Source organism: Brassica napus, chromosome A6 (genome assembly GCF_020379485.1).
Source record: "Brassica napus cultivar Da-Ae chromosome A6, Da-Ae, whole genome shotgun sequence".
NCBI lineage: Eukaryota > Viridiplantae > Streptophyta > Magnoliopsida > Brassicales > Brassicaceae > Brassica > Brassica napus.
Genome location: NC_063439.1, coordinates 15,226,339 through 15,298,427, shown reverse-complemented (window position 1 = coordinate 15,298,427; position 72,089 = coordinate 15,226,339). Strand labels below are relative to the sequence as shown.

Here is a 72,089-nt window from a genome sequence, read left to right as displayed (position 1 = left end):
CTGATTTGAAAGTCGGATAACTTCTTCATCCTAACTACTATGAGATTTATTCAACTTCCTGGTGATTCTCCACCACTTTATGTATCCAAATAAAGCTTCTCACAAAGTGATTCATCCTGGTTTGATTGGAACAACGAAGAAGCTGTCCTATTCCCAAACTGGGAAACTGGAATCACCTGATTTGAAAGTGGGATAACTTCTTCATCCCAACTCCTATGAGATTTATTCAACTTCCTGGTGATTCTCCACCACTTTATGTGTCCAAATCAAGCTTCTGACAAAGTGATTAATCCTGTTTTGACTGGAACGACGAAGAAGCTGTGCTATTCACAAACTGGGAAACTGGAATCAAATGATTTGAAAATGGGATAACTTCTTCTTGCCAACTCCTATGAGATTTATTCAACTTCCTGGTGATTATCCACCACTTAAGTATCCAAATCAAGCTTCTCACAAAGTGATTCATCCTGGTTTGATTGGAACGACGAAGAAGCTGTGCTATTCCTAAACTGGGAAACTGGAATCACCTTATTTGAAAGTGGGATAACTTATTCTTGCCAACTCCTATGAGATTTATTCAACTTCCTGGTGATTCTCCACCACTATGTAAAAATCTGTATTTGGATAAATAAAGTAGTCAAGAATAACCAAGAAGTGGAATAAATCTCATAGGAGTTAGGAAATAAAGAAATTATCTCACTTTCAAATCAGGTGATCCCAGTTTTCCTGTTTGGGAATATGGTAACTTCCTCGTCATTCTAATCAAACCAGGATGCATCGCGATGTAAGAAGCTATAATTTGATACATAGAGTAGTGGAGAATCACCAGGAGGAAAAATAAATCTCATAGGAGTTAGGATGAAGAAGTTATCCCACTTTCAAATCAGGTGATCCCAGTTTTCCTGTGTGGGAATATGACAACTTCCTCGTCATTCTAATCAAACGAGGATGAATTGCGATGTAAGAAGGTGTACTTGGATATATAAACTAGTGGAGATTAACCAAGAAGTGTAATAAATCTCATAGGAGTTAGGAAATAAAGAAGTTATCCCACTTTCAAATCAGGTGATTCTAGTTTTCATGTTTGGGAATATGATAACTTCCTCGTCCTTCTAATAAAATTAGGATGAATCTCGATGTAAGAACCTGTATTTGGATACATAAAGTATTGGAGAATCACCATGAAGTGGAATAAATCTCATAGGAATTAGAATGAAGAAGTTATCCCACTATTCAAATCAGGTGATCCCAGTTTTCATATTTGGGAATATGACAACTTCCTCGTCATTCTAATTAAACCAGGATGAATCGCGATGTAAGAAGCTGGCTTTGGATACATAAAGTAGTGGAGAATAACGAGAAAGTTGAATAAATGTCATAGAAGTTATGATGAAGAAGTTATCCCACTTTCAAATCAGGTGAACCCAATCTTCTTGTTTGTGAATTTGACAACTTTCTCACCATTCTAATCAAACGAGGATGAATCACGATGTAAGAAGCTGTATTTGAATACATATCATAGTGGAGAATCACCAGGAACTGGAATAAATCTCATAGGATTTATGATGAAGAAGTGATCCCACTTTCAAATCAGGGGATCCATGTTTTCTTGTTTGGGAATATGACAACTTCCTCGTCATTCTAATCAAACGAGGATGAAGCCCGATGTAAGAAGCAGTATTTAAATAAAGTAGTGGAGTTTAACCAAGAAGTGGAATAAATTTCATACGAGTTAGAAAATAAAGAAGTTATCCCACTTTCAAATCAGGTGATCCCAGTTTTCCTGTTTCGGAATATGACAATTTCCTCGTCATTCTAATTAAACAAGTATGAATCGCGATGTAAGAAGCTGTATTTGGATAAATAAAGTAGTGGAGAATAACAAGGAATTTGAATAAATCTCATAGGAGTTAGGATGAAGAAGTTATCCTACTTTCAAATCAGGTGATCCCAGTTTTTCCTGTTTGGGAATATGACAATTTCTTCATATTCTAATTAAACGAGGATGAATCGCGATGTAAGAAGCTATATTTGGATACATAAAATAGTGGAGAATCACCAGAAAGTGGAATAAATCTCATAGGAGTTATCCCACTTTCAAATCAGGTGATTCCTGTTTCCCAGTATGGGAATATGATAACTTCCTCGTCCTTCTAATAAAACTAGGATGAATCGCGATGTAAGAACCTGTATTTGGATACATAAAGTACTGGAGAATAGCCATGAAGTGGAATAAATCTCATAGGAGTTACGATGAAGAAGTTATTCCACTTTCAAAACAGGTGATCCGAGTTTTCCTGTTTGGGAATATGACAACTTCCTCGTCATTCTAATTAAACCAATATGAATCGCGATGTAATAAGGTGTATTTGGATACATAAAGTAGTGGAGAATCACCAGGAAGTGGAATAAATTTCATTAGGAGTTAGGACATGAAGAAGTTATCCCACTTTCAAATCAGGTGATTCCAATTTTCCTGTATGGGAATATGATAACTTTCTCGTCCTTCTAATAAAACTAGGATGAATCGCGATGTAAGAACCTGTATTTGGATACATAAAGTACTGGAGAATTGCCATGAAGTGGAATAAATCTGATTGGAGTTAGGAAGAAGAAGTTATCCCACATACAAATCAGGTGATCCCAGTTTTCCTGTTTGGGAATATGACAACTTCCTCGTCATTCTAATTAAACCAGGATGAATCGTGATGTAAGAACCTGTATTTAGATACATAAAGTACCGGAGAATAGGCATGAAGTGGACTAAATCTCATAGGAATTAGGATGAAGAAGTTATCCCACTTTCAAATCAGGTGATCCCAGTTTTCCTGTTTCGGAATATGATAACTACATCGTCATTCTAATTAAACTAGGATGAATCGCGATGTAAGAAGCTATATTTTGATGAAATAAATATGATAACCAAGAGGAAAAATAAATCTCATAGGAATTAGGATGAAGAAGTTATCCCATTTTCAAATCATGTGATCCCAGTTTTCCTGTTTGGGAATATGACAACTTCCTAGTCATTCTAATCAAACGAGGATGAATCGCGATGTAAGAAGCTGTATTTGGATAAATAAAGTAGTGGAGATTGACCAAGATGTATAATAAATCTCATAGAAGTTAGGAAATAAAGAAGTTATCCCTCTTTCAAATCAGGTGATTCTAGTTTTTCTGTTTGGGAATTTGATAACTTCCTCGTCCTTCTAATAAACCTAGGATGAAACGCGATGTAAGAACTTGTATTTGGATACATAAAGTAGTGGAGAATCACCTTGAAATGGAATAAATCTCATAGGAGTTAGGATGAAGAAGTTATCCCACTTTCAAATCAGGTGATCCCAGTTTTCTTGTTTGGGAATATGACAATTTCCTCGTCATTCTAATTAAACCAGGATGAATCGCGATGTAAAAAGCTATATTTGGATACATAAAGTAGTGGAGAATAACCAGAAAGTGGAATAAATCTCATAGGAGTTGGGAAATGAAGAAGTTATCCCACTTTCAAATCAGGTGATTCCAGTTTTCCTGTATGGGAATATGATAACTTCCTCGTCCTTCTAATAAAACTAGGATGAAAAGCGGTGTAAGAACTTGTATTTGGATACATAAAGTAGTGGAGAATCACCATGAAGTGGAATAAATCTCATAGGAGTTAGGATGAAGAAGTTATCCCACTTTCAAATCAGGTGATCCCAGTTTCCTTGTTTGCGAATATGACAATTTCTTCGTCATTCTAATTAAACCAGGATGAATCGCGACGTAAGAAGCTATATTTTGATACATAAAGTAGTGGTGAATCACCACGAAGTGAAAAAATCTCATAGGAGTTAGGAAATGAAGAAGTTATTCCACTTTCAAATCAGGTGATTCCAGTTTTCCTGTATGGGAATATGATAACTTTCTCGTCCTTCTAATAAAACTAAGATGAATCGCGATGTAAGAACCTGTAATTGGATACATAAAGTACTGGAGAATAGCCATGAAGTTTAATAAATCTCATAGGAGTTAGGATGAGGAAGTTATCCCACTTTCAAATCAGGTGATCCCAGTTTTCCCGTTTGGGAATATGATAACTTCCTCGTCATTCTAATTAAACCAGGATGAATCGGGATGTTAGAAGCTGTATTTTGATACATTAAGTAGTGGAGAATCACTAAGAGGAAAAATAAATCTCATAGGAGTTAGGATGAAGAAGTTATCCCACTTTCAAATCAGGTGATCCCAATTTTCCTGTTTCGGAATATGACAACTTCCTTGTCATTCTAGTCAAACGAGTATTAATCGCGATGTAAGAAGCTATATTTGGATAATTAAAATAGTGGAGATTAACCACGAAGTGGAATAAATCTCATAGGAGTTAGGAAATAAAGAAGTTTTCCCACTTTCAAATCAGGTGATTCCAGTTTTCCTTTTTGGGAATATGATAACTTCCTCGTCCTTCTAATAAAACTAGGATTAATCGCGATGTAAGAACCTGTATTTGGATACATAAAGTACTGGAGAATAGCCATGAAGTGGAATAAATCTCATAGGAATTAGGATGAATAAGTTATCCCACTTTCAAATCAGGTGATCCTAGTTTTCCTGTTTTGGAATATGATAACTTCCTCGTCATTCTAATTAAACCAGGATGAATCGCGATGTAAGAAGCTATATTTTGATACATAAAGTAAGGGAGAATCACCAAGAGGAAAAATATATCTCATAGGAGTTAGGATGAAGAAGTTATCCCACTTTCAAATCAGGTGATCCCAGTTTTCCTGTTTGGGAATATGACAACTTCCTCATCATTCAAATCAAACGAGGATGAATCGCGATTTAAGAAGCTGTATTTGGATAAATAAAGTAGTGGAGATTGATCAAGAAGTGGAATAAATCTCATAGGAGTTAGGAAATAAAGAAGTTATCCCACTTTCAAATCAGATGATTCTAGTTTTCCTGTTTGGGAATATGATAACTTCCTCGTCCTTCTAATATACCTAGGATGAAACGCGATGTAAGAACCAGTATTTGGATACATATAGTAGTGTAGAATCACCTTGAAGTAGAATAAATCTCATATGAGTTAGGATGAAGAAGTTATCCCACATTCAAATCAAGTGATCCCAAATTTCCTGTTTGGGAAAATGACAATTTCCTCGTCATTCTAATTAAACCAGGATGAATCGCGATGTAAGAAGCTGCATTTGGATACATTAAGTAGCGGAGAATAACCAGGAAGTTGAATATATCTCATAGTATTTAGGATGAAGAAGTTATCCCACTTTCAAATCAGGTGATCCCAGTTTTTCCTGTTTGGGAATATGACAACTTCCTCATATTCTAATTAAACCAGGATGAATCGCGATGTAAGAAGCTATATTTGGATACATAAAGTAGTGGAGAATAACCAGAAAGTGGAATAAATCTCATAGGAGTTAGGAAATGAAGAAGTTATCCCACTTTCAAATCAGGTGATTCCAGTTTTCCTGTATGGGAATATGATAACTTCCTCGTCCTTCTAATAAAACAAGGATGAATCGCGATGTAAAAACCTGTATTTGGATACATAAAATACTGGATAATAGCCATGAGTTGGAATAAATCTCATAGGAGTTAGGATGAAGAAGTTATCCCACTTTTAAATCAGGTGTCCCAGTTTTCCTGTTTGGGAATATGACAACTTCCTCGTCATTCTAATTAAACCAGGATGAATCGCGATGTAAGAAGCTGTATTTGGATACATAGAGTGGTGGATAATCACCAGGAAGTGGAATAAATCTCATAGGAGTTAGGACATGAAGAAGTTATCCCACTTTCAAATCAGGTGATTCTAGTTTTCCTGTATGGGAATATGATAACTTCCTCGTCCTTCTAATTAAACTAGGATGAATCGCGATGTAAGAACCTGTATTTGGATACATAAAGTACTGGAGAATAGCCATGAAGTGGAATAAATCTCATAGGAGTTAGGATGAAGAAGTTATCACACTTTCAAATCAAGTGATCCCAGTTTTCCTCTTTGGGAATATGACAACTTCCTCGTCATTCTAATTAAACCAGGATGAATCGCGATGTAAGAAGCTGTATTTGGATACATAAAGTATTGGAGAATAACCAGAAAGCGGAATAAATCTCATAGGAGTTAGGAAATGAAGAAGTTATCCCACTTTCAAATAAGGTGATCCCAGTTTTCTTGTTTGGGAATATGACAACTTCTTCGTCATTATAATCAAACGAGGATGAATCACGATGTAAGAAGCTATATTTGGATACATAAAGTAGTGGAGAATCACCAGGAAGTGGAATAAATCTCATAGGAGTTAGGAAATGAAGAAGTTATCGCACTTTCGAATCAGGTGATTCCAGTTTTCATGTATGGGAATATGATAACTTCCTCGTCCTTCTAATAAAACTAGGATGAATTACGATGTAAGAACCTGTATTTGGATACATAAAGTACTGGAGAATAGCCATGAAGTGGAATAAATCTCATAGGAATTAGGATCAATAAGTTATCCCACTTTCAAATCAGGTGATCCTAGTTTTCCTGTTTTGGAATATGATAACTTCCTCGTCATTCTAATTAAACAAGGATGAATCGCGATGTAAGAAGCTATATTTGGATACATAGTGGACAATAACCAGAAAGTTCAATAAATCTCATAGGAGTTAGGAAATGAAGAAGTTATCCCACTTTCAAATCATGTGATCCCAGTTTCCTGTTTGGGAATATGACAACTTCCTCGTCATTCTAATTAACCAGGATGAATCGCGATGTAAGAAGCTATATTTGGATATATAAAGTGGTGGTGAATCACCAGGAAGTGGAATAAATCTCATAGGAGTTAGGACATGAAGAAATTATCCCACTTTCAAATCAGGTGATTCCAGTTTTCCTGAATGGGAATATGATAACTTCCTCGTCCTTCTAATAAAACTAGGATGAATCGCGATGTAAGAACCTGTATTTGGATACATAAAGTACTGGAGAATAGCCATGAAGTGGAATTAATCATATAGGAGTTAGGATGAAGAAGTTATCACACTTTCAAATCAGGTGATCCCAGTTTTCCTGTTTGGGAATATGACAACTTCCTCGTCATTCTAATTAAACCAGGATGAATCGCGATGTAAGAAGCTGTATTTGGATACATAAAGTAGTGGAGAATAACCAGAAAGTGGAATAAATCTCATAGGAGTTAGAAAATGAAGAAGTTATCCCACTTTCAAATAAGGTGATCCCAGTTTTCTTGTTTGGGAATATGACAACTTCCTCGTCATTATAATCAAACGAGGATGAATCGTGATGTAAGAAGATGTATTTGGATACATAAAGTAGTGGAGAATCACCAGGAAGTGGAATAAATCTCATAGGAGTTAGGAAATGAAGAAGTTATCGCACTTTCAAATAAGGTGATTCTAGTTTTCCTGTATGGGAATATGATAACTTCCTCGTCCTTCTAATAAAACTAGGATGAATCACGATGTAAGAACCTGTATTTGGATACATAAAGTACTGGAGAATAGCCATGAAGTGGAATAAATCTCATAGGAATTAGGATGAATAAGTTATCCCACTTTCAAATCAGGTGATCCTAGTTTTCCTGTTTTGGAATATGATAACTTTCTCGTCATTCTAATTAAACCAGGATGAATCGCGATGTAAGAAGCTATATTTTGATACATAAAGTAAGGGAGAATCACCAAGAGGAAAAATAAATCTCATAGGAGTTAGGATGAAGAAGTTATCCCACTTTCAAATCAGGTGATCCCAGTTTTCCTGTTTGGGAATATGACAACTTCCTCATCATTCAAATCAAACGAGGATGAATCGCGATTTAAGAAGCTGTATTTGGATAAATAAAGTAGTGGAGATTGACCAAGAAGTGGAATAAATCTCATAGGAGTTAGGAAATAAAGAAGTTATCCCACTTTCAAATCAGATGATTCTAGTTTTCCTGTTTGGGAATATGATAACTTTCTCGTCCTTCTAATATACCTAGGATGAAACGCGATGTAAGAACCAGTATTTGGATACATATAGTAGTGGAGAATCACCTTGAAGTAGAATAAATCTCATATGAGTTAGGATGAAGAAGTTATCCCACTTTCAAATCAAGTGATCTCAAATTTCCTGTTTGGGAAAATGACAATTTCCTCGTCATTCTAATTAAACCAGGATGAATCGCGATGTAAGAAGCGGCATTTGGATACATTAAGTCGCGGAGAATAACCAGGAAGTTGAATATATCTCATAGTATTTAGGATGAAGAAGTTATCCCACTTTCAAATCAGGTGATCCCAGTTTTTCCTGTTTGGGAATATGACAACTTCCTCATATTCTAATTAAACCAGGATGAATCGCGATGTAAGAAGCTATATTTGGATACATAAAGTAGTGGAGAATAACCAGAAAGTGGAATAAATCTCATAGGAGTTAGGAAATGAAGAAGTTATCCCACTTTCAAATCAGGTGATTCCAGTTTTCCTGTATGGGAATATGATAACTTCCTCGTCCTTCTAATAAAACAAGGATGAATCGCGATGTAAGAACCTGTATTTGGATACATAAAATACTGGATAATAGCCATGAGTTGGAATAAATCTCATAGGAGTTAGGATGAAGAAGTTATCCCACTTTTAAATCAGGTGTCCCAGTTTTCCTGTTTGGGAATATGACAACTTCCTCGTCATTCTAATTAAACCAGGATGAATCGCGATGTAAGAAGCTGTATTTGGATACATAGAGTGGTGGATAATCACCAGGAAGTGGAATAAATCTCATAGGAGTTAGGACATGAAGAAGTTATCCCACTTTCAAATCAGGTGATTCTAGTTTTCCTGTATGGGAATATGATAACTTCCTCGTCCTTCTAATTAAACTAGGATGAATCGCGATGTAAGAACCTGTATTTGGATACATAAAGTACTGGAGAATAGCCATGAAGTGGAATAAATCTCATAGGAGTTAGGATGAAGAAGTTATCACACTTTCAAATCAGGTGATCCCAGTTTTCCTCTTTGGGAATATGACAACTTCCTCGTCATTCTAATTAAACCAGGATGAATCGAGATGTAAGAAGCTGTATTTGGATACATAAAGTATTAGAGAATAACCAGAAAGTGGAATAAATCTCATAGGAGTTAGGAAATGCAGAAGTTATCCCACTTTCAAATAAGGTGATCCCAGTTTTCTTTTTTGGGAATATGACAACTTCCTCGTCATTATAATCAAACGAGGATGAATCACGATGTAAGAAGCTATATTTGGATACATAAAGTAGTGGAGAATCAGCAGGAAGTGGAATAAATCTCATAGGAGTTAGGAAATGAAGAAGTTATCGCACTTTCGAATCAGGTGATTCCAGTTTTCATGTATGGGAATATGATAACTTCCTCGTCCTTCTAATAAAACTAGGATGAATTACGATGTAAGAACCTGTATTTGGATACATAAAGTACTTGAGAATAGCCATGAAGTGGAATAAATCTCATAGGAATTAGGATCAATAAGTTATCCCACTTTCAAATCAGGTGATCCTAGTTTTCCTGTTTTGGAATATGATAACTTTCTCGTCATTCTAATTAAACAAGGATGAATCGCGATGTAAGAAGCTATATTTGGATACATAGTGGACAATAACCAGAAAGTTGAATAAATCTCATAGGAGTTAGGAAATGAAGAAGTTATCCCACTTTCAAATCATGTGATCCCAGTTTCCTGTTTGGGAATATGACAACTTCCTCGTCATTCTAATTAAACCAGGACGAATCGCGATGTAAGAAGCTATATTTGGATATATAAAGTGGTGGTGAATCACCAGGAAGTGGAATAAATCTCATAGGAGTTAGGACATGAAGAAGTTATCCCACTTTCAAATCAGGTGATTCCAGTTTTCCTGTATGGTAATATGATAACTTCCTCGTCCTTCTAATAAAACTAGGATGAATCGCGATGTAAGAACCTGTATTTGGATACATAAAATACTAGAGAATAGCCATGAGGTGGAATAAATCTCATAGGAGTTAGGATGAAGAAGTTATCCCACTTTTAAATCAGGTGATCCCAGTTTCCTGTTTGGGAATATGACAACTTCTTCGTCTTTCTAATTAAACCAGGATGAATCGCGATGTATGAAGCTATATTTGGATATATAAAGTGGTGGTGAATCACCAGGAAGTGGAATAAATCTCATAGGAGTTAGGACATGAAGAAGTTATCCCACTTTCAAATCAGGTGATTCCAGTTTTCCTGTATGGGAATATGATAACTTCCTCGTCATTCTAATTAAACTAGGATTAATCGCGATGTAAGAACCTATATTTGGATACATAAAGTACTGGAGAATAGCCATGAAGTGGAATAAATCTCATAGGAATTTGCATGAAGAAGTTATCCCACTTTCAAATCAGGTGATCCTAGTTTTCCTGTTTTGGAATATGATAACTTCCTCGTCATTCTAATTAAACCAGGATAAATCGAGCTGTAAGAAGCTATATTTTGATACATAAAGCAGTGGAGAATCACCAAGAGGAAATATAAATCTCATAGGAGTTAGGATGAAGAAGTTATCCCACTTTCAAATCAGGTGATCCCAATTTTCCTGTTTGAGAATATGACAACTTCCTCGTCATTCTAAACAAACGAGGATGAATCACGATGGAAGAAGTTGTATTTGGATAAATGAAGTAGTGGAGATTGACCAAGAAGTGGAATAAATCTCATAGGAGTTAGGAAATAAAGAAGTTATCCCAATTTCAAATCAGGTGATTTTAGTTTTCCTGTTTGGGAATATGATAACTTCCTCGTCCTTCTAATAAACCTAGGATAAAATCGCGATGTAAGAACCTGTATTTGGATACATAAAGTAGTGGAGAATCACCTTGAAGTGGAATAAATCTCATAAGAGTTAGGACATGAAGAAGTTATCCCACTTTCAAATCAGGTGATTCCAGTTTTCCTCTATGGGAATATGATAACTTCCTCGTCATTCTAATTAGGGAAGTTGACTCAGATATTATATATTTTAGGACTTATGACCAGAACCATACAAATCTTTTTTTTATTACTGGCATTTTTTAAATGCCAAGCGTGCCCTTTATCCACGTTATGAGAAAAAACGTATTTACGAGAATGCATTACTTTTTAACGCCACGTAAGCAAAAATCCGGCGACATGTAGGAATACGCTTCCGTGTTTTCATTAAGTCAGCTGTAAAAGAATACATCTTTCGTTACGGCTGGTATATGTATAAGTTTCGGCTGACTTATAATAAAATAGTTGACTTAGTAAAAAAGGCTGATTTAAGACAATAAGTAAACCACGTGTAAGGGTTGAGTTATATGAATCTAGTTGAGTTATTGGACAACGGGTGACTTACGTACTGACGTTACGGCTGACTTAATCATCGATGGATTGATTTCTGGAAAATTTGGTTGAGTCGTAGTAAAGACACGACTCAGTTATATACCCACGGCTGAGTTAATGAACACCGAATGGCTGGGTTATGGGATGTTTGACGGCTGGGTTATCTTAAATCAGCCGAAACTGGATGGTTTAACATGAAACTCAGCTATATTGTGGTTGAGTTATTAGCGAAAGATTAATTACTAGAATAATATTGTTTTACGGCTGAATTGTTAAACGATATGGTTGGCTTATTGTATTTCATCCTATTTACAGCTGGGTTATCGAAAAAGATTAATTACTGAACTAGTATCCACGTTTCGGCAGAATTACTTACTACATGTGGACTGACTTATGGTGTCTGAGTTATATATTATTTTGGTGGCTGAAAAACCGAATTTCCATGTCAGCTGCCATGTCATCAATTCGGATTTGCCTTGTCATCAGTAATGAAAGACTTCAAAACTAGGTTTTAATCAGCCTGTTCATATTCCTCTCCTCCCTTTTCATACCCGCTATTTCTCTTCTTCATCTATCTCAGTTGGTTATGGATCTGGTTATTATTGTTTCCGGTAACTGGATTAAGAAAAACAAATATGTATTCAACGCTGATAGTAGAGGGTGTAGAGTTCTCCATTTAGATGAGAACTCTACACATGAAGCTTTCGCAAAGTCTGTTCTCGATGATTACGGATTGAATGAAATGAGATATCATATTCAGCTAAGCTACATGTTCTCGAATAAATCATTGAAAACAATGGCGCACGACACTCCACCAGTGTACGTGTCCAATACTCGGCAGTTGCAAGGTTTTGTAGCCCTAAAGAAAATCGAACAACTACGTCGTTGTGTTGAGATTACGGAGAACAAGGACGACAGAGCAAGAGAGAAGACTAAAACAAATTTCAGTTTTAGCTCAGAAGTAGAAGCGTCAGAAGTTGAGTCCAGAGACGATAATTACAGTGGGAGTTACGATGGTTGCAGTTCGGAGAAGGAAGAAGAGGACAATGAGATTGATTGCTCTAGTATTGTGGAAGGAGAAAATCAGAACGTAGGCGGAGAAGATGAAACAGGCAAAGAAAACGAAGAAGACGATGAATTTGATAGCCGATTTGATATGTTCGACGACTCGGACGGTGCGTCATCTGAATATGATAACTTCAGCTCATACGGTGAGTCTCCTTTAGAAGACGAAGAGTCACCAACGATACCTCCCAAGAAGATATATCAGAACTTCTCGATGAGCGGGTCTAAAGAGAGTGAGGAGGTTCTTCCAAGGTTGGAGATGTCGTCGTTAAATCTTGCGGTAGGGCAACGATACGAGAGTAAAGCGGATTTGGAGAGACGACTGAAACTTCTTACAGTGAAGGATCGATTTGATTATGATGTAGACATATCAACCCGAACATTATTCATTGTTAAGTGTTGGGTTGATGGATGTATCTAGAGGGTTCGTGCTTCTACCAAAGGGAATCCCCGGCGTTCTATGTTTGTATTTACGAATCGAATCATACATGTTCTACAACTGAGCATTCTAATCGATGTCAAAATGCAACACCAGATATTTTAAGAGAGTTGTACAAGAACTTTCTCGGCGACGTTGGTCCGGCCGTTCGCCCTACGAGTGTTGGAATAGCTATCACTAAGCAGTTTGGTGTAAAGGTAATTACTTTGGTGTAACTGAGTTATGTTTACAAAACAGCTGAGTAATATGTGTTTCGTAGCGGCTGATATATTTACACAATGCGGCCGAGTTATATTAAAATAGTGTTGAATTAGTTTTACGTTGTGACTGACTTAATTGTATGATGTGGCTGAGTTATGTGTATCGTTTTTCATGTGAACAGATGAAATATTGGAAATCTTACCGGACGCTGAAATTTGCAAGGGAAATCGTTCAGGGAACACCTGAGAGTGGGTTTGAACGCTTGCCTTCTTACTTATACATGATAATAAGGGAAAATTCGAGTACAGTTGCGCGTCTTCAAATCGATGAGAATGGAAAATTCATGTATGTGTTTCTTGCGTTTGGTGCGAGCGTAAATGGGTTTCCTTTCATGTGTAAAGTTGTGGTTGTCGACGGTACGTTTCTTAATGGTAGATACAAAGGGACGCTTCTCACAGCACTAGCTCAGGATGGTAACTTTCAGATTTTTCCAATAGCCTTCGCAGTGGTTAAAACTGAAAATGATGATTCCTGGCATTGGTTTTTTACGCAACTAAAATTTTTGATTCCTGACGACGAGGGTCTTGCGATAATCTTGGATAGGCATAACTCGATTGGGAAAGCAATTACAAATGTGTATCCGCTTGCTTCTCGTGGAATTTGCACGTACCATCTATAGAAGAATATACTGGGACGGTACAAAGGAAAAGATGCATTTCGTCTGGTGAAGAAAGCGGCGAGATGTCTGACTTTACTCAGATTTTTGAGGAGATTGAAGCGATTAATCCAGCACTCCACGGCTACCTCCAAAGGGCTGATGTCCGACTGTGGACGCGTGTTCATTTCCCGGGCGAGAGGTACAATTTGATGACTACGAACATAGCGGAATCAATGAACAGAGCATTGTCGAATGCTAGAGGTCTTAACATTGTTCGGATATTAGAATCAATACGGGTTATGATGACCAGATGGTTTGCTGAACGAAGAGAGGATGCCAGATCGCAGCGAACCACGCTTACTCGTGGTGTGGAGAAACTACTACATGTAAGTAAGCCTTTAAAAAAATTAGTCAGCCTTTAAATTCATAAGTCAGTCTTTACAGCTCTTAAGTCAGCCCTTAAGATGTACTAAGTCAGTCGTTTCACATTAATTATATATTTTTTAATAGGGTCGTGTAACTGCTGCCAGAGATTTGGCGGTACAGAGAATTGATGATCATCACACTGAAGTTAAATATGGATCTTCCGGCGAGTCTTTGCATGTTGTTAATTTGGTAGAGTGAAAGTGCACATGTCGCCGTTTCGAACTCGAGAAATTACCATGTGTACACGCAATCGCAGCGGCGGAGTACATGAATTTTTCTCGTATATCCCTGTGCAGTCCTTACTATACCAGCAATTATTTGGTTAGCGCATACGCTGAATCGGTCATGCAGGCATATTCAGCGCAACCTGTTCCAGAACTCGTGGCTAACCAACGCTGCTTGCCTCCGACTGTACGTCAACCACCAGGTAGACCGAAGAAAAATAGGATGAAATCTGCTTTAGAAGTTGCACTATCAAACAAACGTCCTAGGAAAGAGCACACATGTTCTCGATGTAGACAGAGTGGTCATAATGCGAAAACTTGTCCGATGTAAGCAAGTGTTGTAGGGATTTTCATGTTTTTGTATTACGGCTTAGTTTATGGTTTTAATGTTTTTGTATTACGGCTGATTTGTTGATTTTCATGTTTTTATTACGTCTGGGTTGTTGTAGGGATTTTCATGTTTTTGTATTACGGCTTAGTTTATGGTTTTAATGTTTTTGTATTACGGCTGATTTGTTGATTTTCATGTTTTTCTTACGTCTCGGTTGTTGATTTTAATAGTTAATACTTATGGCTGGCTGTTATTTTTCATGTCCTTTGGAAAGCATCTCAACGACTCTGATATGCGTAACGGCTGGGTTAGTGTTAACATGGGCTGAGTTTTTGTTTACTAAGGCTAAGTTACCTTTTTAACGGCTGAGTTATTTTGAATTAGTAGTATGAAATAGGATGATTTGATCCTATTTTTCTTATATCATTATGCGAAAACTTGTCCGATGTAAGCAAGTGTTGTAGGGATTTTCATGTTTTTGTATTACGGCTGATTTGTTGATTTTCATGTTTATTCTTTAAAATTCCCGCCAAAAAAAAAGAAAGGTCGTCAGACGACTGAGTTTCACACTGCCAATAAATAAGACTTTCAACTGTATATTTTTACACATTTTCTCTGTCTATCTAAATCAATTTCACCCCTGAGAGAGTAAATGGAATTTTTCCCTCTTCTTGAATTGCCTGAAGAAATTCAGGCGATAGTGGTTGAACGTGCGGCCCGTAACTCCATCCAAGATCTCTATGGCCTCAAAGCATCGTCGAGGTCGATGAAGGCGTTAGCAGAGCGGCGTGGGGTTTACCATTTTCTCGATGTTTTATCCGTTCCCTGGGGACTCAATATGCCTTCTGAGTTGTTGAAAGCTTGCTACGATGAGGGAAATCCAAGCACGCTTTATATAAAAGGTGTACAGTTTTTCTACTCCTTGGACCTTCATGAAGAAGGGCTTTCTCTCATGAAGCGTGCAGCAGATGCTGGATATGAGCGTGTTGTGTATACACACGCAATGACTCGAGCAATCTTTGAGGGTGAAGGGAAGTATTTTCATGGTATTCCATTTGAATCTGTTGACAGGATCGGTAAACTAGTGGGCTTTGTTAAATGGGGTTGGGGTTTGTGGCATGGTGACTATTTTTGCGACCATAAGGTCCTGTTCATTAGCTTTTTTATGTCATCGTTCTACAGATGCCAATGTGCAAATCCTGTGCAGCGACAATGTCACTGCTTGTGGCACATTGATGTCACTAAGGATGATAACATGTGTAACCGCTGTTTCTGGATCAAATAGCTCGGCTTGTTCTTACGTGATTTTGAACCGATAAGCCTGTTAAGGGACACAAGGAAGTGGTGAAGATGTAATGTATCGAAACTTATCTTTTTATGTTATTTGCTATTCCAGTATGTTGTATGTTGAGACTAATATTCTATGGCTAAGTTGTTGTTTTCTAATATTTGATTAAATGCTATTTATAGGCTGAGTTAATTGTTTCGTTGGCAAAGTTAAATATATTTGAAGACTGAGTTAATGGTTCCTAAGGCAACGTAAAATCTATTTGGAGGCTGAGTTAATTTTTGTAAGGCTAAGTAAAATCAATTTAAGGGCTGAGTTAATTGTTTCCAAGGCTGAGTTAATTGTTTCTTAGGCTAGGTAAATGCTATTTGAAGACTGAATTATTTGTTTTTACAGCTTAGTTAATTTAATTTCACGGTTATTAAATGATTTGATTAAAACATAGAACTGAATTAAACCAACCTAACAAGAAACTCCATTAAAGAAAATTTTATTGTCTCGATAGTATAAAGGTCTCGATATTTGTTAGAACCTTGACTTATTTTCACACGCCTAAAATTAAATTTGATTTATTAAAATTCACGTGAAATCCCAACCATCGCGAATCATGTTTCGACTGAGTTGGCTGAATTATATCTTACTGGCCAATTAGAGTCGAGGAAAACATCGAAAAACTCATGGCAACTGAATTTGATCACGCGCATAATAATGGTCTCGATTTACACTGGTCTGGATAAATGAACCGTCTTGCTGAGTTATTGTTAGTTATAATACATGAGTGCTTGCCGTATCCCTATATGTAAAGACATACTAATAATGAGTCTCGATATTATCATGGCAGCCAAAAATTCTCACACGCATAATAATGTTATTTTCTGATATTTGATTAAATGCTATTTAAAGGCTGAGTTAATTGTTTCCAAGGCTGAGTTAATTGTTTCTTAGGCTAGGTACATGCTATTTGAAGGCTGAATTAATTCTTTTTACAGCTGAGTTAATTTTATTTCACGCCTAATATTAAATTTGATTTATTAAAATTCACGTGAAATCCCAACCGTCGCGAATCATGTTTCGACTGAGTTGGCTGAATTATATCTTACTGGCCAATTAGAGTCGAGGAAAACATCGAAAAACTCATGGCAACTGAATTTGATCACGCGCATAATAATGGTCTCGATTTACACTGGTCTGGATAAATGAACCGTCTTGCTGAGTTATTGTTAGTTATAATACATGAGTGCTTGCCGTATCCCTATATGTAAAGACATACTAATAATGAGTCTCGATATTATCATGGCAGCCAAAAATTCTCACACGCATAATAATGTTATTTTCTGATATTTGATTAAATGCTATTTAAAGGCTGAGTTAATTGTTTCCAAGGCTGAGTTAATTGTTTCTTAGGCTAGGTACATGCTATTTGAAGGCTGAATTAATTCTTTTTACAGCTGAGTTAATTTTATTTCACGCCTAATATTAAATTTGATTTATTAAAATTCACGTGAAATCCCAACCGTCGCGAATCATGTTTCGACTGAGTTGGCTGAATTATATCTTACTGGCCAATTAGAGTCGACGAAAACATCGAAAAACTCATGGCAACTGAATTTGATCACGCGCATAATAATGGTCTCGATTTACACTGGTCTGGATAAATGAACCATCTTGATGAGTTATTGATGCATAAAAACTGATTTGTGTTAATTTATGTCACGGCTGAGTTATATGAATAGGTAGAAAATAAAACATGATGTGTGTTACATAGTACATAAAATCCGGTCTTAAAAAACATAAAAATAAAAGAGAAGTTGATGACATGAGATTAATCATCCAGCATCCATTTTTCATGAAGCTTACACCAGTCAGGGTAGATGACCTTCACAGCTCCCAACTCTGCTTCGGCTGCACAATGCTGAGCGGTAAGTGTCTCCAACTCAGCCACGAGGTCAAATTTGCCTTCGGCCTTGATAATGGCATCAAGAAATTCCATGCGCGCAGCAATAGAATTTACTTTGCTGGAGGCGTCGTTCCATTCAGATTCAGATTGCCTTTGTTCCTTGGCCAAGCGGAGAAACGCCCTGTAATGCTCCGTCGTTTCCATTTTCCCTTTGTTATAACCTTCAACAGCATCCGCGCCATAGACATCCTCCATAGGACGTTTCATTGATCTTTTCGATCCTTCCATTGCCACTTGATCGCTTAATGAGGGTTTGGATTTATGGCATTGTGCGCTTTGTATTTATAGATAAAAAATGATCTATTGGAGTAGTTTGGAAAGCATCTCTTCGACTGAGTTAATTGTTTCCAAGGCTGAGTTAATTGTTTCTTAGGCTATGTAAATGCTATTTGAAGGCTGAATTAATTCTTTTTACAGCTGAGTTAATTTTATTTCAAGCCTAATATTAATTTTGATTTATTAAAATTCACGTGAAATCCCAACCGTCGCGAATCATGTTTCGGCTTGAGTTGGCTGAATTATAAATAAGGTACTGAGAACAATCGGACTCTCAACAGCCAATTATTACACATTTTCTCTATCTCTCTAAATCAATTATAGGCTGAGTTAGTGTAGATGGAATTTTTCCCTCTTCTTGAATTGCCTGAAGAAATTCAGGCGGTAGTGGTTGAACGTGCGGCCTGTAACTCCATCCAAGATCTCTTTGGCCTCAAAGCATCGTCGAGGTCGATGAAGGCCTTAGCAGAGAGGCGTGGGGTTTACCATTTCCTCGATGTCTTATCCGTTCCCTGGGGACTCAATATGCCTTCTGAGTTGTTGAAAGCTTGCTACGCTGAGGGAAATCCAAGCACGCTTTATATAAAGGGTGTACAGTTTTTCTACACCTTCGACCTTAAAGAAGAAAGGCTTTCTCTCATGAAGCGTGCAGCAGATGCAGGTTATGAGCGTGCTGTGTATACACACGCAATGACTCGAGCAATCTTTTGGGGTGAAGGGAAGTATTTATCTCGTATTCCAAGAGAATCACTTGACAGGATCGGGCAACTAGTGCGATCTGTCAAATGGGGTTGGGGTTTGTGGCACACACCCGAGTTCAAAGAAAGAATGGCCCTGTTCATATCACATATTCTTCCAAAGTTCTAGAGTTGCCAATGCGGAAATCCTGTGGAGCGAGACTGTCCCTGCTTGTGGCACATTGATGTCACTAAGGATGACAACATGTGTCCCCACTGTTTGTGGCTCAAAGAGATCGGCTTATTCTTACGTGAATTTGAACCGGTTAGCCTTTATAGGGACACAAGAAAATGGTGAAGATGTAATGTATCAGAACTTATCTTTTTATGTTATTTGTTATTCCAGTATGTATGTTATTTTCTGATATTTGATTAAATGCTATTTAAAGGCTGAGTTAATTGTTTCGTTGGCTAAGTTAAATATATTTGAAGACTGAGTTAATGGTTCCTAAGGCAACGTAAAATCTATTTAGAGGCTGAGTTAATTGTTTCTCAGGCTGAGTTAACTTAATTTTCCGGTTATTAAATGATTTTATTAAAACATACTGATTTATCAAAAGACTGATTTACGGTTTCGGTCAGGTTATCGTTTACATAGGACTGAATTAAACCAACCTAACAAGAAACTCCATTAACGAAAGTTTTATTGTCTCGATAGTATAAAGGTCTCGATTTGAACTTTGAGTTATTTTCACACGCCTAATAAAGGGCGGCATAATTGATTGAAGCGACTAATATTAATTTTGATTTATTAGTTCGGATAATCACACAATATATAAGTATCCCTATATGTAAAGACATACTAATAATGAATCTCAATATTATCATGGCAGCCAAAAAATCTCACACGCATAATAATGTTCACGATTTTCGATACTGGAATATGAACCGCAACTTTTAAAATAATTCTGATGCTGAGTATAACGAAAATTCGAGAAGGTTGAATAATACTCCCTCTGTTCTTAAAAGTAGGATTTTCTAGAGTTATTTTTTGTTCTAAAATAATAGATTTTCTAAAATTTTAAGGTACTTTTAGTAGTTAATGTTTATAAATTCTATGGTTTTAAGAAAAATTAATTGAAAATATTTGAATTGATTAAATACTATTGGTTGATGGTTATTGGAAAATGTATAATGACATAAATAATTAATTTAATTGTAAACATTGATTATATTCTTTATTTCAGGAACAGTGGGAGTATAATACATATTTACAAAGGCGTGTTAAATACGACTGAGTTACGTTTGAATTAGTGTTAACGGGGGCTGAGTTCATTTTTATTTAGGCTGAGTTCATCCCTACGACTCTGATATGCATAACGGCTGAGTTAGTGTTAACAGGGGCTGAGTTATTGATTAATAAGGTTGAGTTACGTTTGAATTAGTGTTAACGGGGGCTGAGTTCATTTTTACTTAGGCTGAGTTACGTTTGAATTAGTGCGAAGTTTTTATACTATAATTCATGTCCTTTGGAAAGCATCTATACAACTCTGATAAGGCTGAATTAGTGCGAAGTTTTTATACTAATGTGGTCGAATTTTTTAAAAAATAAACAAAATCTCATTCAAAAACCGAAATTATCAGGTCCAAACTCTTCAAACATGTCGACAAGAGCAAGCCAAACTCTAGTTATCATCCACTCAGGCTTATCGCCACCCTGCGCCCAACACCTTTTCAACCATCGCATTTGAGATCGAAACATCGTTCTGGCCACCAGATTGAAATGCGTCCATACTAAAAAATTATGTCTCGGATCCCAATTGTTTCTCTGCTAAAAGAAGAAGATAACAGAATATTAGAAACCCAGCGTTCCTTTAAACATATAACTGCTGTTTAATAGAATATATATACATAATCGGTGCTTACAGCGAGTATAAGAAACCAGCGTTCCTTAAAATGAGCGGGGATGAAGCGGTATGTCGGCCACTCATGAACCCATCTTTCTCGAGGAATATTTGGGATCGCCTGCGAAAGATCATGTAAAAATCTAAACCACGTAACAAAGGTTTTGTCAACGTAGACCCCTGGACCAGCGTTTAGAACCGGGAGGTTTTTCCGATCTGCAGAACTTAGAATGGCATTCACACTGCTGGCGAACTTTAATGACCAGCCAGGAACAATCTCCATATCCATATGGTTTAGGTTTTTATAAAGAGTGAATGATATTGGAAAGAGAATGAAAAGGAAAATTGGACATATATAGAGCCCAATGGAAATGCGAATAGTCGCCAAATTCAAAGAATAAAAATTCCTAGTTGCTATCTTATTTCCCCGCCAAACATCAACATTTATCAAACGTGGCGGCCGAGTTATATAGCCTATTACGGCTGATTTAATATTTGGGATTTAGGGTTTAGGGTTTAGTATTTAGAGTTTAGGTTTGTTTATTTAGGGATTTATGTTTAGGATTTGGAATAACGGTGTGATAAATATAACAAATAACATAAATTTAGTCTTAAAATGCGTTGTATATAGTTTAGGAGAGTTGTATTATGATCACACTCTATATCTACATGTAAGGTTTTAAGTAATTGTAAGACAACATATACCTCAAGATCATGATCGATTCTAAACTCGTTAATTCAAGTATATCTAAACTCGTTAATTCAAGTATATACAACGTTCGGTTGATTATATATTCACTTATTAGGGAATGTCATAACATTTTTAAGTATAAACATATCAATTATTTTAATTCAGGATATGGTTTGAGATTTGGCTAAGCTATATCTAACGTAACGACTGACTTAATAAAATAAAACAACATTAAACAACTTAAGGTTATTGGAAAGTCTGATTGAAAATAACAAACACAGATTCATTTGGATAGCTAATTGTTCTACGCCCTGTTTCCTCCTTCATCGAGGATCTTTGCCGCCATCTTCAACCGTAAACCTTGAATATTTTTATCGTTTATCCCAGCAAAACTTACACCAAGCGCTAGACACTCCACAAACTTCAACGCATACACCCCACAATCGCCAATCTGGGTGTTTTGTGGAGTGTACCTTTTGCTCATCCTCCTGAATGCGAACTTCTTCCTACTCGGGGTTCGGAGATTGGCAGGAATGTTTTGATTCAAAATATCGGGAAGCATAAGCGTTATCGGTTTAAACTCTTCAAGCATTTTCGAAGCACTTTTGGCTGTTACCTCTCCAATGATTGAATCATAGCAATCAACCTTAACCTTCTTCAGATCCACGTGAAAAGCCACCCAGTGATTTCCGCCGGTTGGAAGACATCCGTACAAGTGATCCACGTGTTCATACCACTTCAAGTTTGTTTGAAAGTTACAGGGAAGCTTACCGTGTACAAGATTTTCATAACCATTTCCTGTGAACTTCATCATATTAGGTTTTATCTTGAACTGCTTGTAATCGTCAACCCACTTCTTCAAGAACCAAGGATCAATGAAGGCAATTCGCTTGGTCCAGAATGGGGTGGGATCTCGCATGGACCTCTTAATGAGGACGTTAATATACGCAGAGATATGCTACACAATAAATATTAACAAGTCAGCCGTAAACAAATATATAAGTCAGCCTTAATAGAAGATAGAAATCAGCTGAAATATAATGTAAAACTCTGTCGTAATTATAGACTTACATCATCAAACAACCATCCATATTGGCTATGCGGCCACGGTCTTTCAAGGATGAGTATGCTGTAGAAGTCACCCTCACGAGCGGCGGATCTTACAACTCTTTTCTTTGCTGGTGCTGGTGGTTTGGGTGGAATTCTCGAGATGTGTTGCATAAGTTTATCCAATACAATCGGATCAACAGGTGCTATAGGGTCATATATTGCTGATGAAGGCTCAACATTATTCCTCATGCACGTCGTTCCATTGTCTCCAATGTACGGAAAAACTGGTCTTGAAGAACCTTCAGACAATACAAACCCTTGTGGAGATAATTTAACCATTTTCTCCCGATATTCCTTTACTATAGCAGATCTAATCAATTCCTGACTCGCCATAGGCGACTCCGGCAAGATTTCATTCTCCTCCGCAAGAACTTCGTCGGTCATTACAGCAAATTCACTGTCCTCTACAGAATCTTCAACCTTGCATCTTTTTACATTGGCACGCGGTGTAGTTATATTCTTTCTCTTCTCATTATCGGCTTCTTGATTCTTTAACTCAGCCAGTTCTTCATTCATTAACTCAGCCTGTTCTTGATTCTTTAACTCAGCCTGTTCTTCATTCATTAACTCAGCCTGTTTTGGTTTCTTTAACTCAGGCTGTTTTTGCTTCATTGAGGCAGCCGCTTTTCTCTTAGCGGCAGCTTTCTCCTTCTTCTTCAACACAGCCTCTGCTTGCACAGCTTTTTTCTTATCTTCTGCATCCTCATCCTTTATAGTACGGTTGCGCGTGGAGCGGCGACGTAAGTCTTCAGCCTTAGTTGCCTTTGCAGGAGAAACATATAGGAAATCAAGAACATTAGCACCCTCATCTTCAGCATGTGTTCCAAACTCCTTAGCCAAAGTTTTTTTCATCCCTCTCTGCTTATCAAGCTCGTTGGACAAATTGTTCCTAGGTCCCATATCCTTTCCAGGGGTTTCAGCTAAAAGTGGACTACAGACAGACTTCTGCTGGGTATTAGGCTGCAGTGATGACAATGGTTCAGGTTGTTGGTCGGCGGCGACGTTTGAAAGGTTTTCTTTGTTTTTGGGATTTTTTCCTATCCCCATAACTTTCAGACGCTCCTCCACTGCAACTTTCACCATGTCATCTATCGACTTCTGGTCAATCAATGGTTTTTTAAATCGCGCGTCCATCAGATCAAATTTTCTGGAAAGTTTATCCAGAGTACTCGCAATGGCCATCAGACTCGCGTTGTTCCCCGAATCTTTATTACCTTCCTCTTCGCTTGAACCCTTTCCCGTTGCAGCAGCTTCACCCTCATTGGTCTTAACTTTATTCTGCTTCTTATTGGGTGGCTCAGCTTTCTTCTTCTTCTCGTTACCCTTCCCCTCCGCATTTCCATGCACTTCCCAAAAACCTTTTACAAATCTACCTGCATGTATGTCTGTTATCAAGTTAACGAGTTGTGGGTCGTCAGGTTGACACGACCATTCAGGCAACAACTCTTCGATTGACTCCTTCGAAACCATTCTCCTAACACGCACCTGTAACACCAGAACATAATATAACTCAGCCACCAAATAAACACAACACTCAGCCATTAAGTCTAATAAATCAGCCATTTAAGAAATCAAAACGCAGCGTTACACCTTACCTGGCTATATTGTTTTATCTCGGCAGACAACAAGTTTTCGAAATTTGCACGAGTACGCTTTCCACCCCATCGTAAAAGTGGAACGTCTTCATTATTCACCACTCTCCCAAAACACTCGCCAAAGAAGACGATGGATTCATACGCCCAAATCAATAACGCATCCTTTAGGCCGCTTAATGTGTATGACACCCTCTCTGGAGCCAACTTTTTAATAGAGTCAATGAGAACTTCGTATGCAGTCCGACCCCATGGATACGACTTCATGGCTTCATCGTCAAACACTCTTTTGGCACTTTCAAATGGCACCCGAGAATTTTGATGCAAACAATAAAGTACCATGTGTTGAAGAACTAATAACCCTAGCCATTTACGCTCTTTAAATGTCCAACTCGGGCAGACCTCTATTGAGTTCTTCAGTTCATCCAACGTGGGTCCCCTCCCAAGCGACACCTTCAGCTTCGCCCAAAACGGTTTGTATTTATCAGGATCAGGTTCAAAACTTTCTGTTGGCAATGGACCAGTGTTTAACCCAGTTATCTCACCAAATTCTACCAAGTTAAACCTGATAGGCTCATCAACCACCAGACTCCATATCTCCTTCCTATGTACTCGCAGCTGTCTACATAGTAGATAGTGTACTGTTCTACCAGACCACACGCTTCGGCGTTCAACTAGCCTAGCAACTACTCCAATGGGAGAGTTCACCAGTGCTTTCCATACATCTTCTCCTAGTGTTTCTATAATATGAGGTAAATCTCGTGAACGGAAATTTTGATTAATATCTTTATTTTCTAGGTTAGAAGACCCTACAGGATAAAGTCTTGGAGGGTAACCCCGTGATTTAACATCAGAAACATCCATCTGAACAAATAAACAAACAATAACTCAGTCACGACATATAACAATAACTCAATGAATATAACAATAACTCTGCCACAACATTAAAATAACTCAAACACAACATAACAATAACTCAGGGAAAACATAACAATAACTCTGCCACAACATAACAATAACTCAGCTACAACACAACAATAACCTAATCACAACTACACCCTAACTCACTCGAAACATAGCCCTAACTCACTCGAAACAAAACCCCAAATCAATATTTAACGTCGCGACATCCTACCGAAAAGACGAACTTGTAGATATGAACGCGGCGAAGACGATACAAACGAACGATAACGATAACGATAACGGAGATCTCACAGTTATTTTTAGAAAGAGGAAGTAAACACAATGTCGACGGCGATTTCGTATCCTTGCGGTTCCTTCTCCGTTTCCGACAATGTTTTTTTTTCTAATTGTTAGGTCAATCATTGTTACTGGTTGATGAGACTATCTGAGCATAAAAGTAAATAAAACTAACCAAAGGCTATTTATGTCATTTACCAGAGGTAAGAAAACATTCTCGCTTTTATCAATTTGATTTAACGGCTGAGTTATATATTAATAAACGCATAGTTTTGTTTACATACGACTGAGTTAAAACAACTTAAAAGTTAATAAAGGCTGAGTTACATAACACGCGAAAGCTGACTTATGATGACAAAACATGACTAAACAGAGAAGTAGTAGTAGCAAAGTATCGCCATTCCAGCCACACAAACAACCACATTCCTCAAACACCGACTCTCACTCAAACATTCGCCTCCTTTTCTCTCAGATTCTGTCTTTACTCCATTCGCCAACCGAGCAACGTTAACTCGCAACTCCGAGATGTCTCTATTCATGCCATTTATCACTGCCTTAATATCTTCAATCTCTTCCACCAAGCACTCATCCGCCCATTTGAATAAATGACTCTGTTTTCACCAGTGTAACCAGATCTAAGTATTACGTTTCCGAACATGGGAAATAAGAACCAGAGCTAACCTTATGATATCCTTTTGCACAGCAATAATACAATCTTCCTGGATTTGTTTCGCTTCCAGTTGTAAAAAAGTCAGATGGTGCACCACACCAACACTCTTTCGGCGTTCCTCTTTCCGTATTCCTACGTCGTCTGTAATAATTTCCGGAGGTGAAGGATGAGGAAGATATTGTTAAAATATATTTCAAAGTCCTTGGAAACTAAAAATTGTTTTACTTTGTAAGAAGAGATACGACATCACAGATATAATACTATTAAATATATAAAATACAATATAATATCAGTGTCTCGATATTGTAAATGAAACATATATATAAAAACTCATAATAATGAGTCTCGATATTATCATGGCAGCCAAATTTTCCAACGCGCATAATGATGGAACTTCTCATATACCGCCTCTTAAAATTAAATCGATGCTGGGTTATTTAAATACAATGATGACTGAGGTATTTATATTAGATGTGTGGCCGAGATAACATTCACAAACAGAAATAATGCGTTTCAAAATATAATTACGGCTGAGTTATTGAAACAAGTTATGGCTGAATTATATAAAATGTGTGGCCGAGATTACATTCAAACTAGTTGCGGCTGAATCATTGAAACAAGTTATGGCTGAAATAATGAAGTTCAAAATACTGACACGAAAAGACTTTCAGGAACCAAAATTATCTGGACCAGACTCTTCAAACATGTGGCAGAGATTACATTCAAACTAGTTGCGGCTGAATCATTGAAACAAGTTATGGCTGAAATAATGAAGTTCAAAATACAGACACGAAAAGACTTTCAGGAACCAAAATTATCTGGACCAGACTCTTCAAACATGTGGCAGAGATTACATTTAAACTAGTTGCGGCTGAATCATTGAAACAAGTTATGGCTGAAATAATGAAGTTCAAAATACAGACACGAAAAAGACTTTCAGGAACCAAAATTATCTGGACCAGACTCTTTAAACATGTGGCAGAGATCAAGCCAAATGCTGGTTAGCATCCAAGTTGGCTTCTCGCCTCCTTCCAACCAAGTCCACCTCAAATGGTGCATCTGACAACGAAATAGACTTCTGGCCACAAGATTAAAATTACGCCAAACTGTCAAATGATGCCTTCGATCCCATGTGTTTGTCCGCTACGGCAAAAAAAAAATACAAAGATTACAGACCGATGGTATATATTAATATATATGAACAAATGTCGGGCCTTACAGCGAATTGAAGAAACCAGCGTTCTTTAAAATGATCGGGAATGTCGCAGTATGTCGGCCATGCATGAACCCATCCTTCTGCAAGAATCGTCGGGATGACCAGGGAGAGATCAGTTAAAAATTTAAACCATGTAGGGCTGGTTGTGTCAAGCAAGTCACACGGACCAGGGTATAGAACAGGGAGGTTTTCACGATTTACAGAGCTTAGTATCGCAAAAACACTGTTCTCTAACCTCTCTGAATTTTCAGGAACAATCGGCATGGCTTTTGATGGGGATAGAGAGATATTGTTTAGGTTTTTTCTAGAGAGATAAAGGCGTAAGAAAGGGTATTAGAGAGGGCACTATATATAGAGAAACATAGAACGTGAAACGGCGGGAATTGAAATTTCTCAAAATTCATTTATCTTATTTCCCGCCAAACAACAACATTTAACAAACGTGGCGGCCGAGTTATATAGCCTATTACGGCTGATTTAATATTTGGGATTTAGGGTTTAGGTTTTAGTATTTAGAGTTTAGGTTTGTTTATTTAGGGATTTTATGTTTAGGATTTGGAATAACGGTGTGATAAATATAACAAATAACATAAATTTAGTCTTAAAATGCGTTGTATATAGTTTAGGAGAGTTGTATTATGATCACACTCTATATCTACATGTAAGGTTTTAAGTAACTGCAAGACAACATATACCTCAAGATCATGATCGATTCTAAACTCGTTAATTCAATAAATAGGAGACGTTCGGTTGATTATATATTCACTTATTAGGGAATGTTATAACATTTTTAAGTATAAACATATCAATTATTTTAATTCAGGGTATGGTTTGAAGTATGGCTGACTTTTATCTACCTTAACGGCTGCTTTATGAAGACGAATCGGCTGACTTATTAAATATTTTTCTATCTTAGGGTATGGTTTGAGGTTTGGCTGAGCTATATCTACCCAAACGGCTGTTTTATGAAGACGAATCGGCTGACTTATTAAATATTTCCCTATTTTAGGGTATGGTTTGAGGTTTAGCTGAGCTATATCTAACGTAACGGCTGCGTAATTTAAACAAGGTGGCTGAGTTAGGATAAACAAATCATAACTTTAAGTCAAGTACAAAATATCTAGCCATAAGTCATACAAAACTCATCTTCATTCATCGCCAAACGACCCTACCAAACTACTACAACTTCCTTCATTGAAGATATCTGCTGCCATCTTCATTCTCAGACCTTGAATATTTTCATCCGATATCCCATCAAAAGCTACACCAAGCGCTAGACACTCGACGAACTTCAATGAATACACTCCACAGTCGCCTCTCAAGTTGTTTTGTGGAACAATACGTTTTGTTCTTCGTCTGAATACAAACTCTTTCTTGGTAGGGACTCGGATATCATCAGGAATAAGGGCATTCAGAATCGCAGGGAGCATACGAGTAAGCGGCCCAAAGAAATTTAGCATTCTCAGATCACTTTCGAGTGTTTGCTCTCCAACGATTGAATCATAGCAATCAACCTTCTCTTTATGCAGATCCGCGTGAAAAGCCACCCAATGATTGCCGCCAGTATTAATCACTCCGTACAAGTGATCTACTTCTGTAAACCACCGCAACTTTGTCTGAAAGTCTGTGGGGATCAAACTGTTTGCTAACCCCTCGTAACCACTTCCTTTGAATTTGACCATTTCCGGTTTGACTTCGAACTGCTTATAATCGTGAACCCATGATTCAAGGAACCAAGAGTCTATAAAGGCAACACGCTTGGACCAGAATGGGCTGGGATCTTGTTTGGACCTTTGAATGAGGACTCTAATATACGAAGCAATATGCTGCACAAATAATATATAACTCAGCTGTACCATACTTATAACTTAGCCGTAAAGTAAATATAACTCAGCTGCATACTTACATTTTGAACCAGCCATCCATATTCTTTGATGGGCCAAGGTCTTGGAGTGATGAGGATTCTGTAGAACTCAATATCCTCGTGAGCTTCTCCATGTGGAATTTCCCTGATAATTTAACACAACTCAGTCTTTGCAAAATCTTTTTATTAGCTAAAATCAACAAAATGGTGCAAAAGTCCTTACTCGTGTGGCTTTAGGTGTTGCAAAAGATTATCCCTTTTAACCGGATCAACAGGTCCTAGGGGATCATATATTGCAGGTGAAGGTTCATAAACCTAGTTGGAGAGGGAATATTCTCCTGCTCCTGAATTTTCGCTGCGGTGCGAATATCGATCGATGTTCCTGTGTGAGTTTCGATCAATGTGAGCGGTTGTTTTGCTGGGCTAGGGTGGGTATCGACCGATGTGGAGTGCACAACGTCGAACGATGTTGGAAACGTGTTTGTGAACTTATGTGTTTCAAGTCTTTCATCCTGCAAAGACATTTCTATTGCACGTTCCTTCCAATAATCCTCATCGTATTCTTCTGTATGTTCCTCATTAGGTGAAGTAATTACAGTGTCAACTACAAACCTTTCATGGAAACCACTGTCTGCCCAACTGCCTATGGAATAATCATCATGTCCTCTCTTGCTTGGAGGTTGGAAGGCAAAGTGTTGGTAACAATGATTAGGTGGAGCGAAATGGTCAACTGGGTGCATTACGTCGAGTGACGTGTTGTTGCGGTCATCGGTAACCGTTGACTTATTGGAATCGATCGATGGAAAGGTTGGGGTGTCGATCGATTCCGAGTACTCTGTTTCGTACTCTGATTCATACTCTGCTCCACAATGGCATGCGCCAATGAAGCCAAGTTCTTTCCCGTAATCCACATAATTAATGACCTTTCTCTTAGGTCGGACGGGGTCGTAATGGATGTTTGGGTCTATGAGCGTTAGACACAATTTATTTTTGTTCATGTCACATACAGCTCCTACTGTAGCTAGGAAAGATCTTCCAAGCAAAAGTGAAGAGTTCCAGTTAAGCTCGATGTCTAGGACATGAAAATCTACAGGGACAAGGGCATTACCAATATGTACCTCCAGATCTCTTATGTTTCCTCCTGATCGTTTCTCTGAAAGATCCACGAAGGTGAAGGATTCCGTTGAAGGTTCGATGGTCAAACCAAGCTGGTCTGCCATGATCCTAGGGAGGATACTAACTGCTCCTTCTGTGTCACACATTGAATGGGGAAATTCAACACCCTTGACTACGCATGGTATTGCAAACTTCCCAGGATCACTCTTCTTCGTCAATTTGATCCTGTGTTTCATCTTCTCTCTGACTTGATGAAACATTCTCCTAATGTCCTCCTCAGTTACCTTTGTTTCTCTGAAGAACATCCACAACCGGTGTGTGAAGTAAGCTTCATCAAACGTTTTTCGATTGGGATTCTGAGGACTCTTTTAGTGAAACCATCCATCTCCTTATCGTTAGCTTCCCTCTTAAGGTTTTTAGGAATCTTCTCCTTTCTTTTCCTTAACCTTCTCCCTTCAGCTTCTTGTTCTTCTTGAACTGATTCTGGTGAACTATTTAAAGGGTTGGGTTTTGGTTCGGGTGGGCTAGCTAATGGTGTAGGTGGTGGTCTGAGTGCGTTGCTGTAATCATTATCGATTGAGGGTAACCGCACTCGGTATGTCAGAGGTGCCTGTCGATCGATGGGAGGTGTGTTGTGACGATCGACGTCGGACTCACTCTGTCGATCAATGGTTGGCTCAACCGATCGATCGATTTTATCATAGAAAGGGGAGGGTGGGTGAGGATGCTTAGCTGCGAATTCTTCATGAGTTAGAATTCGAACCGCATTGCATTCAGTCGATTTAGCGGACGACGTCGATCGATGACTGGAGTAATCCGTCCATCGATCTTCATCATGGTCTGTCGATCGATGCGAGTTCATCGACATCGGTCGACACCATTGAGAACCGCCGAGATTCACGGAGCTTTCGATTTTGAAGTCTCCTTCCTCAAGCATTTCATTTCTCATCACTTGCTAAAAATCATCATCTATGATGGCATTTACGTGGTGTTTCCCTTTGTTGGCTCCTGCCTCTCTAGCGAAAGCTTCTTGCCTCTTTATAGTCTCGCCCGTCTGAATTACTTGGGTTTCAAGTTTTCTCACCTGAGTCCCTAAGGTCTCGATTTTGGTGTTCAGATTGTTATAGGCGGAGTCTATTTTACCGTTGAAATCCACGGTGATTTGTTGTTGTCCCAACAGTACTCGATCAAGCATTTCTTCGATCTTGCTTTCCTGAGTCTGGGTGGTGGATTTTGGTAGTAAGAGTTCAGTAGCTTTTGCTGTTGTTGAAGGGTTTTTGAAATTGTGAACTTTGGTTACTTCTTTGACCATTTCCAAAGAAGTTTCTGTTTCCGCCCTGGTTTCCAAATTTCTGGAATCCGGTACCTCCGATGTAGTTCACATTTTCTTCTCCTTCCGTATCTGCTACTTCTTCTTCAGCTGAACATACTTTCTTCCTAAGAAGCTCGTGCACCACATCTAACTTAGCTCTTACTTCGTCCATCTGTTCCTTCCCGATAGAGGCTACAGACTTCTTCCGTTCAGAGTCAGTGTTTTTGGTGCTGCTGCTGTTAGCAAAGTTTCCTTCACTAGCCGTATCAAGAGCCATTTGATATTGTAAGGTGAGACATCAGAAGAAAGTGCTTAGCAGCTGCACTTCGTTAAATCTGTGGTGTGGACAGTCTCGCTGGAAGAACCTAAATCTAATCCACGCATCTTTGAAGGACTCTCCAGCCTTCTGCAAGAATGTGGAAATTTTGTTCCGAAGTTCTTCATCGCGCGCCTCATCGAAGAAGTTTCGTAAGAAAGAATTCTTGATGTCGGTCCAGGATGTTAAAGATCCTGTGGGTTGCAGCCTAAGCCAGTGCATTGCTTCTCCATTCAACGTGTATCTGAAGAGCTTGCACAGCAGGTAATCTTCGGGGACTCTTTCCATCCGAATAGCAGCAATTAGATCCTTGAACCGTTCCAGATGGTCCATAGGATGCTCGTGCGGTAACCCAGAGTAGGGTATCTGCGACACGAGAGTGTAGTATTGAGGCTTCAGCTCGAAATTCTGCTTCTGGATCTCCGGAATTCGAATAGCCGATCTGTTGGAATAGTACTCATCTGGGCGATTGTAGTCGGCCAGTGGTTTCGATCGAGCGTCCTCATCTACAGGTTGAGCAGCTCCTGTATCATCAGCATCAGGGATTACAGTCCTCTGAGCATCTATTTTCTGACCTGTTGTATTACGCATATGACCGGCCTGGTCATACAGGTTTCCGTTCTCGTCCTGTGTTAGAATAATAATGTTTACCATTTTTGACGACACGGTATCGATCGACGTACGCGGCGTAGTATCGATCGTTGTCGAACGATTGGGATCGATCGACGATGATGGTCTGGTGTCGGTCGACAGTTGGTTGTGAGTATCAATCGACGACGAAGTTGTTGCGTCGAGCGATGTGGAACGTTGACCTCTACGGATGGTGCGTTCCAAATGAGCAGGATCGTGTGAGAACAGCAAGTCTTTCTCCTTGTTGCTTCTGGTACCGCTGGGCATGCACCTGAAAAGACAAGAAAAAAGATTATTAGAAAGGGGGTAGAGAAAAGAATAAGAATCAATAAAACTAAATCTAATGGCGATCAAAGCTCCCCGTAGAGGTCTAAAGAGTGTCGAATCCAAAGAGGTTCAGATGTAGTACTTAGGGATCGAATCCACAAGGAGCTAGGGAACAATTAAATCTACTGTTTATTAATTCAAAAGGTTGCAAATGTTTAAATGAAATAGAAATAGTAACAAGCGAGTAAATAATAAATGTAACTTGGTTGGAAATGATATTAGATCCAGAGCCACTATTCAGGTGTTGGAGATTATAATACCTATAGATGCCTAACTGTTGCATGCATGATATATTAGAGCTCAATCGCTTAACTCAGTGATCAGTTGTCGCATGTTTCACTGGTTAACAGACTAGATCTCGTGTCTCATCGGTTAGTATGTCGACAACGAGAGAGTGTTGATCGATGGTCTATTAAGACGTCGACCGATACACCTTTGCCAACGTCGATCAATAGCCAGTTGAGGACATCGATCGACGGGTTCTAGCCAGGCCTATGCGCGAGTATGATATGTCTTATTAAGATACTAAATTGGCGGTTAACCCTCTCTAGCAGTCCTAATATGATAGATAGATGTTAGGATGGGATAACAAGGGTGCTTGAGTATGCAATCCTATGATCAAGTTCTAGTTAGCAAGGCTAAAACAAGCAATGAATACAAATCTATCATAAATATCACAACAAGGCAGATCTATAGTTTGGGGCTAATCCCACAAACCTATCTGAACCCTGGATCTAATAATTGAACTACTCAGACATATTAAAGCAATTCATAACAATAAAGAAATAGAAACTCATAGTATAGATGAAAAGAAATAAAAACAAGGAGTTCCAATCACAAGTGATCTTCTCTCCAAAACTCTCTTGTCTCTCTCTCTCTCAAAATGAAACTTGTAACAAAACTAGGTCTAAAAAGCTCTTTTGCCGTCAAAACACTTAGGCAGTATATAATCTACTAGGTTAAAAACTCGTCAGAGCATTTTGTTAATTTGGCTTGGCCTTGGGTTTTAAGTCTGCTGAATCCAAAATGTCGCGTGTCTGGTGTCTCGACATCGATCGATGGTACTTGTGTACATCGATCGATATTAATCTTCATCTGTCGAGGCATCTCCTGGTATCGATCGATAGCACTGATGCGCATCGATCGAATGTTCTTCCTCTCGTCGACCTCTACGTGGTCAGCTCGGGTGAAATGTCCTTTTAGCTCCAAAATGCTCCAAAGTCATAGCTTTACTCCAAAATGTACCTGAACCTGAAAACATACCTAGAAGAGTAGAAAACATATATATATATATATATATATATATATATATATATATATATATATATATATATATATATAGTAAAACACCTATATACCATGGATGAAAACGGGTCAAATCCAAGGTATATCATATTAGCAGATATCTGGGACCTCTGAGAAACTAGGGTTCTCCTACTTTCCTAATTTAGACGGAAATCGACAGTGGGAATTTCGGATCCCACAGTTTAGCGCCAGGAGGGGGGTACGGATCAATCTAACTCGCAACCACATCACGCTCAACCAGACTTGTCAACTGACGACGCGGACAACATGCAAACTCCTATTAACGGAGGCAGCATCACTGATCTCAACACTCCAGCAGCGGACGTATCCGCGGCAAACGCACCGGCCAACGCCGCGGCGTTCGAGGAGTTTAAAAAGATGTTCGCCACCAACGAAAAAAGGTCGGAAGAACAGGATAAGCTCGTGAGCACCTTGACCAAACAGGTTGAAACATTAACGGCAAGGACACGAGCAATCCGCCCCCGCGGAACCACTAAATCCGCGGGAAAAGACTTGACTTCGCAACCCCACTCGATAGGCCTGGAACCGCGCGGGAACGACCTTAGGGTCAAAACTCTAGCGAAAAATCTCCCGTCGAAAAGGGGAAACCTGAGAGTCCTCTGCCTCCCGCAAAGGGTTCAGAGGATAATGAAGTCAAGAACGTCGACCTGGATCCCAGCGACCTCTCCAACGATACCAACGAGGATGTCGACAGACATCCAAGAAGGACCAGAAGCCGATCCGCTCGGGAAAGCTCTCCGTTCGACAAACCAATGATGGAGGAGGAGGAAATCCTCTATTGGAACGAGCAAGAAGAGCTGGCTGAGAAGCAAACCGAGCTCACTCGCAGTAACCGCCGACAGGCTCGAAAATCTGCTGACGAGACGTCGGATATCCGTGATCTTCGCGACTACATCCCCAAAACTGCGGCAGAAGTAAGAGCTGTGAAATTCCAGATTCATCATGCTACTAGCGCTGCCCCCGAGATCGACAGGCTGCTGGAAGAGGCTCAAAAGACCCTCTTCACCACTCGCATATCTGATATGAGGGTATCTGACCCGGGGAAAATAAAAGTGCCAAAGTATGATGGTACAACCGATCCGAAGGCGCACCTTCAGGCTTTCCACATCACGATGGGAAGAGCAAGACTGAAGGACGGTGAAAAAGACGCCGGCTATTACCGCGTATTCGTTGAGAATCTGGAAGGAGCAGCCCTCGAATTGTTCGTACGTCTTAAGCGAAACTCTATCGGGAGTTTCCGATAGCTCGCATTGGAATTTCTCAAACAATACTCTATGTTCATAGGTAGAGAAACTTCCTATGTCGATCTCTGGAGCCTATCCCAGAGGGAGGACAAACCCCTCCGCGAGTTCATCAGCCGATTTAAGCTGGTAATGTCCAGGTTCAACGGGATAAGCGACAAGGTGGCCATTGACGCGCTCAGAAAGACGCTCTGGTATAAGTCGAAATTCAGAAAATGGATCACCCTCGACAAACCGCGGACGATCCAGGACGCCCTCCACAAGGCGATGGACTACATCATAATCGAAGAGGAAACAAAAGTCTTATCGCAAAAACATAAGTCGACGAGACCATCCTCGAAAAACGTGGACCCGAAAACGAAGAGGAAGAACTCTCGTAACGACAAGTACGTCCATCACGAGGGGGAAGATCTCCAAGGAGAGCACAATTACGCGATCAGTTCAAACCAAGGCCGAACCACGGGTAATACGTGGACTCGCAATCGAGGATATGACGAAAACACCTTCTGTGAGTTCCACCAGTCCCGAGGACACTCCAAGACTAACTGCAAAGTCTTGGGGGCAAGGCTGGCCGCGAAACTACTAGCTGGAGAGCTCTCAGAAGTGACCAGCATGAAAGATCTCATCCTCGAGACTGATCGCCCCCCGAAGACGGATAGAAATCCGCCCGCGGAGAAATCCCCTCAAAGGAACCAATCCGGGGATACACGCGGAAGAAGGCCGGACGACAAAGGAAATCGCAGAGTCAACATGATCATGGGAAGATCGCAATACTGCAACGATACAGTTTCGGCCATCAAGGATTACCAGCGGAAGGCAGAGTCGAGTACAAACTGGACTACATGGTCTCCTCCCCGAGACGGTCAAAATTGCTCAATCACCTTTACGAAGGAGGAAGCCGGCGGAATCGATCAACCTTACTGCGATCCACTCATCGTAGATCTCGTCATACGAGATCTGGAAGTCGGAAGAGTACTCATTGACATGGGAAGCACAGTCAACGTTAACTTCCGTGACACTCTCAATCAGATGAGCATCGAACTCGGAGAAGTAACTCCAATGCCGAAACCACTCACAGGTTTTTCGGGCGAAGTGTCGATGACTCTCGGATCAATCCAGCTGCCAGTCATGGCCAAGGAGATCACGAAAATCGTCGAGTTCGCGGTGGTCGATCATCCTGCCATCTACAACGTGATCATGGGAACCCCATGGTTCAACACCATGCAAGCCGTTCCATCGACATACCACCTGGGTATCAAATTCCCAACCCCAAACGGAGTCGCAGCTATCTGGGGATGTCAGAAACAGTCGCGGCTATGCTTCCTCGCGGAGCACAAGTTAAGGCAAATCACGACTTAGGCAACCGCAAATCGCAAGCGCACGAAGATAGATCAATCTTCGGCCAAAAACGCTTCAAGGAAAGACAATTTAACATCGTCTGCTGAAGCAAAAGCTTGAGATGTCGAAACTCAACACGAATCCGAAGCCGACGCTACAACTGAACTGGAACATCCGGAAAAGAGCACTGACCCGGCCACGGTCATCACGATCAAGGCGGTCAGCACGGCGACAACCGCCGAGTAAAAACGCTCGCGGTATAAAATAGAACTACGGGATGGTTTGATCCTCGAAAGGGGTACGTAGGCAGCTCGTCGAAAGACGAGTTCAGCTATCCCCCTCTCTAAAAAAGGGGGGAGTGTGTACGTATACTCGTATACTCCCACATGGGAAAAGATGCGTCATTTTTTGAGATTTCGAAAACTTTTTTTACTACAATATGCGTTGCCCTTTTTTATTAAAACGCTTGCACTTCAATTAACGCAAAAATCCCAGGACACGCCTAGAAAATCTACAAACGATAAGACTCTTGTCAGCGGCCTCATCCGGCCCAAAATTTCAAAATAATCATTTTTCATCACTCAAGATATACGTATAATCTTCGAAACAACTGCGAGACGTCGCCAAGTTAAAATTCGAGATGATGCAAACAAATTTTGCGACCGCAACCACCAAAAAACCTTACACCCCGTTCGTCGATTGGCCCCGACGAACAAGCCAGTCGTCTTAAACAAGCGCAACTTGATCACTCTTTTGATCTTCGAACGTCCAACACAAGGATGAGAGCGCACTACAAAAAAATCCGAAATTTTGGTCTAGCACTTCCAGTTGGCTTAAAAATTGTCTCTGGAAAGATGCTTGATTCATACCATACAAGTCATATAGGCCGAGAACTTATCGCGGACTTTAAATCGGTACGAATCAGGTAGAAATCGCAACAGGAAAATCGATAGACGGCTAGTCTCCGCATAAACCTTAAACCGAGAGTAAACCTAAGTCTTGCCCTAAACCCATCGCATTGGTCTCAGACATCTCAAGGCATTATATCTAAACGATACGAGATCCTAAATCATGTCTCTCCGTTCACATCTCAACGTTCCCGAAATTCGTAAGAATAAGTAATTTTTACGAAAAGTCACGAACGAACCGACAGATTGAACGTCTCAACGGAATTAAACATTAGACGACAACTCATATTTACTTCAAACCTACTCAAAACAAAACAATTCGAAATAAACGCCCATCATATATAAAAACCGCATAAGCGGCAGGGATTCAAAGCCACCAACGGCCAGTCCCGGTAAATGGTAAAACAGCCAAAACAGGCTCATGCAATGTCTCGAAATAAAAGCCACACTCGGCACAAAAAAAATAAATAAAGACCCCACTCGGCCACAAACGCAGGATAAACAAACTCCTCCCTCTGGATGATCACTCCACCTCTCAAGGTTCAAAGTAAAACTTCCCGGACAACAAAGCTCCAAACGCATCCACGGGATGATCCACCTCCTCGCAATCACCGGGAAACTCGGTCGTGGTCTCTATGGTATCGGGAGAAACCGGGATGGGATCCCAGAATCCCTGAATCCTCCCGTCGATCGGAGGAATGAGCGCCTCAGCTTGAGCATGATCCTTCATGCCTCCCTTCATTAACCCCATCTCCTTCTCGAAAACATAGTCGTCCGCCTGCGACTTCCAATGGCTCCAGACTGAACCGCGACACTCACGATAATCGCCCACTAAGGTGAAAGCAACCTTGAGGTTCCCGTACTCGATCTGGAATTGAGAAGCACGGTTCATCATCAACTCGACGATCTCCCACTTACCCTTCTGTTCTGCCTTACGAACGGTCCTCGCGTGGTCACGAGCAAGTTGCGCATCGCGCTCCAACATCTCGCCTTGCATGCGAGCAAGATCCCTCTCCGCTTTCTGATATACCATGATTTTCACCCGTTTTTATACATGGTATATAAGAGTTTTAAGATGTATTAATCATGTTGTAGAGTCTTTTCAAAGAAATTACAGGTTTATTCACCTGATGGAAGGAAATGATACTTTTGGGACATTTTAGAATGCTTTTATGCAAGGAAAATCGATCGACGCTTGAAGAGCAACATCGGTCGATCAGAATCACTTACCATCGATCGACAAACATACATGTGCATCGATCGATGCCTAGTCACACGAGTGTGATCGCGAATTAAAAGATTTCATTTCCTAGAAGATCTATTATTTGCAACTTAAGCCTCTAGCCGCCTGTCAGGCTATATGTACTAGGGTTTTTATATCATTTGGGGGAGACACTTGAAAAATACCTAGTTTGGAGAAGGAGCATTTTGGCTACCATTAGAAGAGCTTAGGATTGGAGAGATAGATCTGAGACTGCAAAACAGAGAAGATCTTGAACTCCTTTATTTCTATTACTCTATCTATTTGTGTTCTATGTTTCATTTGAGTTTATTTCACGCCATCATGACTTTGTCTCTCATGAATATGTTTGAGTAAACCATTTGTTAGATTTAGGTTTCTCACCATGGTTGAAATTATGTACTGCTAATATGACTATTAAAAAGGTGTTTTGATTGTTCTTTCATTGCTTGTGAACTTAATGCTAAAATTGAGATTGATCACCTTCATTTTAGATCTTAGGATTAATTGAGTCCAACTAACCGTTTTCCCTCAATACCTGAACCCACTTGCGTGATCTAACTAACTCAGGCGCAACGACAGTTGGTCTGAGAAGGTTAGAGAACAAGTTAAACCCGTTCGCAAAGCTCGCTAGAATAACCATCGATCGACGCATCTATCGTTCTGTCGGTCGGTTGTTACAAAGGTGTATTGGTCGATGTACATCAAGTCACATCGATCGACACTCTCTCGAGATTAACATACGACAGTTGAGATCCGAGATCTAGTGAAGATAACCTATCCAGTTAAATCATTGTTTAGTTCAAAAACCATCAAACCCTTTAGTCTAAACTAAGTGCATGCGTTTCATACCTGAGATTTACCTGAATCTAGTTGTTTTCCCATTCTTGAAACCACTTCAACTCAATCTATCGTTTCACTATTGTTTTCGATTTATCATTTACTGCTTTTAAAACAATTAAAACCTCTTAGTCTATCTTCATTTCTAATTATTTAAGTCTGTTGAGTAATCCTAAGGTCTCTATGGATTTGATCTCTAAGTACTACACCTGAACCTCTTTTGCTGAGAGTAACACTCTTTAGGGTAATTCGAGTGATATCAAATTTGGCGCCGTTGCCGGGGACTCTTTCTTATTACCATTAGATTTAATTTAGAATTTAGTATAGACTTGTTGCGAAAAACTTGCTAAAGTTTTCTTTCTTAATCTGTTACGCAGACATAAATAATGGAGAACACAGAGCGCGACCAACCATCGATCGACGGAGACACACACTACAAGAAATATTGGTATTGGTAGCACCCGAAAAACGCTATTATAAGGGTTTCGTAGCGTTTCGAAGAACACCGTGACAGCCGCAGCTATGGTAGACTTCCTCCATATTGTAGCGTTTTTTCATGTGCTATAATAAGTAGAGATATTATAGCGTTAAATCTGAGCTATAAATTAACATTTTATAGCATTTAATTTGTGCTGTGATGTTCTTTTTATAATTTTTTACTGATGTAAAATATTTTACACTGGCATATATATAATAATGCTATAATTAAGATAAATTAATTAAAAAAAAATTAAATTAAATAATTAAAATTTAATTGATTAAAAATTTGATAATAAAATGAAATTGAAAATTTATTCATAATTAAAAATTAAATTTTATTTTTTAATTCTAGAATTAAATACTTAATATTGGTTTACAATTTATTATCGGTTTACACATTAAACCATAGAAACAATAAACCATAGAAACTTAAACCAAAAAAATAATTAATACACATTAAACCAAACCTAATTAACCTAAACGTAGTTAATCAATAACTAAACCTAAGCAGCCTCCATCACGTGCCTCTTCTCCGCCTCCTCTGTCCTCTCTGCCTCCTCCTCTCACGACCGCCGCTGCCACCTCTGCTAATGACCACTGTGATAAGATCCTGGAAGGATCGAATCTGTAGAACAGAAAGGGAGGGAGAAATGACGAAGAGCAAAGGGAGAAGAGATAGAGGTAGAAATTAGGGATTTACCCAGTTTGATTTGATGATCGTAATTGATAGTTTCTTACAAAGACAAAGTAGACTTATATAATGACAAGTAAATAATAGACTTGGGCTTTTCTTGATTTACTTCATCCCCGAAGCCCACTTAAAACCCATTTGGAGACTTATCAATACTCCCCCGTTAGAGATCCGACTTGTCCTCAAGTTGGCAATGAGATAAACCATTTTGTAATCATTGCCTTTGTGTCAAGAACTTCCGTTTGGTGAGTTGATTCCTGATTCCAGTGAGCAGAATAAATGGTACACAGACTAACTGCTCTGGAGGTCTTAAAGCGTCAAAGCACTCCATCATGTCGGTGGACTGAGAATAGACCAACTTGATAATAGTGATCATGCTGGACATTTTCTCTTGTAGCTCCTGTTCACCATCACGAGTGTTTCTCTTGATCACCAAATTTGCTTTCACATCACTCTTGAAAACGTTTTGCAGCAGCCACATAAGAGTTGAATATTTCGTTGGAGTAGGCTTATCCAAAACAGAAGACTCTTCTGGCTCAAATTCTATATGTTCTTCAGATCCGCAAGTGAGCTTCTTAGAGCCAAGCAATGAATTTCCAGTCACTTGAACCACTTTCACAGTCTCAGTTTTCTTCTTGTTATTCACTCCTGTCTCGTCTTGAAACAACTGTGGAAACCTGCACTTCTCAATAGGTAATGTGATATCCCATACATCTCCAACCACCGCATCAGTGTATGATAACCATGCATAAGTTCCTTTACATGCTTCTGCCAAACTCAGCTTGTCAAGTTTTCCTATTACCTGAGCAAGAACCCATCTCGGCCTTAGCCGCTTCTTATAAACCCTTCTCTGTGTTTCCTGTCCTCCAGCCTGCAATGCACGTTCCAGCCATCCTTGTACTTCTCTCAGTTGCTCACCTTTGCGCTTTTCTAACTCTGGTGGCCTTGGTGATAAAAACGTTCCGTATGTAAATACCGAAGGTAGTAATGGCGTGTTCTTGTAAGTGTATTGTTTCTTCATTATTTTCTCACCACAGAGCCTGAGCTTTCTCCCCGGTAGAAGAACAGTCTTGTCCTCAAGGCTGAAGGAGACAAAAGCTGACCCCATGATCTTAACCCCATCACATGAATTTACCTTTTGACTCGCTAGTGATCTCTTAAGACCACGAACATCCACACGCTTGACCTCGATGTACAACTCAGAAATCCACAACTTCTCAGCTATAACACTGCTATAGCTCTTGTCTTCTTCAACCAATAGAACTCCAGGATTCCACACACGGTTGCCATTGACGTTAGGATACTGGCTACCAGCACCACCACCTTCACAATAACTGTCAACTACTCTCAAACACTCAGCTTGACCAAAATTTGATTCCTTAGCCCACGTCTCCATTGACTTTTTAACCATATGAATGGATTGCTTCTGGTCCGTAATTTCTATCTCAAACTCCCATGTATCTTCCTGAATCTCATCATGACCCCAAGGATATAAACCAATCTCAAATTCTCCACTGCCCTTTGATGTAAGGCGCTCTTCTCCCACAGCTCGTTGTTCTCGTCCATCTGTTCTTACACCTAAGAACATCCTTGCACCTTTCATATGACTCATAGATTCAGCCCTGGTGGAAGAGACTATGTCTTTTCACCATAACCTGCGTTTCCTCACCTTATAGTTCCACTCCTGAACCGAGATCTTCGAACTTCTACCGTCTCAGGAAGCATCACGCCCACAGGAAGCATCACGCCCACAGGAGAAACAATGATTTTGGCCTTATAGCCTGATTCAGCCCCAGCTTTCAAGAAACATTTGAACCCCGTTTCCACGGCTCCAAGCAGCTTAACTCGCTTCCTAACCTTATAATAGTACCATCTGACCATAAGCTTTCTTGTATACTTTCTTCCTTTGTGAAGCAATTCTGATTTCTCCAGCTTGAAAAGTTCCCCATCTTTTGTCACCTTCTCAGCTGGTACTTTACAGCTTCTGCGAAGTCTAACCTTGAACCGAACCTTATGAAACCCTCGTTTCTCTCGTTGCCTCATCTGTTGTTGGACCTGAGAATGATTGCCACGGCTCTTATACTTGCTTTGTTCCTCCGATTCAGTCTCCAGTGTTGCATCATCCTGCAAAGACTTCAGTACTGTTTCATCCTTCACAGACTCCATCGCAGCATCAGGATCATCATGTTCTAGCGCTGTAACATCCTCAGCGAAGATACTTTGATCCCCTATCAACGTATCGACTTCACACTCTATATCCATAGGAGCATAAGACGTAAACCCATCCCCAAAGTGATGCTCATCTCGCTTCACTCCTGTATCGACGATCTGTCTTGTTCCCACGCGGATCTGCAAATCATTTTTAGTGTCTTTACAACCCGAAGATTCACATAACACTCCTAAACTTTTACAAGCTTGCGCAAGCAGTATTGCTTTCTTCTCTCGGTTGTATTGTTTCTTCATTCCAATAGTCTTCATTCTCACACATCTCCTCTGAGATGTCGCATGCCCCGTAAGGTCTAACGAACCCTTAAAATCAAGAGCTCTTCTTGGTGGCTTACTGTTCAGGTCCTTAAACCGAGATCTGTGGTAGTTTTGCTTGATCGGAATTCTTTTGAACCTGGTACCTCCGTTTAGCTTGAGATCTTTAAACCTTTTAGGGATGAAAGCGTTATAAGGATGAGATTCACCATACGGCCGCTTCCGCCGCTTCCGATACTCCTCAACGGAACTCCTCATGCAGTCTCTGACTGTCCATTCGAAGCTCCTCACGCAGTTTCCAATCCACATCCATCTGTCTAAATGATTGTAGTAGCTTCTCGAGCTTCTCACTGAAAACCATTTTTTTTTAACTCAAGGTCAAAGGAACTTGAGCTCTGATACCAATGATAAGATCCTGGGAGGATCGAATCTGTAGAACAGAAAGGGAGGGAGAAATGACGAAGAGCAAAGGGAGAAGAGAAGAGATAGAGGTAGAAATTAGGGATTTACCCAGTTTGATTTGATGATCGTAATCGATAGTTTCTTACAAAGACAAAGTAGACTTATATAATGACAAGTAAATAATAGACTTGGGCTTTTCTTGATTTACTTCATCCTGAAGCCCACTTAAAGCCCATTTGGAGACTTATCACACTTGTCCACTGTCTTTGCTCACAAACGCCTCCTCTATTAACAAAGGCCTTCAATGGTCATGACAACAAGCTCTGTCACGACCAGCACCTTTACCAAGAACATAAATATCAGATTCGTAGAGAGAGAGAAAGAGAGACAGATAGAGAGTTACTCGTGGTGGTGGGGAATGTCACACGAACAAACCAGACCGGATCTAAAGGAGATGACATACCAAGTGACTGCAAAGAACAACAACCTTTAGATCTGTTACCCATCAAGAACTTGACGGTGAGAACAGCGGCGGGAATCCTGGTGTCCTCGGTTGTTGGAATTATCATTCAAAGGGATGATGAGATCAAAGCGAAGAAGTTTAGAAGAAGAGATGAGAAGAGAATAGGTATCGACAGACAGAAGAGAGAAGGAAGAAAAAGATTTTAAAAACTAATTAAAGTAGATTAATTTCAGCCTTTAGATCAACACTCATCAACGGCCAGAACTAAATATCGCTGATCCACCTTTTTCTAAATGAACCAATCAGAATAGATCGATTGTGGACCTTTAGATTTAATTTAAAGAGTGGTCAAGATTGTGATCCGCGTACTTGATTCTAATTGGCTGTTTGCAACCTAAATATTTCTTTTGTTTTTGTACATTTTTTCTTCTTGTTTAATGGTTTAATTTAAAATTTTGAAAGCTATAATATAACAAAAATTTGATTTTTAATTTAAAATTTAGGACTAAGAATATATATATACTTTGACTTTAAAATTAATGGTGGTCCACATCTTTGTGAAATGAACCAATAGAAAAAAAAATGGTTTGTAGTTTAGGGTTAAGGGTTTGATATTAAATTTTTAAAACCAGAATTGAAATATTATTTTGAAAAGTAAAGCTTTCTGTAATATAGGTCTGGTGTTTGGAGTTTGAGGTTTAACAGTATATTTAAAATTATATTTGTAGCTTATGTTTGTGTTTGAAATAAAACTTAACTTGGGGTTTAGGGTTTCATAGAGAGAACTGAATTAAGTTTAGTGTCTGGGCATTATGTATCCAAATTAATTTAGGTATTCATAGAGATGACTGGAAAGATTATATACTTTTGTCTTAGTCATAAATTTCTACAAAATGTTAATTTTGAAATTTATTGTAAGTTGTGAATGTTGGAATTTAGGGCATGTTTAGGGTTTAGAAGTTGAGGTAAAAAGTATTGTTTTTGTTTTTTTTTTCTCTGATCTATTCCTAGTGTTAGATTCTTTTTATCATATTATTTGTTGGGTTATCTTTGGATTTTATGAAGAAATATTAAAAATATATTTTTGGAGTATGATTAATAGTATTTCTAGACATATATTAAAAACCTAATATTATTTTAAATTGAGCTGGTTTCGAGTGTGATTCAACACCCAATATTATTTTAAATGTGTACTTTTAAAGCTAGAGATAAAAGAACAAGTAATATAAATTGACTGTCTTTACAATTTTGGCTACTTGTCTCAATATTCAGTATTGCTTTCACACAGAGAGTTCAAGCTCGTTGCCCTCGAGTCTCCTAAAACGATGAACCAAAAAATGAAAGGCCGAAGCTCTAACACACAACACGTCATCATCATACCTCAGCCACAGGACCTACACTCACAAAAAGAACGTCACAATAAGAGTCAAAACTCCTCGAAACGTCTGTGGCACGGACAAACCTATATCATTTGCTCACAATTGCTAAAGTCTTCAACTTGTTTAGTCTTCCTCTTGTAGTAAAGCATTCATCTTCTTATCTAATAACTCGTCAAACCACAAATCAAGCACCATTCAAAATGAAATTAAAGCAAGGGTTCCAGGTCTGAACCTTAATTTCATTTAAACCTCAATTTCAATAATCTAAATGTGAGTTAGAAACAAAATTCACAGAGACAGAACCTAACCCAAGAAGCGTATACATTACAATCGAATCATCTGCAATCGAAATCAATTAACTGAGTCAAAGGCAAGAAACAAAAGGGTGAAGCAGTTCGAATCAGATGTCAAGTAAACCATCACCTGAGATGGATAGTTCGGAGACACAGTGACGAATCCGGAGATGCAGCGGCGTTGCCGGAGCGGCAGATGAGCCAGCATATGGAGTAGATCTGATTCGTCATCCATCGAAGCCTCTTCTCGTCCTCTGCAGATGAGCCACCTTGCCACTGGCACTGCTCCGCCATCTCTGTTTGTCACCTGCCATGAAGAAACTGACTGGCAAGCACGACGGAGAAGAGATGGAGACGAAGAGAATGAATTCGCGAGAGAGAGGTGGAGACTCCGGTTTACTTTTCTGAGAAACAATACAAAGTCATCTCAGCGAATCTGAGAAGTGTTTTGGTAGTAAAATATATATATATTTTTTTTCTTTAGTTTTGGCGGACAAAACTAAAATAGTAGTGTATATTAGTTTTACATCAAAATAATTACAATTAAATTATCATAGACATCAAGAAGAAAATGGCTCTCGAACGATGGCTAGGGTTCTCAACCAAAATACCCAGATCTGCTTCACCTCTTCAAATCTAAAAGCTGCAGACCCTAGAAATCATTCAGCAAAGGCAAGAAGAAGCCAAGCTGCTCCCTTTAAGCTTCAATAGCTCTCCTTTTCCCCAAATCTCATTCGACCCGTCGATAGTAGTTCTCAGATCTATCCGATTTGGTTTTCTCATTAGGCCTTTGTGGCTTCAAATCTCTCGTTTTCACCTTCAAAGTTCTGTCTTTTGAAAATGATTTCCTCCGCAAGATCCCGTTCTGGATAAGAATCAGAGGTCTGTCTATTCACCTCCTTAAGAAGCAAGCGGTTGAAAGTCTGGTTGGGCCCCTGGGAAAGGTGGAGACAGTAGAGTTACACGCAAAAAACTCATAGTCAGTGGAATATGTTCGATCGCTCGTTTGGATAAACTCTGATGAACCCCTCCAGTTCAGGAGGATAGCAAGATTCAAGTTTGGGGAAGTGATTTCAACCGAGCTGGAATATAAGAGACTTATCAAAAATCTGTTTTCTTTGCAAACGTCTCACGCATGATCAAACAAGATGCCCACTTCAAGGCCAACCCCAAGGTCAACCCCTTAGAAGAAACATCCCAGCAAAGGCGTTTGCGGAAGAAGGCTCTGGTTCTAGGAGAGGAACACAAAGAGGAACACAACCCAAAGAGGGCACAGCCCCCCGTCCTAGCCAGTCTCGCGCAGTCTCTACGAGAAGGACATCCAATACTTCAGGTCAAAGGAGGAAAACGGATAGGAAAGGGAAGGGCATAGCAAATGCTTCCATTCAAGTATGGAAGCAAAAAGAAGTTCCAGAAACACCGAAAGGAACAAACTCAAAGAGCACAGGAGAATCCTCCGTTCCGGTCAACAGAAGATCGAGCTCCTCTGGAAAGAAAAACTCTTATTGTACTAGATCACCCTCCTCTAGTCCTCCTAAGGAGCCAATCTCTGTCTTTGAAAGGCTAGGAAACAATGAAGACAGACCTCCCGAAGTATTTGGGCTGAATGCACAATTGGAAATAAGGACTAGTGGCTCTAAAGACTTATCAGCGCAGAAGGATTCCCATGAAGGAAGATCAAGCAAGGGAAGCAAAAGCCCCCCCCCCCCCCCTCAGTTTTTGAGCGTCTTGGGTCTCTTTCCAGAAGCTCCTCGGGGAAGAAAAGGAGTAGTTTGGAAACAACAAACTCTAAAAGACGGCGTCTAAACAACTGTGGAGATCGAGAAGCAAAAAATTCCCGCATCGAAGCTCAGGAAGCCTCAGTGTTTCACAGGCTAGGAGTCACGGGAGGCGACTCTGGAGGAAAGCTCTCAGAAAACCAATCTCATTATGCTCTCATGGCAGCATCTTGCCCGAACCACTCTGTCCGTAGGATAGTACTCGGAAGTGGCAAAATCTTGGAAGAAGGGTTGATGAATAATTCCAACCCTTCAAAGTTAATATGAGAATTCTCAGTTGGAACTGTCAGGGGTTGGGGAATACCCCTACAGTTCGACATTTACAGGGGATTCTTGGTCAGTTTCCTCCTGAAATTTTATTCCTCAGCGAGACCAAAAACAAGAGAAGTTATCTAGAAAGTTTAGTGGAAGTTTTGGGTTACCACAATCTGCAAACAGTGGAACCCATTGGTATTGGTGGAGGTCTAGCAGTGATGTGGACAGAGAGTTGTAAAGTGGAGATACTGCAGACAAACAACAGATTAATGGATTTGAAGATTCTCTGGCAGGACAAAAGCTTCTACCTCACATGCGTATATGGGGAACCAATCAAAGGGAGAAGAAGCGATGTCTGGGAGAGAATCACAAGGATAGGTACACTCAGAACCGGACCGTGGGTAATGACCGGAGACTTTAATGAATTGATTGACCCATCTGAGAAGCTTGGAGGTGCTGAAAGAGGAGAGGAAGAAGGGAAAGATTTCAGACAAATGTTGAGAGCCTGCGGGCTATGGAACATCCAAAACATAGGTTATCAATTCTCATGGGCAGGTACAAGAAATAATGAGACAGTTCAATGCAGGCTCGATCGAACAGTCGCTAATCAGGAATGGTCTGACATGTTCCCTCAAGCCTTAGCTACCTACCTTCAAAAAGTCTGTTCAGATCATAGTCCGGTCCTGACCACCTTAGTGGAATGTTTATGGAAGAAACGCGCAAACTTCAAATATGATCAAAGATGGATCAAACGCGAAGGTTTCTTCGACACAATAAATCATTCTTGGAAAAGACAAGCTTCAGGGCAAGGTAGCTTGCTAGGGAAGATAGCCACATGCAGAAGAGATATATCAATCTGGAAACGAGGAGCAAAACCAAATTCAGCACTCAGGATCCAGGAGCTACACTCCAAGATTGATGAAGCAACAAGGAATTGTTTTGCGAACAGAGAGGAGCTAAGCAATCTGAGGGAAGCGTTAAACGAAGAATACTATAATGAGGAAAACTTTTGGAGACAAAAGAGCAGACTCAATTGGCTAAGATCAGGAGATCGAAACACCAAATTCTTCCACGCTGTCACAAAGAACTGCAGAGCTTAAAATCGCATCCTCAGCCTGTTTGATGAAAATGACGTTGAGTGGTTTGATGAAGACAACTTAGGGAAGATCGCTGACAGACATTTCAAGCTTTTGTACTCCTCAGAGGATGTAGGGATTGGCTTGGACAGCTGGACTGACATTCCACCGATCATTACAGAAGAGCAAAACATCAGTCTGATAGCTCCTGCTACCAAAGAGGAAGTTAAAGCCACCGTTTTTGACATCAATCCCAACAAGTGCCCAGGCCCCGGCGGCATGAACGGCTTCTTCTTCCAGCAGTTTTGGGAAACAATGAGCGAAGACATCTTCACAATGGTCAACAACTTCCTCAGTACCGGAAAGCTTGAAGATGGAATCAACAAGACAAACATATGTCTCATTCCCAAGAAACTGGAAGCAAAAAAGCTTGTTGATTTTAGGCCTATAAGCCTGTGTAACATTGCTTATAAGATAGTTTCAAAGCTCCTTAGTAAGCGTCTTAAGAGTGTACTCCCTGATTTAATCACAGAAACTCAAGCGGCTTTTGTCGAGGACAGGCTTATCTCAGACAACATCTTTGTGGCTCACGAACTCTTACACGCACTAAACTCCAACAACAGCTGCTCCTGAGACTACATTGCAGTAAAAACTGATCTCTCAAAGGCCTTCGACAGAGTTGAATGGTCTTTCTTGGCAAGAGCAATGAGTACACTGGGCTTCTCGGAGCTGTGGTGCAATCTCATTATGGAGTGTGTCTCCACAGTAAAATATCAGGTCCTCATCAATGGCAACCCGTATGGAGATATCACTCCTACAAGAGGAATTAGGCAAGGAGATCCTCTCTCTCCTTATCTATTTGTGATCTGCACTGAAATGCTAGTCCAAAAGTTGCTGAAAGCTGAGAGCCGGGGAGAAATTATGGGTTTGAAAGTGGCAAGAGGAGCACCAGCCATCTCACACCTCCTCTACGCAGACGATAGCCTTTTCTACTGTAAGCAATCTGACGCAGAGCTAAATAAGCTAACTGAGATCCTACAGGAGTACAGTCTAGCGTCAGGACAACAGATAAATTATCAGAAATCCAGTATCTACTTTGGGAAAAACATCCCCTTGGAGCGTCGAGAGATAATCAAGCTGAAGCTCGGAATGGAGCAAGAAGGAGGAGATGGCATCTATCTAGGCCTCCCTGAGTCGTTTGGAGGTTCCAAAGTCAGAATACTGAGTTTTCTCAAGCAGAGACTGGAGGAGAAGGTCGGTGGTTGGCAAAATCAATTCCTGATCTCCAGGCGGGAAAGAGGTACTACTGAAAGCAGTAGCGCTTGCATTACCAACATACACCATGTCATGCTTCCTCATTCCAAAGACCATATGTAAGCAAATCTCTTCGATTATGTCGGACTATTGGTGGAGGAATAGCAAAGCATCTAGGGGAATGCACTGGAAGAGCTGGGAGGCTTTAAGTTCACCAAAGGAGAAAGGCGGTCTTGGCTTTAAAGACTTGGAAGCTTTCAATATAGCTCTCCTTGGGAAGCAATTATGGCGCATGATCACTCATCCTGAATCCCTTTTTGCTCGAGTTTTTAAAAGAAGATATTTCCGCAACTCTGACCCCCTAAACGCTCCCATGGGATCAAGACCCTCCTACGCATGGAGAAGTATGCATGCGGCTCAGCAGCTGATCAGACAAGGGGCCAAAGTGATAATAGGCAACGGCCGCAACACCAATATATGGCAGGAGAGATGGCTAGGAAGTAAACCAGCGTATCCCATTGATTCCACAAAGCTCATTCCAGAGCAATATCGTCACTTCCTATCACCACAGACGACAGTGAGCGATCTGATGTCCTCTTCTAATAAAGAAGTGAACACGAGCCTGATAAGAAACCTGTTTCCTCTGGAAACACAGCTCAAGATTGCTCATATAAACCTCCACGGCGACAAAGGTGACGATATCTACAGTTGAGAGTTTACAAAGACCGGTCACTACACAGTGAAGTCTGGCTATTGGGTTCTCAAGAATATCATTGAGGCAGAGCATAAGGGCACAACAGTCGACCAACCAAGTCTTGATGGTCTCTACCAAAAGATTTGGAAACAACAAACGAGTCCAAAGGTACATCACTTCCTATGGAGATGCATAAGTGACGCATTACCAACAGCAGCAACGATGAAACGTCGTCATATCTCAAAAGAGGGTAGATGCATGCGCTGCTCCATGGAAAGCGAAACCGCGAATCACATACTGTTCCAATGCCCCTACGCACGCCTGGTCTGGGCAATGTCTCCCATTCATGCCCCGCCTGATGGTATAATGTCTGACTCGCTATATTCAAATCTCTGTCGTGTGCTGAGCTTACAGGCACAATACCCTCAAGAAGATGTAAATGCAGAGCTGATTCCATGGCTTTTGTGGCGTATCTGGAAGAATCGTAATGCTTTTGTTTTCCAAAACAAAGACTACACTGCTTCAGATACTGTCAACAAGGCCATCGAGGACATGAAGGAATGGAAGGAAGAAAGGAGGAAAGTGTAGAGGTTAAAAAATCTACAAGCAACAGAAAGGTGTTCAACTGGAAACCGCCAATGCAAAGCTGGATCAAATGCAACTCCGACTGTTCTTGGAGCAAGGAACACCAGAATCAAGGCATTGGTTGGATAAGTAGAGATGCTACTGGTCGGTTGCTGTGGGCTGGAGCTCAACGGTATCGAGGAATGGGATCACCAATAGAAACTGAAGCAACAGCTCTCAAATGGGCAATGCAATCGATGTTGAGACTGGGATACACTCAGGTCATCTTTGAAACAGATTCTATGGTTTTAGCGAGGATGATTTCGGGAAAGGAACCTATTTGGCCAAAGCTCAATCCAATCATCCAAGAAATCTCCCATCTCCTCTCGACATGCCGGAGCTATAGGGTCGAGTATTACTCACGAGATGGTAACAAGTCGGCATATAGGATAGCGAAGGAAGCTCTTTCTTTTATGAATTATGTTCCTAAGTTGTATTCTATGGTGCCAAGTTGGTTAAAACAGATCTTTGAGGTGGATGTACCTATGTTAAGAGTGAACAATGATGTAGGTCCAATCCCTTTTGGTTAATAAAAAGTAGAAGTTGAGCCAAAAAAAAAAACTAAAATATTAGTGTTATCGTAAACAAAATTCGCGAATTCATTTATCCGCTTAATAAAATTTTATCCTAGCGTTAATTTAGTGCTACGATAGAGTTACCGTCCCAACTTCTTACTTTTAATAGCAGTTGGTAAATTCGTGCTACCGCGAACTGCTAAGGAGCTGCAAACATCGATCGATACAGCCCAGCCGGAAGTAGGTAAGTTTTCTCTGTCCAGGCCCGCTAATGAGAAAGTAGTCCAAACTGAACTAAATGGTCAAACGAGCAATAAAGTTAGCCAAACTGAACAGGGGACTGAAATCCCTGTTAAGGAAAATTCCACCTTAACTAAAGGTGAAGATATAAAATTGTCCATACAAGACTACCTTGATCCTGGTAGGACCTATTCCAATAGGTCCGCTATCAAAATACCAGGAGACGATACCAAAAAATCTAAGTTTAATGCAGATTACTACCGTATGGTTCGTCAAAACCCATTCCGTGGATCCCTCCCAGAGCACCTTCACATTGAAACATTGGAAGAATTAATACTAGATGAATATGACCGTTGCAAACTATTCTCATTGTCCTTAGAAGGAGAAGCCCTCAGGTGGTTAAACTGTTTAGCAGCAGGATCACTCACTTGTTGGGAAGAGATTAAAAGTGCCTTCCTTAGAGAATTTTTTGATGATGAACGCTACTGGGAAGTAAGAAGGCAAATTTTTACATTTTGCCAAGGTCCACGCGAATCGTTTAAAAACGCCTGGAGAAGATTCAGAGGCTATGAACTTGAATGTCCCCATCATGGTTATTCAGAACCACAACTTCTTAACATCTTTTATGGACGTGTTAACTTGAGCTATAAAACCACACTCGATACAGCGAGTGAGGGAAATTTCATCACTAGGAATCCCAAAGAAGCTAGACGCCTTATCAAGAATATGACAACGGGAAGATCCTATGAAAGGATGGATGAAGAGATAGAAAATTCCACAAGTCCAAAAGACAAATCTGATTTGATAGAAATTAAGAATTCCCTTAAATCCCTTCATTCATTTCTTCAAAACAAACACCATCTGATATAGCCCAAATCGACGACAACGCTTTGTCTGACACCAATGATTATTTGGATGAAGGAACGAACTGTTCCGATCCCTACTTTGTGCTTAACATCGATAGCTTTACCCAAGCTTATAACACTGCTGTAAAATCACGTACCGGAAGAGAGAGGTTCAATATCAGACAAGATCTTACTGGCAACCGTAAGACAAAATCGGAGTTTTACGAAAAAATAAATATAGTTTACGGAGAATTAATGGAAAAAGCAGATTATTTGGGAGAACTAATCCGAAAATTAGAAGGTCAAGTAGCTGAGATTGCAACTGCCATAATAAGAGATGCAGGATGTTTTCCCGGGAGAACTGATTTAAACCCGAGACGTCAAGCCAGTGCCGTAATGTTGCGCAGCAAGAAAAACCTCGCAGCAGATACGAGGATTAACACAGATGTTGGAAAACCTGACGACACTGACAAAACCAGCAAAAGCAACTCTCATCCTATTATTCTTAACGATCTTGACCCAAATCCATCTCAAGAAAACCGGAAAACCACCGCTGAAAAGGCTAAGGAAAAGGCAATAGACTTAGAATTAGAAGAAGATACGAAAATTGAGGACGAAATCGATCGACAGTACGGAACTGACTTCGATCGACCTGAAAGACCTACAATCGATCGACAACCTGAAAAACCCGTCGATCGACAGTTTACTCAACCCGAACCCATAATTGAAAGAGTCTATAGAACTTTACCCCCTTTCCCTCCTAAAACGCAAACTAAGAAAACATTAGAGAACGCGATCTGCAAGAAAGCCTTAGATATGATTTCTGTTGAGATGTCCCTTAGTGATGCTATAAAAATAGCACATTCGATTAAGAAGTATATAAAGGACATGACATCTCCAAACTACCCAATTGCAGAACATAGCGTGATGATGATTTCAGAAGATGTAAGTGCTATGATTAGAGGAGAAACTCTAACAAAGAGACCAGATCCTGGTAGTTTCGTCCTAGATTGTAAAATAGAAAACACGCGTTTTCCTAGATCATTATGTGACCTCGGCTCTAGCATGAACCTTATGCCTTACTCTGTTGCAGTAACTTTAGGATATAAAGAGTTTATGCCAACTCCGATCACCCTGGTTTTAGCTGATAGATTTATCAGGGTACCCGAAGGAATTCTCGAAGATGTTCCCATAAAGATTAATGATTGCATCGTGCCTACGGATTTTGTTGTGTTAAAATACATACAAGAACCTAAAGACCCCCTCATTCTGGGTCGGCCATTCCTAGCTACAGCTGGAGCAATCATTGACGTCAAAGAAGGACGAATTAATTTGAACATAGGGGATATCTCGATGACTTTTGATATGGAAAAACTGATTAAGCGACCCCTAATAGATGACAAGGCCTTCTACGTGGAAAAAATTTCTGAGGATGAAAAAGACTCTTTCATAAAAATGTGTTCAGACAACCCCTTAGAAGATACCCTTAACCACGTGGAAAATGGAATTTTCAGCATATCAGATAGGACAGAAGATTACATGCGACTAATGGATGCTAGCATCGAAGTTGCAAACGTAGAAGAAAATGACGACTCAGAAGTTGTCATCGATCGATACCTTCAAGATACCGTCGATCGACAACCTCCCTCGCAATCAAATTGGTCTAAAGATAAAGCACCAAAGGTAGAACTAAAACTTCTACCCAGCAGTCTTAAATACGCTTACCTTTATGACCAGTCCTACCCTGTTATCGTCAACGCCAATCTCACTAGTGGAGAACTTGCTTTATTGCTAAATAAATTGTGCAAGTACAGGAAAGCGATCGGATATTCTCTCGATGATATTCCTGGAATCTCTCCCGATCTTTGCATGCATCGAATCAACTTGGAAGATGACGCTAAAACGTCAAAGGAGATTAAATCCGAATCTAAATGAAGTAGTCAAAAAGGAAATTATAAAACTCCTTGATGCTGGAGTAATTTACCCTATTTCAGATAGCAAATGGGTAAGCCCCGTACATGTTGTATCCAAAAAGGAAGGTATCACTGTAGTGAAGAATGAAAAGGACGAACTCATTCCGACTCGTACTGTTACTGGTCATCGGATGTGTATTGATTATAGGAAATTGAATGCCGCTACTAGGAAAGACCATTTTCCCCTTCCCTTTATTGATCAAATGCTGGAGAGATTAGCTAATCACCAGTATTACTGTTTTCTTGATGGATATTCCGGATTTTTCCAAATTCCTATACACCCGGATGATCAAGAAAAGATAATGTTTAAATGCCCCTATGGAACTTTTGCATATCGCAGAATGCCATTTGGTCTTTGTAACGCCCCTGCCACTTGCCAACGTTGCATGATGTCGATCTTTACGGATATGATCGAGGACTTCATGGAAGTATTCATGGATGACTTTTCAGTCTACGGATCAGATTTTAAGAGTTGCCTCGATAATTTATGCAAAGTATTGGAAAGATGCGAAGAAAAGAACCTTGTCCTAAACTGGGAAAAATGCCATTTCATGGTTAACGATGGAATAGTGTTAGGACATAAGGTTTTCGCTGCTGGTATAGAGGTAGATAGAGCTAAGATTGAAGTAATGACCAGTTTACCTCCACCTAAAACTGTTAAAGACGTGCGAAGTTTTCTCGGATACGCCGGATTTTACAGGAGATTTATACTGGACTTCAGCAAAATCGCTAGACCTCTAAATAGCCTGTTATGCAAGGATATTAAATTCGATAGCTCCTTGATTGTGGATAGCTCCTTGATTGTCACAATGCATGGTCATGGGAGTAGTCTGCTCAATCTCTAGATGCTTCAAAATACCCTTGATCCACACCAACTCATTTGTCAGCTTCAACATAGCTCTATACTCAGCTTCACCCCTAGAACATGAGATGACCTTCTGTTTCTTACTCTTCCAAGTAACCAGATTTCCTTCAATCAATGTACAATACCCAGTGGTTGATCTCCTGTCCACTCTATCTCCTGCCCAATCAGAATCACAATACCCAACCACTTTTGTACTGCCATTACAACCCATCCAAACTCCTTGTCCATGCGAGCCACTCAAATACCTCAGTATCCTATCAATCATCTTCCAATGATGTACCTTTGGCGCCTGCATATGTTGGCTCACTTGATTCACAGCAAAGCATATATCAGGTCTCGTGATCGTCAAGTAGATCAGCTTGCCAACCATCCTCCTATACAGCTTAGCATCCTCAAATAACTGGTTCTCTTCAACCTCCCCCTCACGTAAGACCTTATACCCCTCCTCAAGAGGTGTCTTAGCTATCTTCCCTCCAAGTACATCAGTCTCCTTCAACATATCCATAGTGTACTTTCTTTGAGACATAAACAATCCTTCCTTAGATCTGCATATCACAATTCCCAAAAAAAATACTTCAGCTCTCCCAAGTCTTTAATATCAAACACAAACTTCAGAAACTCTTTAGTGACTTTAATCCCAGCCTTATCACTTCCTGTGATAATCAGATCATCCACATACACTAAGATCACTATGATCCCTGATGGTCCGACCAGTGTGAAGAGTGTATGATCTAGTTTAGACTTCCTGAACCCTCTTCCATTGAGAGTTGTACTAAGTTTCATGTACCAAGCTCTAGGAGACTGCTTTAACCCATATATTGCTTTCTTCAATCTCAAAATATTTCCTCGCTTCACTAGATGCTCAAGACTAGGAGGAGGAAGCATATATACCTCATCTTCTAACTCACCTTGCAGGAAATCATTCTTTACATCCATCTTACACAAACCCCACTCCAAGTTTGTGGCAATGGATAGCACAATCCGGATTGTATGAAGCTTGGATACTGGTGCAAAAGTGTCAATGTAATCTTCTCCATAAGTCTGTGTAAACCCTCTTGCTACCAGCCTGGTCTTCCTCCTATCAATTGTTCCATCAGGTAGATACTTGATAGTAAAGATTTATCTGCTTGACACTGCTCTCTTCACTTTAGGTAGCTCACTCTCATACCAAGTATCATTTCTGACCATAGCATCAGCCTCAATATTCACTGAATCTCTCCACTCTTGAATCAGCATAGCTTCTTCATAGCTTCTTGGAACATAACTCTCATCTACACTCAGCATAAAAGCTTAGTGTTCTTCTGGAAACTCAGCAAAGGAGCACACAGCTTGGGAAGGATGCTTCACAGCCTGGGCATTGTAGTACACTCCTGTGTTTACCCAGTTGGAAGCATCCCTCTTTATCCTTGTGCTCCTTCTCAACTCCTGAACTTGTTCTTCTTGTTGTTCTTGCCCATCTTCACTTGACTGAGCACCACTCTCATCTGAACCAGTAGACTCTCCTTGCCAATCTCTACTAGACTGAGTACCACTTTCCTCTGAACCAGTAGACCCTTCTTGCCCATCTCCACTAGATTAAGCACCATTCTCTACTTCATGTGTCACCTCTTGATTATGCTGACCTGAATCTCCTTGGTTTTGCACCTGCTAACCAGATTCAGTTCCATTCTCTCTCTCATGATTAAAAAGAGTTGTTCTTCCAGCTCCACCAGTCTGATTGGAAGGCTCTCTCCTTCCGGGTTCCTGATCCTGGGATAACCCTATCCTGAGCTTCTCCAACAACACTCTCAGTGTTGTTGCCTTATCAGATGGAGCTTTAGATAAATCCTTCAGATTTTCTCACTCCCTTTCTTCATAATAACCTTTTCCTTCAACAAACTTCACTTCTCTAGATACCATCACTCTCCTTACTTCAGGATCATGGCACTTGTACCCCTTCTGAGTGATAGAGTAACCAATGAACATAGCCTTAATACTCTTTGCCTCTAGATTGTTTCTCTGCCCTCCTGGAACCATGACATAGCACACACACCCAAAGACACGTACGTGATCAATGAATGGCTTGCTCTTGTTCAACACTTCAAATAGACACAGAGTAATATCTTGGTTGGAACCCAGTTGATGAGATAGCAAGCCGTCTGAACAACATCTCCCCAAAAATGTTTTTGGACATTTGCATGAAACATCATCGACCTAGCAACCTCCATCAAGTGTCTGTTCTTCCTCTCAGCTACACCATTCTGCTGTGGTGTATATGGGCAGCTGCTCTGATGTACAATTTCATGCTTGGCTAGATGACTCTTGAAGGTGTTGCTGATGTACTCATCTCCATTGTCTGATCTCAGTACCGTCATAGAAGCATTGTATTGATTAGATACATATGCTTGGAAGTTCATAAATGCTTCTAACACCTTATCTTTAGATGGAAGCAATGTAAGCCAAGTATACTTAGACTTCTCATCAATGAATGTCACAAAGTACTTCTGGCTATCTCTAGACAAACAAGGAGCAGTCCACACATCTGAATGAACTAGATCAAAGCAATGCTCATAAGTAGTTTATGATGTTGGAAAAACAGTCCTACAATGCTTTCCTAATATGCATGCTTCACACTCCAAGTGATTAAATGACATATTAGGATCTTTCCAATCTAGCATGCCAAGTTCCTTACATCATCCATTAAGCTTCTATCACTGATTATGTGATGACTTGCTCCAGAATCAACAATAATGGTTTTGTTGGATGTGGATGCTTTGGCAGGAGCACCTTGTCTCCGGGTCGTACCCAAAGCATACACATACTTGACAAACTCATCCCATTCCTCCTTTGTGGTACGCTCATCCGCTCCTTTGGTCTCTAGCTTCCTCATAACCCCACTGCTCTCTACAGATTCTCCCATGTAATCTGAGTACGAACACTCTCCTACTTGCATACACTCCTTGATATCCTTCCTCCATAATCTGCTCATCATGAACCACATCTTAGAAAGTTTTCTCAACTTTCCCTTTTTGCAGCTAGTACCTCTCTTCCATCTATCTGGCTTCTTGTTTATCTCCCACACATCACAAATGTGTTTAACCAGCTCACATATCTCTTTTATAAGAAAGCTAAAGATCACATCCTGATTCCTCCTTCCTTGACACCAACTCGGACTTGCTTTATGAGTTTTCACTATACCCAACTCTGATTCTACTTCTCTCAGCCTCTCCACAAGCTGATATAACTCGTCCTTTCCTTGTCTTAGACTGTAGATCACACCATTGGCTTCATGAACCTTCAACCTTGTTGTCTGACCTTCTTCAGCAGCTACCTCCTTTAAAGGTTCCACCTTTACTTGAATCTCCTCCAAACTTGTTGTCTGATCTTTCTCAGCAGCTCTCACCTTTAAAGGCTCTTCCTTTACATGATTACTCCAAATCCGATAGCTCTCCAAGGCTGTCTTCATCCAGAATGGCCAAACACACTCGTTATCTCTCTCTTTCTTCTCTGCACTTCTTAATCTTCTCTTCTCCACCATGCTTAACTCGTTTGAATCCATTAGAAACTCTCCACATATTCAAATCGATCTCAAGCACAACAAAAAGCACCAAGAACACATCAAAAACACCAAGAACACCTCAAGAAACTCAGATTTCTTAAACAAGAATCAAACACACTCTCCCCTTTGTGCAACCTAGCTCTGATACCATAAACACTTTTGTGTTTTAAAGTGTGTTTAATAATTAATCTGAGTGATTTGTGCAATGTTTAAGAGATTAAGAGTTTTAGAGAGAATAAGAACAAGAGAGAGAGACTCAAAACTCCATTAATTGATTCAAATGAGAGATTATAAGCTATAAAGAGATTACAATCATGTCTAGGTTCAATGTTTTCAATCTAGACCTATAAGCATGTGAAGTCAATAGAAATACTAGGCTGAGATGCTTCACATGTTTGGACAGGCTGTCACTTGCTGTAAAGGTGCTTATCCTTTCCAGCCAAGAGAAACCTTATCCTTGACACTCTTTGGACGAGTTTCTTCTATTTTCTTCACCAAGGTAACTTCTCATCAGATCATGTAACTTCCCAAGTAGTTACCGTGGTTAAAATAAAGTTACCACATTAAAACTCTAAAGTTACTGTCTCAGCCTCAACACTCTATTGAACCTCAAAGCTTCATCTCTTTACTTCCTGATCTCCATCTTAACACTTTACAATCAAATACAAGGCTGATGGGCAAATTGAGAGGAAAAAGACTAGACTAGTAGATTCACTCAGACGTATGGAGAGGATTACATTGAGACATTTGCACCAGTAGCCAAATTACATACCATTCGGATTGTTTTGAGCTTGGCTGTTAACCTTGGATGGGGATTGTGGCAAATGGATGTAAAGAATGCATTCTTACAAGGAGAACTTGAGGATGAAGCCTACATGTATCCTCCACCAGGTCTGGAACATCTAGTAAAGAAAGGGAATGTTCTGAGGCTAAAGAAGGCTATCTATGGGTTGAAGCAATCACCAAGAGTCTGGTACAACAATCTGAGCACAACACTGAATGGCCGAGGCTTCAAGAAGTCTGAATTGGATCACACTCTCTTTACTCTGAATACTCCCTCAGGTATGATTGTACTCCTTGTGTATGTGGATGATATCATTATCACATGAATTGATAAGGAAGGTATCAAAGCAACCAAGGAGTTTCTTAAGTCTATGTTTGAAATTAAAGATTTGGGAGAAATGAAATACTTTCTTAGAATTGAGATTTGTAGATCCAGGGAAAGATTATTCATGTCCCAAAGGAAGTATACACTTGATCTCTTGAAAGGTGCAGGTGCTTATGGAGGCAAGACAGCAAGGATGCCTATGGAAGATGGCTACAAAATACCAAGAGAGGAGGAGATTAAACACAACAAGCCATTTCATGATCCTAAACTCTATAGAAAGCTTGTTGGCAAATTGATTTATCTTACTATTACAAGGCCTGATATATGCTTTGTTGTGAATCAGGTTGGCCAACACATGCAGCTTCCTAAGGAACATCATTGGCGCATGGTGGAGAGGCTATCTGAATGCTCGCCGGATCAAGGAGTATGTATGGGGTGCAATGGAAGCACTGAAGTGGTGGGCTATTGTGATGCTGATTGGGCATGAGATAGAGCTGACCGGAAATCAACAACCGGCTGTTGCACATTCATTGGAGGCAACTTGGTTACTTGGAAGAGCAAGATGCAGAAAGTGGTGTCTTGTTCAAGTGCAGAAGCTGAGTATAGATGCATGATGAAGCTTACAAACGAGCTAGTATGGATCAAGGACATCTTGAAGCACTTGGAGATTGATCAAGACACACCAATGAGTATAAATTGTGATAACCAAGCCGCCATTTACATTGCATCCAACTTAGTGTTCCATGAGAGGACAAAGCACATTGAAGTGGATTGCCACAAGGTGAGGCAGATGATTGTTCTAGGAGTCATCTTACCATGTTACACTAGAAATGAAGATCAGTTGGCGGATTGGTTCACTAAGGCTGCAAGATAAAAGACTATGGAGTCCATTCACATCAGATTGGGACTCATAGATCTTGGGAAGATGAAGAGCTGATCCCCCTTAGTCATGAGGTGTTTACTCTTTTTCCCTTATCAAGGTTTTGTCCCAGTGGGTTTTTCTTGGTGAGGTTTTTAATGAGGAAGATCTCATGGCTGTCCAAGCTTAGGCTTTCACAAAGCTAAGCTTGAGGGGGACTGTTGAGATCAGATGAGTAATAAAAAGAGAAGAGATGATGGGTTGAGGAAACAGAAGAGAAGGTAAACTGGGGAATGAATGGGAGTGTTTAGGTCGACCTTGTCCATACCATCCGTACCGTTCGTACGAGGCGTGGGCGACATAAACCTCGACCAAACATTCACCAAGTTACCCGAGTAACTTAAGTAAAGAGGAGAAGTTACCTTAGCCTTTCAAGGATGAATCAGACCGTTGGAAAGGATAAGAGGAGTGTCTTGGACAGGCTAGCACAACTGGAAAGTAAAAGCAAAAGCATGAGCCAGCTAAGGGAGCCTCTCACACGTGCGGATCACCTAATTGGATGGTTTTGAATTAGCCATTGACTCCACATGCTTACCTTATCTTCTTGGATACAAAAACCCTAGATATCTCTTGATAAAAATATGTAAAATCTCTCATTAATAAGATCAAGCAAGTTTTGAGTCTTTCTCATAGTTTTTAATTTCAATGGTTCCACTTTCAAATTAGGTGATCCCAGTTTTCATGTTTGGGAATATGACTACTTCCTCATCATTCTAATCAAACGAGGATGAATGACGTTGTAAGAAGCTGTATTTGGATACGTAATGTAGTGGAGAGTCACCAGGAAGTGGAATAAATCTTATAGGAGTTAGGATGAAGAAGTTATCCCACTTTCAAATCAGGTGATCCCAGATTTCCTGTTTGGGAATATGACAACTTCCTCGTCATTCTAATCAAACAAGGATGAATCGCGATGTAAGAAGCTGTATTTTGATACATAAAGTAGTGGAGAATCACCAGGAAGTAGAATACATTTCATAAGATTTAAGATGAAGAAGTTATCCTAATTTCAAATCATGTGAACCCAGTTTTTCTGTTTTTTGGGAATATGACAACTTCCTCATCATTCTAATCAAACGAGGATGAATCACAATGTAAGAAGTTTTTTTTTGGATACATAAAGTAGTGGAGAATAACAGTAGTAGACTTAGGTTCACCTGATTTGAAAGTGGGATAACTTCTTCATCCTAATTTGGATCTCCTGATTTGAAAGTGGGATAACTCCTTCATCCTAACTCCTATGAGTTTATTCCACTTTATGGTGATTTTGCACTACTTTATGTATCCAAATACATCTTCTTACATCGTGATTCATCCTGGTTTAATTAGAATAACTGGGATCACCTAATTTGAAAATGGGATAACTGCGTCATCCTAAATCCTATGAGATTTATTCCACTTCATGGTGATTCTGCACTACTTTATGTATGAAAATCAACTTCTTATATCGCGATTCATCCTGGTTTGATTAGAATGACGGGGAAGTTTTCATATTCCCAAACATGAAAACTGGAATCACCTGATTTGAAAGTGAGATAACTTCTTCATCCTAACTCCTATGAGATTTATTCCACTTCCTGGTTTTTCTCCACTACTTTATGTATCCAAATAAAGCTTTCTTACATCGCGATTCATCCTGGTTTGATTAGAATAACGAGGAAGTTGTCATATTCCCAAATAGGAAAACTGGGATCACCTGATTTTAAAGTGGGATAACTTCTTCGTCCTAACTCATATGATATTTATTTAACTTCCTGGTGATTCTCCAGTACTTTAGATATCCAAATACAACTTCTTACATCGCGATTCATCTTGGTTTTAATAGAATGACGAGGAATTTGTCATATTACCAAAAAGGAAAACTTGGATCACTTGATTTGAAATTGTGATAACTTCTTCATCTTAACTCATATGAGATTTATTCAATTTCCTGGTGATTATCCCCTACTTTATGTATCCAAATACAACTTTTTGCATCGTGATTCATCCTGTTTATGTTCTCTTTCATGGATACCATACCGGCATAAATTTTCGGGTTGAATCTGATGTTGTTCTGAGAAGAACTACTCCTCGCAGGCCTGCCTCCTTTTCTTTTAGGGTTTGCAAGTACATTCGCACCGTCTGCTACATGAGAAAGGTCATCACTTGGGGGAGAAGATACTCCAATAGAAGCTAGGGAAGCTGTGGTAGAAGCTTGAATGATATTAGTTGCAGCCGCCTCTAACGTACCATCCTGTTCACTTTGTAGGACGCGTTGTTGTCGTGTTGCCCTTTCAGTTGAATCCTCGACGTTCATATACTGAAGAATGAGCTCTCTCAAGTCTTCCACGACCTCTTTTGTGGATGGAACAGTAGGTAATGGCGGGATGTCTGTCACATCCAGATGGCAGCCCAAAGAGGGGCATGGAGAGCGACTATGTCTTCATTGGGAAGTAGCTTCTTGATCTCCAGCAGGGGACTTGTCTCTCCATTGGAGCCTCAGGGAATGGCGATTTGCCGCACTGCTTCCATCTTCTTGAACTTCTCCTTGGTGATTAAGGCGACGTCTTGAGTATGCAGGTGTAGACGTGATCTATCTGCTTAGTAAGGCGAGGTTAGTTCTCTCGAGCTACATACCGATGAACGTGGTTCACTGCAGGAGCGATCTAGTTCCGTGGGACAAGGAGCAGCTATCGAGATTCTGTTGCCAAAGGTTCTGCTATGCCGGTCCACCCTTTTCTGGAAGGGTCTCGCTTGGGGTATTACAAGGCTTCTCATGTGTCTTGAGCTGGAGAGAATGTTAACTAATGTGTCCAAGTAACGAGGAGAGTTTGTATGAGGTTCAAATTGAGGTTTTTCGATACCACTTGCTCTTTTAGGGCATTGAGACTTTAGATAAGAGTGTCGGAAGCAGGTAGAGCTGTGGTTTCCTAATCTTTAATACTCCAGAGTGATCACACTTTCCTCGCCAGTATCAAAATCCAAGGTTGGTTCCATAACTAGCGGTTTATAACTTCTTCATCCTAACTCCAATGAGAATTATTCCACTTCCTGGTGATTCTCCACTACTTTATGTATCCAAATAAAGCTTCTTACATCGCTATTCATCCTGGTTTGATTAGAATAACGAGGAAGCTGTCATATTCCCAAATAGCAAAACTGGGATCACATGATTTTAAAGTGGGATAACTTCTTCATCCTAACTCATATGACATTTATTTAACTTCCTAGTGATTCTGCAGTACTTTAGGTATCCAAATACAGCTTTTTACATCGCGATTCATCTTGGTTTTAATAGAATGACGAGGAAGTTGTCATATTACCAAAAAGGAAAACTTGGATCACCTGATTTGAAAGTGGGATAACTTCTTCATCTTAACGCATATGAGATTTATTCAACTTCCTGGTGATTCTCCCATACTATGTGTATCCAAATACAACTTTTTGCATCGTGATTCATCCTGTTTAAGTTCTCTTTCATGGATACCATACCGGCATAAATTTTTGGGTTGAGTCTGATGTTGTTCTGAGATGTACTACTCCTCGCAGGCCTGCCTCCTTTTCTTTTAGGGTTTGCAAGTACATTCGCACCGTCTGCTACTTGAGAAAAGGAGGCCATCACTTGGGGGAGAAGATACTCCAATAGAAGCTAGGGAACCGTGGTAGAAGCTTGAATGATATTGGCTGCAGTCGCCTCTAATGTAACATCCAGTTCACTTTGTAGGACGCGTTGTTGTCGTGTTGCCCTTTCAGTTGGATCCTCGACGTTCATATACTGAAGAGTGAGATCTCTCAAGTCTACCATGACTTCTTTTGTGGATGGAACAGTAGGTAATGGCGGGATGTCTGTCACATCCAGATGGCAGCCCAAAGAGGGGCGTGGAGAGCGACTATGTCTTCATTGGGAAATTGCTTCTTGATCTCCAGTAGGGGACTTGTCTCTCCATTGGAGCCTCGGGGATTGGTGATTTGCCGCACTGCTTCCATCTTCTTGAACTTCTCCTTGGTGATTAAGGCGACGTCTTGAGTATGCAGGTGTAGACGTGATTTATCTGCTTAGTAAGGCGAGGTTAGTTCTCTCGAGCTACATACCGATGAACGTGGTTCACAGCAGGAGCGATCTAGTTTCGTGGGACAAGGAGCAGCTATCAAGATTCTGTTGCCGAAGGTTCTGCTATGCCGGTCCACTCTTTTCTGGAAGGGTCTCGCTTGGGGCATTACAAGGCTTCTCATGTCTCTTGGCTGGAGAGAATGATAACTTATGTGTCCAAGTAACGAGGAGAGTTTGTATGAGGTTCAAATTGAGACTGCAGATGAGAGTGTCGGAAGCAGGTAGATCAGTGGTTTCCTAATCTTTAATACTCCAGAGTGATCACACTTTCCTCGCTAGTATCAAATCTAAGGTTGGTTCCATAACTAGCAGTTTATAACTTCTTCATCCTGACTCCAATGACAATTATTCCACTTCCTGGTGATTCTCCACTACTTTTTGTATCCAAATACAACTTCTTACATCGCGATTCATTTTCTTTTGATTAGAGGGACGAGGAAGTTGTCATATTCCCAAACAGGAAACTGAGATCACCTGATTTGAAAGTGGGATGACTTCTTCATCCTAACTCTTATGAGATTTATTTCACTTCCTGGTTATTCTCCACTACTTTATGTATTCAAATACAGTTCTTACATAGCGATTCATCCTGGTTTAATTAGAATGACAAGGAAGTTGTTATATTCCCAAACAGGAAAACTGAGATCACCTGATTTGAAAGTGGAATAACTACTTCATCCTAACTACTATGAGATTTAATCAACTTCCTGTTGATTTTCCAGTACTTTATGTATCCAAATACTCCTTCTTGCATCGCAATTCATCCTGGTTTGATTAGAATGACAAAGAAGTTGTCATATCCCAAACAAGAAAACTACGATCACCTGATTGAAAGTTGGATAACTTCTTCATCGTAACTCCTATGAGATTTAGTCCACTTTCATGTGATTGTCAACTATATTATACAGCTTCATACATCACGATTAGTCATGGTTTGATTAGAATGACGAATAAGTTGTCATATTCCCTAATAGGAAAACTGGGATAACCCGAATTTCAAGTGGGATAACTTCTTCAACCTTACTCCTATGAGATTTATTTCACTTTCTGGTGATTCTCCACTACTTATTATATCCAAATACAGATTCTTACATCACAATTCATCCTAGTTTGATTAGAATGACAAATAAGTTGTCATATTCTCAAATAGGAACACTGGGATCACCCGAATTTCAAGTGGGATAACTTCTTCAACCTTACTCCTATTAGATATATTCAAATTCCTGGTGATTCTCCTCTACTTTATGTATCCAAATACATATTCTTACATCACGATTCATCCTGGTTTGATTAGAATGACGAAGAAGTTGTCATATTCCCAAACAAGAAAACTGTGATCACCTGATTTGAAAGTGGGATAACTTCTTCATCCTAACTCCTATGAGATTTATTCCACTTCATCCAGATTCAGCTTCTTACAACTCGATTCATCCTGGTTTGATTAGTAGAATGACAAGGAAGTTATCATATTCCCAAACAGGAAACCTGGGATCATCCGATTTGAAAGTGGGATAACTTCTTCATCCTAAATCCTATGAGATTTATTCCACTTCCTAGTGATTCTCCAGTACTTTAGGTATCCAAATACAGATTTCTACATTGCGATTCGTTCTGGTTTGAATAGAATGACGAGAAAGTTTTCGTATTACCAAACAGGAAAACTTTAGATCACATGATTTGAAAGTGGGATAACTTCTTCATCTTCACTCCTACGAGATTTATTCAACTTCCTGGTGATTCTCCAGTACTTTATGTATCTAAATACAGCTTCTTGCGTCGCGATTCATCTTGGTTTGATTAGAATGACGACGAAGTTGTCATATCCCAAACAAGAAAACTGGGATCACCTGATTTGAAAGTGGGATAACTTCTTCATCGTAATTCCTATAAGATTTATTCCACTTTCATGTGATTGTCCATTATATTATGTTTCCAAATAAAACGTCGTACATCGCGATTCATCCTGGTTTAATTAGAATGACAAAGAAGTTGTCATAATCTCAAACAGGAAAACTCGGATAACTTGATTTGAAAGTGGGATAACTTCTTCATCCTAAATCCTATGATATTTATTCCACTTCCTAGTTATTCTTCACTACTTTATGTATCCAACTAGAGCTCCTTACATCGTGATTCATGCTGGTTTGATTAGAACGACAAGGAAGTTGTCATATTTCCAAATAGGAAAACTTGGATCACCTGATTGGAAAGTGGGATAACTGCTTCATCCTAACTCCTATGAGATTTATTCTACTTTCTGGTTATTCTGCACTACTTTATGTATGCAAATCAACTTCTTATATCGTGATTCGTCCTGGTTGCTTAGAATGACGGGGAAGTTTTCATATTCCCAAACACGAAAACTGGGATCACCTGATTTGAAAGTGAGATAACTTCTTCATCCTAACTCCTATGAGATTTATTGCACTTCTTGGTTTTTCTCCACTACTTTATGTATCCAAATAAAGCTTCTTACATCGCGATTCATCCTTGTTTGATTAGAATAACGAGAAAGTTATCATATTCCCAAATAGGAAAACTGGGATCACCCAATTTAAAAGTGGGATAACTTCTTCATCCTAACTCCTATTAGATTAGTTCAACTTTCTGGTGATTCTCCACTACTTTATGTATCCAAATTTAACTTCTTACATCGCGATTCATTCTTGTTTGATTAGAATGATGAGGAGGTTTTCATATTCCTAAAAAATTGGGATCACGTGATTTGAAAGTGGGATAACTTCTTCATCCTAACGCCTATGAGATTTATTCTACTTCCTGGTGATTCTCCACTACTTTTTGTATCAAAATACAGCTTCTTACATATCGATTGATCTTGGTTTCATTAGAATGACGAGGAAGTTATCATATCCCAAACATGAAACTCGGATCACCTGATTTGAAAGTGGGATAACTTCTTCATTCTAACTCCTATGATATTTATTCAACTTCCTGGTGATTCTCCAGTACTTTAGGTATCCAAATACAGCTTCTTACATCACGATCCATATTTGTTTGAATAGAATGACGAGGAAGTTGTCATATTACCAAACAAGAAAACTTGGATCACCTGATTTGAAAGTGGGATAACTTCTTCATCCTAACTCATATGAGATTTATTCAAATTCCTGGTGATTCTCCAGTACTTTATGTATCCAAATACAGCTTCTTGCATTGCGATTCATCCTGGTTAAGTTCCTTTTCCTGGATCCCATACCAGAATAAGTTTTCGGGTTAACTCTGATGTGATTTTGAGAAGTACTACTCCTCGCAAGCCTGCCTTGTCTTCTTAATGGGTTTGCAACTACATTTGCAGCGTCTGCTACTTGAGCTGTGGAAGTCATCACTTGGGGAGAAGATACTCCAATAGAATCTAGAGCAGCCGTGGTAGAAGCTTGAATGATACTGGCTACAGTCGCCTCTATCGTACCGTCCAATTCACTTTGTAGGATGCGTTTTTGTCGTGATGCCCTTTCAGTTGGATCCTCGACTTTCATATACTGAAGAGTGAGCTCTCTCAGTTCTTTCATGACCTGTTTTGTGGATGGAACAGTAGGTAATGGCGGGAAGTCTGTCACTTCTAGATGGCAGCCCAAAGAGGGGCGTGGAGAGCGACTCTGTCATCGTTGGGAGGTTGCTTCGTGATCTGTAGTAGGAGACTTGGCTCTCCATTGGAGCCTCGGGGAATGGCGTTTTGCAGCACCTCTCCCATCTTCTCGAACGTCTCCTTGGTGGTTAAGGCGACGTCTTGAGTATGCAGGTGTATCTGCTCAGTAAGGCAAGGTTAGTTCTCTCGGGCTACGTACTTATGAACGTGGTTCACTGTAGGAACGATCTTGTTCTGTGGGACGTATAGCAGCTGTCGAGATTCTTTCGCCGAAGGGTCTGCCATGCCGGTCCACCCTTTGCTGGAAGGGTCTCGCTTGGGGGATTACAGGGTTTCTCGGGTCTCTTGAGCTGGAGCGAGTGTCATCTAATGTGTCCAAGTAACGAGGAGAGTTTGTATGAGGCTCAGACTGAGGTTTTTCGATACCACTTTCTCTTTCAGGGCATTGAGACTGCAGATGAGAGAGCCGGAAACAGGTAGAACAGTGGTTTCAGAGTAATCACACTTTCCTCGTCAGTATCAAAATCCAAGGTTGGTTCAATAACTAGTGGTTTTAGCTCATCCAAACAACATAATTTTCAAGTTCACCAGGCTCTAATCCAATGTTGCGGACCCCTTTCTCATGCCAGTAGTGGAGGGGAATGCCTCTGATAGTTATCAAGAACAGGATCTGTGACTGAAAACTCTGTGAGATATTCGGCTCCCACCGCTGAACTTTTAACATCCAGCGTCTGTATTGGTAGGGTCTGTTCTTGAGAACTTCCTGAATGTCTTCTTCTGTGGCAAGCCGGAACTGAGAGCAGTCCCTTCCAAGGTCTGAGCCAGTGGATGGGTCTACGTTCCATTTCTTGGCGAGAGAGGGTAAGTCAGAGCTCATCTTATGTTCCTTAGGGTTTGTTAGGCGACCAACCAGTGCGAGCATGTTCTCCTTTATGAGCTCTGAGGGGTCGAAGTTGGGTGCAAGGATCCAGATTCTTGGCGGCACTGAAGGGTTTCCTACAATGGATTTACCCTTATCTGCTGCTGAGAAACGTTTCGCCATAGGAAGAGAGGTATAGCGATGTGGTAGCAGCTAGCGTAAACAAGGAATCTTGTGTAGATGGACTGTAGCAGAGGGCAAAGTCCAAAACTAGGAAAAGAGTTTGGGATGCAAAAATAGCAGGAGGTTATGTAGTAGAGGTCGAAACACAAAGAGACGTTGTAGAGAGTGTAGACGAACTGAAGAGCAAGGATTAGAGGAATAGCAGTCGACTCTTATACCCTTCTCAAAAATATCGGAGAGATATTATTTATTCAAGAGGCCGGAGAGCGAGCACGAGTGAAGGTGTTAGCGGTATAGAAGATGAAGCGGGAGGCCCACTCGGCCATCGCTGACGGCGAGATGGATTGAAAGCAGGGGCAGACCCATGTGTGGAGAAGGTGTGGTATGTGCCACATACCAAAAATATAATTTTCTTGTGATCTAACATACATACTTTATCATGTAGCTCTTCTGGTTCAAGAGCGTAGTTGTACCCCACCCTTTCTTTTTTCGAACCCACAAAACGTTTGTTTTATTTATTCTAAACATTTAATCACCTTTTTCTTTATCATTTATTTTGCTGCCTACAATTTTCTCCTTTACAGTTGTTTTCTGTTCTTTTATTTCTCTAATATTACTTTATCCAAAATAAAAATATAATTAATTTGATATCACTATAACATACATTTCTATTGAGCTTTTCAGTGATTAGATTAAAATAAAAAAAATACTAGAATGAATAAATAAGTGTTTTGTAATAAAAATATTTTGTTGTATATATAATTTATAATATTACTTAAAATGGATTTTTTTTGTCATCAACAATACAGACTCATACTGACTCTGTAAATTAATTCGGGTGATTTACATACATGTGAACAACAAAAGACGGTTACTTCCTAACACTGTATGCTAGTCAATCTGCTTTTGAACTTTGCGTCCTTATTACATAGATAATCTCTGATCGGGAAACTTTCTTTCAGGATATTGATATCTTCCAAATAATTTGCAAAAGCTGGCCATTCTTCTGGTTCCGTAACCATCATCACCAATTGAGAATAATCTGTTGCATACATAACCTAAAATTAACGTAAATTCCTCATGCATTCCATTGCCATGAGTAGCGCGTCCATCTCCGCATAAGGTGGAGAGAGAAATGTTCTAAAAATCGCTAGGCGGTAACTAGGCGCTTTAAAGAGGACTAGCGACTAGGCGGATTATTCGGGGCCTGGGCGAGGCCTAGGCGTTATCAAATTATTGATTTATTTTATACATTTATATGACATATTTTAGTTTTTAAGTTTAATTATAATATTATTATGATGAATTATCAAAATTAGATATACAAAACAGAAGAAAGTAGACAAATTTGTAGATTTGTAATAATAGTATTGCTTAATTTAACATATACAGACAATTTTAGATTAATTTTAACAAATTTTAACTGATTTGGAACAGTTCAAACCAATTTGAATCATATAAATCGGATTTTAAGAAAATAGTTTCGGGTAGGACCGAGTTGCCGCCTAGGCAGGAGCCTAGGCGCCGCCTAGACCAATTTTTAGAACCCTGCGAGAGAGACTAGCCCTAACATTCCTCGCCCCCAACAATCCATCAAATCCTTCTAAAGTACTGAACCAACCTTGTCCTGAAAAAATAAAACAATCTTTCCAGGAGCCATTTGTAAAACACCATCTTCCTAGAATCGACGGCAAGATCGTACCCATTATTTGTGGTGCTGTCTTCTGGTCATTCAATA

General features: G+C 39.9%; 2 protein-coding genes, 1 long non-coding RNA gene and 1 other non-coding gene across 6 annotated transcripts; 2 read left to right on the top strand and 2 right to left on the bottom strand.

Moving 5' to 3' along the window:
- Positions 1-21,797: 21,797 nt before the first annotated feature.
- Positions 21,798-27,545, bottom strand: LOC106429033. The gene is made up of 5 exons (XM_013869778.1): positions 27,285-27,545; positions 25,767-26,006; positions 24,199-25,059; positions 22,565-24,088; positions 21,798-22,451 (listed from the first exon to the last, which is right to left on the bottom strand). The coding sequence occupies exons 1-5, from the start codon at positions 27,543-27,545 to the stop codon at positions 21,798-21,800; spliced, it is 3,540 nt and encodes a 1,179-aa protein (XP_013725232.1).
- A 4,360-nt stretch (positions 27,546-31,905) lies between these two features.
- On the top strand, positions 31,906-32,012 carry LOC125575977. The gene has a single exon (XR_007314517.1). It is a non-coding gene; the product is annotated as a small nucleolar RNA R71 (small nucleolar RNA).
- A 13,447-nt stretch (positions 32,013-45,459) lies between these two features.
- Positions 45,460-47,208, bottom strand: LOC106429055. Of its 3 annotated transcripts, XR_007314356.1 has the most exons (3): positions 46,555-47,203; positions 45,719-46,332; positions 45,460-45,650 (listed from the first exon to the last, which is right to left on the bottom strand). It is a non-coding gene; the product is annotated as an uncharacterized LOC106429055 (long non-coding RNA). The 3 variants fall into 3 exon arrangements; XR_002659499.2 differs by having other exon boundaries at positions 45,719-47,208; XR_002659500.2 differs by having other exon boundaries at positions 45,736-47,208.
- Positions 47,209-51,623: 4,415 nt separating this feature from the next.
- LOC106429034 lies at positions 51,624-52,139 on the top strand. The gene has a single exon (XM_013869779.1). It carries the CDS (start codon positions 51,624-51,626, stop codon positions 52,137-52,139), a length of 516 nt encoding a protein of 171 aa, XP_013725233.1.
- Positions 52,140-72,089: the final 19,950 nt, after the last annotated feature.

Coding starts and splice junctions, on each gene's coding strand:
- LOC106429033 (XM_013869778.1), bottom strand. CDS start 27,545: ATGCCGATTGTTCCTGAAAATTCAGAGAGGTTAGAGAACAGTGTTTTT. Junction 25,060..25,766: donor TTTGCTACTACTACTTCTCT/GTTTAGTCATGT, acceptor TTATTTGTTCAG/ATGGATGTTTCTGATGTTAA. Junction 24,089..24,198: donor AGATAAAACAATATAGCCAG/GTAAGGTGTAAC, acceptor CTGGTGTTACAG/GTGCGTGTTAGGAGAATGGT.
- LOC106429034 (XM_013869779.1), top strand. CDS start 51,624: ATGCAAAGCTGGATCAAATGCAACTCCGACTGTTCTTGGAGCAAGGAA.